The sequence below is a fragment of the Manis pentadactyla genome, chromosome 3 (assembly GCF_030020395.1).
Source record: "Manis pentadactyla isolate mManPen7 chromosome 3, mManPen7.hap1, whole genome shotgun sequence".
In the NCBI taxonomy this organism is placed as follows: domain Eukaryota; kingdom Metazoa; phylum Chordata; class Mammalia; order Pholidota; family Manidae; genus Manis; species Manis pentadactyla.
Window position 1 is genome coordinate 63,401,642 of NC_080021.1, and position 72,089 is coordinate 63,473,730.

Sequence of the window (72,089 nt, forward strand, 5' to 3'; positions counted from 1 at the left end):
AGCTGGATCCTGTCCCTAGACTGCTACCTTTACATGATGTTAATGGAATCTCTAAAAGAATAGAAAGCACAGAGCCTCTGGAATGACTTTTAGCCCATTTATAATTATCGCTGTGTGTGTCCTTGAAATTGGTCTAAAAAACTTGCTATCATTGGCAGGAAAGTTGAAAGGAGGTGTAGAACAAGTACTACCAGTAACTTTGGGAGGCCACTGCTATTTATCAAAAATAATCTAATTGACCTGGGTGAGTTCACTCTAGAAGGTTGCAAAACAAGCCAAATTCATGCTCATCTGACATAAAGCCTGTGCTCATTTGTGCCTTACACTGCCTCTCAGAATAATTGTTCTTAGCTGTCATTACTATGGCTATTAAATTTTACTAGTTGTGATTAGTGAATGACTCTGGATCACACGATTTTCATTTTATACAAGCTCAATATATGAAAACCTGGGCATTTCCAAAAAATAAATAATGTAGTATGATTTTAAGATTTTTAATTTTGCAAAAGGTCTAATGAGATTTGATTCCTTTCCAAAGAAATCTCTTTGGGCTCATTTAGCATATGATTTAACTTCTGAAAAATTAATATACAGAGAACATGAGTGAAGACAAGGAAGTGAAAAGGATAGGGTGTTCAGGGAAGAATGAGTAATCCAGTTTGGCTAGAATGTAACGTATATGCTGGGAAGTGCTAAAGATAAGCCTGGAAAGGTAATTTTATTATAATCATTTATACATAAAACCCAGATGTGACTGTACCTCATTAGGCCACATCTGCTTAGTCTCAGAAGTACCTAATCCAAAACACAGACACAAATCCAATTAAGAATGTCTTGATGATTACTGGAGAATTTTTTAAATACTTTATTGTTATAACTCAGATATTATAAAGCACATATCTTAATTGTACAGCTCAAAATATTTTAAAATATGTTTACTCCCTTATAGCCATTACCCAGATCAAAATACAGAATATTTCTAGCACTCCAAAAGGCTTCCTGATTCATTCCAGTTAATACTGGCCCCGCTAAAAGAGAAATCCACTATTTTGCCTTGTATCACAACAGATTTAATTTCCTGTTTATCCTTGAGCTTCAAATGAATGGAATCAGCAGCATGCATGGGGTTATGTCTTACTTATTTCACTCATATGTCTGTGAGATTTATCTATGTTCTTGCAAGTAGCAATAGTTTGTTTTTTATTGCTGTGTAGTACTCCTTGTATATATATATTTATTTATTTATTTATTCTTCCAGTCATCTGTTGATGAATATTTGGATTTTTTCATTTTGAGACAATTATAAAGCTGCAATGAACATTCTTGTCCATGGCTTTTGGTGAACTACACATTTATTCCTATTGGATGTATATCCAGGACTAGACCTGCTGCGTTATGAGTTATACATGGTTAGCTTTAAATGTGTTCTACCAGTTTAAACACCTACCAGCTAATACATGAGGGTTCCAATTTTTCCATGTCTTCTGTCAACACTTGTTATTGTCTTTTCATTTTCATCATTCTGATGGAGGTAAAGCAGAATCTAACTGGTTTTAATTTGCTTTTTTCTGATGACGTAGAGCACTTTTCATGTGCTTGTTTGCCATTAAGTTACCCAGTTTCTGAAGTGGCTGCTTATGGAATGTAGATTTTACCCAAGGTTTCCTAAAGAAATAAAGGTGTGGGCTACATTACTTACTATAAAGGAAACCCTCCCCCTAAAAGTCCCCCTTAAGTATCTTTGTTCTTCACACAGCAGTTGCCCCATTTTTTCCTTCTCCCCTCTCTTCTCATAAAGATTAAGCAAAATATAAAATCATCTCAACTTCTCCTCCCCCATATTCTCACTAAAAAGTCCCTTCATTTCTGTTCTACAAGACAAAAGTTAGTCAAGTTTACTTAGCAAAACAAAAACTTGATCCACACCTATTGAGGCATACGCTTACTGCCTAGAGAACTTCAATACATCTCATCCATACCAGGTCCTAAATTAACTAGTTCATAAACCCCTTCCTTCAAAGTCAAATTATCTTGTTTCTAAGTTAATTTACTTGTTTAATTTCTATCTATTCTCAGTGGAAGTAAGCTCTTTGGTTCACCATTGAATCTCATGTGCCTAGAAAGAGTGCCTGGCTCATAGGAGGTGCTCAAGAAAAACTAAATGAATGAATGAAGAAAAGACTAAAATGTACTGATTACATGAAAAAAATGCTCAACATCACTAATCAGGAAAATGTAAATCATAACCACAATGAAATATCACCTCCCACCAGCCGGAATGGCTAGCTTCAATGACACAAGAAATATCAAGTGCCAGTGAGGATGAGGAGAAAAGGGAACTCTCATGTACTATTAGAGGGAATGTAAATTGATGCAGCCACTATGGAAAACAGTATGGGTTCCTCAAAAAATTAAAAATAGAAGTACTATGTAATCCAGTAATTCCACCTCTGGGTATTCATCTGAAGAAAATGAGAACACTAACCGCAGTTATCAAAAAGATAACTGTACCCTCATGCTCACTGTGGCATTATTTACAGTAGTTAATATATGGAAACAACCTAGGCATCCACAAACTGATGAATGGATAAAGAAGATGAGGTATATAAAATGTAATATTATTCAGCCATAAAAATGAATGAAGTCTTGGCATTTGCAACAACTTGGACGGACCTCAAGGACATTATGCTATGTGAAATAAGTCAGACAGAGAAAGACAAATACTGTATGATCTCACTTATATGTGGAATCTAAAAAAGAAAAAAACAAGCTTGTAGATACAGAGAACACACTGGTGGTTGTCAGAGGTGGAGATACAGAGTGGGTGAAATGGGTGAAGGAGGTCAAAAGGTACAAACTTCCAGTTATAAAATAAATAAGTTCTGCGGATGGAATGTAAGCATAGCAACTATAGTTAATAATACTCTATTATATATTTGAAAGTTGCCAACAGAGAAAATCTTAAAAAGTTCTCATGATAAGAAAAAAATTTGTAACTCTGTAGCTGACAGATGTTGAATGAACTTGTGGTGATCATTTCACAATATATAAAAGTATTGAATCATTATGTTGTACACATGAAACTAATGTTATATGTCATGTATACCTCAATTTTTTTAAAAAGAGTAATTCTAAAACATCAAACTTTTAAAAAAAAGAGAAAAGAAGTACTGAGGATATTGTAATTGCCTGCCAACATCCAATCTGCTCTATTGAAAACCACCCCAGTTTAAGACTGAGCATCCACATCTACCCTTGTACTAGCAGAGAACCTAATTCCACCCTCGACTCTCAGGCTGAGGCAGCTAGCCCAGACTACCTGATCTAAACCACATGATCCATCTTCTGGCTATAGTTACTGTAACCTGATATCTGTCAATGAGATTGACAACAACACTAACTGAGGGATTCTAAAAAGGAGGTTTTCTTGCTCTTTTGAGAGACTTTCTAGAAATCCTCTTCTCCTTTCCCCAACGCACCACCACCCCAACCTTGGATGTGGACAAGAAGTCAGGCAGCCCAGGGGTTGTCAGCAGCAATCTTGTAATGCCAGCCTTAGGATGAAGATGGCACGATAGAAGACAGAAAAAGAGAAATTGGGGTCCTTTGGGACATTATTGAGCCATGGAATCAGATCAACCCTGAAACCTGCCCTGCGATTTGCATAAATCAATAAATTTCCTTTATCATTCAGGTCAATCTGAGTTAGGCTTTGTGTTACTTAGAACTGAACAAATCCTAGTACAGGAAAGCAAAGGCATTTATTCTAGGTGAGAGGAACAGTGCGAGCAAAGGTAGAGAGGAATAAAACAGCTTGACCCTTACAGAAGCTGTAGGCAGTTGATCTGAACATAGAACAGGAGAAGGGCACCCAAGGAAAGAGGCTGAAGATTAGACAGAGGTCAGAATATAAAGCTAAATATGTGCCGGACCAAAACACATTACTTTATCCTATATATAGGTCATAGGGTAAAATGGAATTTGAGGGGGCAGGGCAATGACTTGCTTCAATTTTTATTTTAGACAAGTAACTGGGGGATTAGAAATGGGTAAGACCACAGACTGAGAAATTTGTTAGGCCAGGAAAGAAACTGAAAATTTGAACAAAGGCAGAGTAGTATGTACATTAGGGAACGAATATAAGGGATTTCAGAAGATTGGATCCACATGGCTGGGTCATCTATTGGATGTGAGGAGTAAAGGAGGGGGAAGAGCGGTAGCTGATGCCCCCTTCCAAGCTTGAGTTCCTGGCACTCACTGAAATGGAGAATACGAACCAATGAGTGCCATTTTTAATATGTTGAGTTTCAGGGGCTGTGAGATGTGCAAGTGTTGTTTGACAGGTACAATATTGTCCTGCATGGTGCCTTTAGGTTTTTAAAAATCAATCACCAACATTTTGTTGATTACATTTTTCACACAAAAATACAAATTTACCCTTTACTTGAAAAATCAGAAGATCTGACCACAGTAGGCCAGTATTCCCTTATGGCAAATGTAAAATGCTCATGTGCCCTTTTCTTCACCATAATCACACCCCTCCCTGTGACCTTATAACCCGCCTGCTCTAGCTGTTCCCCTTGGTGATCTAAATTTGCAAGCCCTCATATTGATGCAGTTGATGTCATGGGAGTAAGTATCACCCCCTGAATCAAGTTCCCATCACTCCCACATACCACACTTTCTAGGTGCATTTCTAGTAGCATCTGGAATCCCTACCATGGCCACACTGTCTGGTCACCATGCTCCACCACCTTCCCTTCTATAGTCACCTTTCTGCTACAGCCCTGTCCCAAACAGAGGGCCTGGTTTCCAGGTCCCACTGCCTATAAGCTGTGAGCTCCCATCCAGCACTTTTCTCTTCCTCTGTCTTACTTGTTCTTCCTCCTTCCAATACTAGAGAAGAAGGTCTCTATCAGAGGAGGAAAGGAAGAGTATGAAATGGAGCTGCCTCATCAGGACAAACTGAGCTAAACTGGGAGAAGGCAAAGGTTACTGCCTTGCAGGTACATCTGCTTATCCAGGGCTGCCACCAGTATGTAAACTGATAATGTAATGGAGGCAGTTTGTGACTAATTTTTGCTTTTCTTAACCCCTGTTATCTGCCACTCCCACCAAACCCAATCCTGGTGCAACCCCCCACTCCACCCCCACACACAAACATGCTCAAATATTATATAAAAATATTAATTTTTTATATAATACACTCTTACTGGCCAAAATACTCATCCACCAGAACCTCCTCCCCTTCTCCAAAATAATATCTTCTTTCTCCAACCATATTACCAAGTATTTTTCATTTTCTATTCTTTTTCCTTTCTTGTTTCCTTTTTTCACATTCAGCCTTTCTAAACATTTATATGAGTAAACTTTACACAGACAGTAGTTGCACTTGAAAACTCAGTAATTTGAATTGAAAAGTGAGTAAAATTAAACTGTGCCAAGGATTTTGGCTTTATGAAAGAGAAGCTTCCTCAACTAAATGCGTAAGGAAACGTGTGTTGGGGGACCTATAGTCCAGTGCCTTTCTGAGCAGCCACTAAACTTAGTAAGAGGCTACTCTCAGTCATGCTCAACTTACACCAGGAGCAAGATCACTGAGTTCCCAACTGCTGGAATTATGCTGATCATACGTTATCTGCACATGAAAGTCTGGTGTGTACTTTTTGTCTGACAGCATGCTGTTTTCATTAGCAGTAATGTCCATATCAGGCCTGCTGAGCAACACTAAGGAAATAGAAGCTCTTCACTTCCTTTGCCTTGAATTATTACTTCCTCTCTTAGCTTTCAGAATTGTAAGTGAATCTTATACAGGAAAATGTGTCTTCTGCACATTGGCCACATTCATACTTATATTTAGAACAGCCCCCTCTTCTTTTCTCTATTACCAATTGTATCTAATAGGTCTAATGTATTTTTGAAAAGGCATTGCTAACAGAATTATTGGGTAGTTATAGTGATGGCACTGGTGCTATGATTTAGCTTCACTGACGATATTAAAGGAAAACATAGTCGTAAAATCTAAATTCCACCACCCTCATATATTTACATTTTTTCATATAGCTTTATTCAGTGTGTTCATATTAAATATATTATTGTATATTTTTCATATTCTTATCACTTAATATGTGATAAGCAAAATGTCTGTGCCTGGTGGTGGGTGGTGTTCTTGGGTGAATGTGGGTGAGCTGGCCATCATTCACATTGCCTTAATTAGACTTATTCATTTAATACAACATTAATCATTACTGACTGCTGAAACTCATGAATATTTCCTTAAATAGCAATTTTAAAAACCATTTCAGATGTATGTGTGTGTCCTCCACACTACCAAGCAATTAATTCTTCAAGGACACTGGGCATCCCACAAATTTAACTCAGTTCTAACACTATATCCCTAGAGATAGCATCAGATTCCACAGGTTAATAGCTCAGTCCACAGGATTACCTCAACTTCAGATGCAAATCCCAAGTCCATATTGTCACCTGTGCTTCTGATGCACGGCTATAAATCGAAAGTCTCATGAACCCTTCCCCAAGTTCAATTAACTTTTTACAACAGCTCACAGAGCTCAGGAAACAGTTTACCTACTAGATTACTGATTTATTCCAAAGGATACTAAAAAATATAAATAAATAGTTAAATGAAGAGATACATAGAAAGAGGTCCCAAACAGAGCAGCTTCTGTCCCTGTCAAGTTTGGGGTCCAGCATGTAGATGTGTTCTGGTTTCCCAGCCTAGAAGCTCTCTAAACCCTGTCCTTTCAGGTTTTTCACAGGCATAATTCATTACTCAATCAAATCATTAGCCATTGGATATTGATTTGACCTCTAGACTCTCCTCTCCCCAGAAGTCAGGGGGTGAGACTGAAAGTTCCAACCCTCTAATCACAGGATTGGTTCCCCTGGCAACCAGTCCCAGGCTACAGTTGCTTTCCAAAGTTCTCTTATTAACATAAAATCAGGTGTGGTTGAAAGGTGCTTGTTAAAAATATCAATAAACTTTTATTGCTCTTATCACTTAGGAAACTCTAAGGATTTTGGAGCTCTACACCAGAAACAGGGATGAAGACCCAATATATATACTTTATTATAAATCACAGTATCACATCATCCTTCAGATTCTAAATATAGCCTTCAGATTACAACCTTCAACTCATTGCTTTCCAACTATAGTGGAAAGCTCAAATGTAGGTAAACTGCAGTATTTCCAAAATCTCTCACCTGGCCTTAGTGCATCTCCATATCAGTAGGTAATTACAAGGGTGAGCAAGGGCATATCTGGACCGGAGAAGTTGGGTGGGGTCCCTTTTTGCAGCCCATTTGTGAGAGACACTGGCAAGAAGAAGTGGATGACTGCTTGTAAGCAATAAACAGGTTTCTCCCACTTTAGTTCTCCCTTTGACTGATTTCAGTTTCAAAGGTATTTTGCGCTAGGACATCCCCCCCAGAGTTACATCTGGCATAGTGGGCAGGGTCTCTGAACCTGAAATCTATCTTCATGGGTGCGACCCTTGGGCAGGCTGCCCCTAGAGATGGTGGGGAGAGACCTGGAACCTCTCCTGTGGGTAGTGGGGAGGCCCCAGTGGCTGCAGCAGTAGAGCCCTCTATCTGTAGACTTCAGAATTGGAAGTCCCTAGTGAGAAATTGGTCTAGGGTAAAACACATCCTAAAAAGATGGGGCCTTCTCCATAATTGGGGGAGGGTGGAGACACCGGAAGCTGTGGAATTAGCCCTCCTTGAGAAAGAAGACTGCTTAGAGGCCCTGAGTGGCCATGTAGCAGCTGGGATTGTGGGATGTCTGTTACTCAAGATTGTGAAAAGGGTTATTGAGGAGAGAGAGAGACTCTGGCAGGAGACACACTTCAGCATTGCTTGGGATGCCCTTAAGAAAGAGAGACAGGTTATTGAGACAACAGGTCACACTCAGCAGCAGCAAGGGAGGAGGCAGCAAGAGAAACTACATTGCAGGAGGCCATGGGGGAGGCAGTGGAAAGAGTGGTGCCTTGGAGATGTCAGGAGAGGATGAGGGGGTGGGGCCAAGGGCCAATCTGATGCCGAGGCCACTGTCCAAGGCACCATATTAAAGGCTTGCCAGATTGTAATTAAGAAAATAAAAATGCAACAACCATGGGCTCCTCAGGGGGAGAAGCTACCCTCTCCCCGGGTTGTGGAGCACTCCATGCTCTACACCTATACCCAGGATGAGCTGGTGGACGTGAGTGTCTGGTATCGGCAGAAACCATCAGAACCTCTGCCTACATGGGTTTTGCATCTCTGGGATATGGGGTGGAAAACATTGTTATGTTGGGTTCTGAAATGGGTGGACTGGCTTTCCTGACAACTCACCTTTCCCTCTGGCAGCAGTTGCAAAGTGCCCGTCACACCTCAGAGAATCAGATGATTCTGAATTGGCTGACAACAACCATCAGAGCTGTTTGGCCTAATCAGGGTGATTTACTATACTTACCCACTAGATGGAAAACATACGCAGAACTCCAACAGGTCCGGGCATGAAAAATATAATCTGTAATATGGACCCCCAGGGCCCTGATGAGGAGCTGTTCACCAGGAATGAGAAATCTGGTGCTCCATACAGCTCCCCTTTCTCTTTTTGGGTTCCTAGTGACTATTCTTCCCCCCACACACACACATGGGGAAACCCATAATGGAAGCTACTCATACTTTAACAGATCTGGGAGAAGTTGAAACAATAAGAGCATGGAGGGAAGTACGGGCTACGACTGAAAGGAGAGGGGCAAAGGGTTACGTGAAGGTCTCAAGGACTCAGATGTGGGTTAATTTGATAAAGGCTAGGGTAATGAAGGAAAAACTTGATGGGCAGCCCAATAGTATCTTGTTAGAACTGTGGCACCAATTAAAGCCAGAGCAGCAGTTCCAGCACTGAGGTCCAGAACATGGAAAGCAGACACAAAACCCCATGTCCAGCCTGTGTCCCTGCAAGACTTCTTGGGGGACAATACTTAGGCTACACCTGTGCTCTTACCCCACAGGAAGACGATTAGGCATCACGATTTGACTGGCAGGGGGTCAAGCCCCCCACCTTGAGAGAACCTTGAGAGCCCCCCACCTGTGAGAACAGAAGGCCAGGTGTAGAATTAGCAATTCATTGGTCCCCTATGAATGTACAATGTGTCCTAGCGTTGGTGGACACAGAAGCTGAATATTCTCTGATTCATGGTAACCTTGAGCATTTTCATAGGACCCCTGCTGTGATAGATGGCTATGGGGTAAGGCAATTAGAGTGAAGGAAGCCCAAATGCCATTGGTGTTTACCCCCAAAGGAGTACACTGTGCACATTTCTCCCATCCCTGAATATATTTTGGGGGTAGATATCCTGCAGGGCCTGTGGTATAGACCACTGCATGTGAATTCAGACTGAGGGTACATGTGATAAAGGCCATTCTGAGGGGACATACTAAGCACCACCTGTACCTCAGTCTGTACCTTGGCAAGTGACAAATACTAAGCAGTAGAAATTGCCTAGGGGGCACAAGGAAATTGGAGAAACTCTACAAGAGTTGGAGAAAGTGGGCACCATAAAGCCCACTCATAGTCCTTTTAATTTCCTGTTGTGGCTAGTGAAAAAGCCGGATGGCTCCTGGTGTGTAACCATGGATTACAAGGAATTGAATAAAGTCACACTCCTTTGCATGCTGCTGTCCCCTCTATAGCAGCCCTTATGGACACCCTCAGTCATGAACTAGGGACATATCATTATGTTGTGGACCTTGCTAATGCTTTCTTCTCTATTGACATAGCACAGGAAAGTCAGAAACAGTTTGCCTTCACATGGGAAGGCCAGCAGTGGACATTCACTGTCCTTCCACAGAGATACCTCCACAGTCCTACTACCATTTTCCACAAACCTATAGCCCAGGACTTGGCCACATGGAAGAAACTGCAAGTGGTGTAGCTGTATCATTACACTGATGACATTCTCACATCTGATTGTCTTGCAGATTTAGAAGGGGCAGTTCCTAGACTGCTGCAACATCTATAGGAGAAAGGATGGGTGGTGAACAGCACCAAGGTTCATGGACCTAGTTTGTCTGTAAAATTCTTAGAGGTTGTCTGGTCGGGTAAAACTAAAGTTATTCCTGAAGCAGTTATAGACAAGGTCAGGTTTTCCCTACCCCTAACACTGTGGCAGTGTTACAAGAGTTTTGGGGTCTTTTGGGCTACTGGAGAGTGTTTATCCCACACTTGGCACAAATTCTGAAGCCCTTAAACAGGTTGGTAGGAAAAGGCACCAGATGGAACGGGGATGAAACATGTGCAGCTGCTTTAACTGCCACTAAGCAAGCAGTCAAGGTTGTGCAGGCCTTGAGTCTAATGGATCATCAAGGCCTTGTGAGCTAGATGTTCATGTAACCGAAAATAGTTACAGATGGGGCCTTTGGCAGTGGCTTGAATGGACGTGCCAACCTTTGGATTCTGGTCACAACTGTGGAAAGGAGCAGAGGTCCAGTATACCTTGATAGAGAAGCAACTGGCTGCTGTGTACCACGCCTTGCTGTCTACGGAGCCCATCTCTGGGATAGCTCCAACCAAGGTAATAACCACCTATTCCATTGCAGGATGGGTGCGAGACTGGACTCAAAAGCCACGGAGTGGTGTGGCACAGACACCTCCACTGGCCAAATGGGGCACATATTTACAGCTGCGTAGTGCCCTCTCCAAAAGCTCCTTAAGTGGAGAACTCCAACGCTTATTGGGGCCAGTGGCATATACCAGTGGAAAGCAGGAAGAACTTGCTTCTGAGCCATTGGTAGCTGAGAGTCCTTATCAGGAGGAAAGAACCCCTTTACCTGAAGATGCTTTGTATACAGATGGCTCCAGCCCTAAGTGGAGGACTGTGGCTTTCCATCCTAAGACTGAGATAATATGGATGGAGGATGGAGAGGGGAAGAGCAGCCAATGGGCTGTTGTGGGTAGTATGGCTCGTGATCACCCAGGAGCCCTCCCCTATAGTTGTCTGCACTGACAGCTGGACAGTCTATCAGGGCTTGACCCTGTGGCTACCGACATGGTACCATGCCAACTGGATGGTCGGTCACTAGCCCCTTTTGGGGCAACAGTTGTGGCAAGACCTATGGGCCTCTGGTCAGACTACAGCAGTTACTGTATATCATGTAACTGGCCATTTGCCTTTGGCATCCCCAGGGAATGATGAAGCAGACACATTGACCCAGGTGTAGTGGCTAGAAGGAAAGTCTACCTCTGATGTAGCCCAGTGGTTACATCAGCATCAGCATTTGTTGCACGTAGATCAAAAGACAATGTGGGCTGTAGCCTGTCAATGGGGCTTGCCACTGACCTTTGAAGAAGTCAGAAGAGCCAGGAAGGAGTGCCTTGTGTGCTCTCAGAGGGACTTACACCGAGTCCTAAAGCAACATGAGACAATCATAAAGGGGCCGATACCCTTTGTTGGGTGGCAGATATACTATATTGGGCCTCTGCCCATAGCAGAAGGATATCAGTATGCTGTGACTGTGTGGACACAGCTACTGGCCTGTTGGTTGCTTTTCCTGCATTCATGCAGATCAGCAAACCACCAAGAGGGCCTAGAGCATCTCTTTGCAGCCTATGGCCGGCCCCATAGGCTGATTGAGAGCAATCAAGGCACCCACTTTATTGAATATGTGTTATAAGAACAGGTGCAGCAATTAGGAATAAAGTGGAAGTTTCATATACCATATAACCCTACCAGGGCAGGCATGATAGAGAGGTACAATAGTTTGTTGAAATCTGGCCTGAAGCTGGACACCAATAGTCTACAGGGGTGGTCAGTTCACTATGGACAGTGCTATGGCATTTGAATGAAAAGCCCCAAAAAGAAACCTTAAGCCCTCTGGACATGCTAATACACCTTTCTGCATCTCCTATATGATTATATGTGTAAATCAAAGAGGAGTTATTGGAGCCAGGATATGGCCAGCAGAGCAACATCTTGCTACCAGCTCCAACTGCATTAAATCCTGGAGACTGTTCAGTGGACATGGCCCTGGACATTTTGACACATGGAACAGCGATGGCTGGCCTTTCTGGCACCTTGAGGAAAAGGCCTGGAAGCTGGCCTCCTGTGTGTTCCTGGAATAACAGCAGAGTGGCCCCCAAAGATCATGGTAGTGTACCCAAAATGCCTAGGAGATAAGAGCATCTTACAGGGAAGTTTTGTTTTATCTTTATGGCCAGTGCATGTACCTCCTGTAGTCCTATATATTGGCCCATCTGTAACTCCCACAGGGAAGGGGGTGGAAGTCTGGTATCCTAGACCAGGATGAGATCCCAATCCTGTCACTGTCCTATCACAGGACCACCCTCTTGCATGGATCCTACCTGATGGACAAGATTTGCCTATGCTGATGTCATTAAAACCTGTATCTTATCACACTTAAGGTTATTTTCTTCTACAGTCCTTGTGGCCTGGACCCTCCCCCTGGCTGCAGCTGCTGTGTGATGATTGCTCTGAACTCCCTACCTGTTCAGCTACCGACTGCCTGTGGAATGGGTGAGCTATGGACTTAATCTGCACAGGACTTTGAATTTAGCTGAATCCTCCAGCTTGAGGATTATCATGATTTTATTGCTGTTGCTATTGTATGTTATTAGTCTGGTTACAGTGCTCCGGTTTTCTCACACAGGGGCCATTACAGAAGATGGGGAGCAAGTAGATTGTGACGCAAGATTTTTGGAGGGGTCGGCTGTGGGTAGAATTGCAATACTTCCAGGATCTCTTGCCTGCCCTTGGTGTATCCCTTGTTTCCAAGGGATGGAGGGAAGCACTCCATCTCCATGTCAATAGGTAATTACAAGTGGGAGGGAGGTCATATCTGGACTGGAGAGGTTGGGTGGGATTTGCAGCTGGGTTGTGAGAGACACTGGCAAGCAGAAGTGGACAATTGCTTGTAAGCAATAAATGGATTTCTCCCACTTTATTTCTCCCTTTGACTGATATTGATTTCAAAGGTATTTTGCCTGTGGATTTTGCCCCTTGTGTTACATTGAGAAATAGCACTTATGTAGAACTGAATGGATGTCCTAATTCAAGCATTGCTCTATATTCTATTTCTCATTAAGCAAGTCCCTGAGTGTGCCGCCTAACTTGGACCTTATTGTTTGACATTTACTGTGTTGAACTATTGGTATACTCAATGTTGACAGAACTGGTCATATCAAATCTCAAAACAAGAAATATAAACAAGAATATGTGAAAATGTGTGCAGTCTCTAAGGTCATTAAAGATATTTAAAATATAATGACTATTTTTGCCTAACAGATTAGCAAAGATTTTTCTTGATGGATAATTAAGAGGGAGAATAAGGCCAGTAAAGCCCACTAAAAGGGACTCAAAGAGTTAACCAGATAAAACTTGAGAGCCAAAAAAGACTCTCTGAGTTAATGAGTTCATCAGTTGTAGCTCCAAAGGCCAGAAGTAATTTAGGACCTCTGGATAATACCCAAATAAAGAAAAGTATCCAAGCACAACCCCTGTCTTCATTGTATCAATTAGATCATGCCATTGTAAAATTTACCTAAGTCTGCTAAGAGGCCCAGTTTATTCTTTAATTTAACCTGTATGCTGTTTTTTCCTCTTCCCCCAGCTACTAATCAAGTAACTTTGTAACCAGGGAAGGAGACAGACCTTATAAGTGTAAATAAACCTATGTGGACAAAGAATGCTGAAGTCCTAAACCAACATAGTCACCTAAACGACACTATTCTTAAAACAAAACTTCAAAGGAATTATGAATCACCTGTATACATCATACCTTAGGCTGACCCTTACCCAAAGAAGCCCCAAAAATACCCAGACTCTGCACCCTTAAGCATGCCTCCTCTTTGAGGCTGCCCACACTCACCTTTATTCAAGTGTGTACTTTTTAAATAAAGCCTTCTCATTGTTCTACACACTGCATTTTGTCTCTGTGCTCTTCCAGTGGTAAATGTCTTTGTTACTTTGCTATTTTATTCTATTTTCTAGACTTAAACACAAGTCCTTACTCTGTCTCTGTCCTACTTCAGATAAGTAGGGAAGGATTTCTGAGAGCTCTGATTTGAGCTTACAAGTTTCTGTCACCTGGTTGACCTTGACAGGACTGCCACTGCATGATCATGCTCCTTAGCAGCCTGCCTGAAAATCTCTTTTCTTTGCCTTTGGGAAGATCTGAGAACATAATCTCACTCCATCAAGTGTTCTGCAGCTCCCACAAGTCCTGGGGTGGTAGGAACTTAGTTCCCAAGCTGTGCAGATTCAAGTGGACACTGAACACCAGGTGACACTGGCTTTAGGAGTTGGCAGGGGGTTATGCCTTTCTTTATACTGAACAACAGTTCAGTAAATGAACTTCCCTTTACTCCATTTTTCCTTTGTTTTATTGAAATAAGCCGGCCTTTATCTATCTTGACTCTGTCCCACTCCTCTCCTGGAGTGCACTCAAATAAAACTTTTACTCTTCTTCACTACTGTGTCTCTTCCCTTAAATTCATTGTTGTGGCGGGGACAAGAACAGAGGAAAATAAGCTCAACCTTCCCCCAACACTTTGATCTAGGTGGAGTGTCAAACATGAGGCAGCTATTAGTAAGAGGTAATTAGAGAGTCAATCTTTTTATTCATGCATTCCACAAATATTTATTAAGGTCATACTATGATTCACAAGGCACAGGGATGGATGATGAAGACATAATAGTGAGTGAAAATAGATAAGATGCCTGCTCTTGTAGAGACTACATTCTAGGTGGGGTAGATAAATACCAACCAATAATCACACTGATTTATATATCATTGTAATCTGAGTTGGATGATCTGCCACAGAGACCACTAGGTGTCCCCATGTCCATTCACTCCATCTATAATAAAGATCTCTAGCTTCATAGCGACGCATATGGCAAACAAAGGCTATGTTTCCCAGCCTCCTTTACAGGTGGGTGTGGCCATGTGAACAAGGTCTGCTCAGCGAGAGGTGAATTCCATTTATAGAGTTTGGAAACAAGAAAACCAGCCTACAACAAATCTAATGTAGGCCATTGATTGTAAAATAAGTCAATGTGCCATTGATTGTAAAACACACCATTATTTTATATTTCTATGTTTATATTTCTCCTAAGAAAGAAAATTCTGCAAACTAAATCATGACAAGCCATCATCATAAGCATGTCTCAACTTTAAATATGCTGGACTATGAAAAAGAGAACTTCTTAGATTTGATAAAATGAGGTATACTGTTTAGAGATTCATACATAGGTGGTAAAATTTAAAAGAAAAACAAAAACACTATCGCAGTAATGAAGATAGTAGTTACCTCTTGGAGACAGAGCTTCTAGACAGCAGCAATGTTTCACTTCTTAACTTAGAGAATAGTTTATGATTATTCCTTAAACTGTGTGTACAGGTTTTATACACTTTTATGCATGCTGCTTATCTTGCAAGAAGGAAAGAATATTGACCTAGAGAACAATGGCAAGAGAGATGGAGGAGAATCATACTGAGAAATACGGGAGCCTGAGTGGCTGAGATGTGCTAAGTGTGGAGGGTGAGAGGACAACAGACCTGAGGCTGCAGAGTGAGGGACAGGTGAGAGGAAACAAGCCAGGAAGCAGGAAGATTAGCCAAGAGGTATGTAGGCCTGACCCAGATAGTAGCATGAGTACAGAAGAAAAGGAGCAAATGGGAAAGATGCTTGAGATTTGAAAGAATATGCACTTGGATTTGTCTAGGTACACTAGTTGGTTGAATTATGGTTGTATTAACTTGATCTTGATCATCATTACTACCCTCATAGCCATCATTCGTGGACAGATTACTACATTTCAGGCACTGGTGCTTTGCATGCACTGTGTTGTTAATCTTCATAGCCATCTGCACTGGTAAATATTGTTTATCAACCATATTTAGAGATGAAAGCAGAGGCTTACATCCCACACATAGTGGCTGATCCAGGATGCAAAGCCAGATCCGGTCAGCACTCCCCCAATTTATTTGCCAGTTCCCCATCATTGGACTCAGAGAGGAAAACAGCTTTTCTCTTGAGTCTTGTGCATGAAGATTGCATTGCCAGGCACTATGTTATATGTTATACTTGACTTTCAGAGTGAGGCAAGCAACCTGATCCCCATTCAGCAGATCTACCCTGAGACTCCCTACCTATTTTTAGTAGAAAAATGCACCTGAATCATCAATCTCCATGCTTGCTCATGAATCATGGGGCCAGAAGCACAGTGCACAGGTTAGGCTTTGCCATACCTCTCTGGCTGTGTAAAGAAGTCACATTGATGTTTGAACTCTCTGATTCTGTGCTGTCGTCCCAGGGGGCTCATTAAAGGAGGGAATGGTGGCAGGAACTTCCATGAAATTAGATCCAAATCTTTTCATGTAGAAAACCCATATAGGATGAGTGATTCAGGAAACATGCTCACCTTCCCAAAAAAACCATGAGAGATAGGTTCCAATAAACAAACAAAACCCAGGAATGTAGGGAAGAAGAAGAGGGATTGCTGAAAGAAAAGATGAAGGATATGAAGACAAATTCATAATTTGCCTTTCACAATTTAGCAAAGCCTGCTTTAAAAATAACCTAACTTTGTTGTAAAGCTTTCTTTATTATTGACTGTATACTACCAAAAAACACATTGCAGGACAGCTTTCTGTTGATGGTTAGAAATAAAGTATTTATTCCCATAACCAGGAGCTCATTTTTCTTCAAATTACACTGCCTTACTATTTTGGAAAATATGTCCCTAATAAATTATACACATATTATATAATAAATTTTGTAATAATAAATTACAAAAGTTTCTGTGGATGTGTTATCAAGGTTTGTCATCCATAATCAGTAACTACTAAATGACCAGTCAAACACTGACTGGGAAGGTGAGGCCAGTGTCATTGTGGATGCCAACTTCCAGGTTCTTGGTCTTGTAGATGTTCTGGACATCTTCCACTCTCAGCTCTGCTCTGTGCCTGGGAGGCTGACCCATAGGGACTAGGACAGCTAACTGGCTGCCTTCAGGTTTCACTGGGTTCAACCAGTAGGCAGCCCAGCAGGAGGTCTGAAGGAGGTAGCAGAACTCTAGCCCTCCCTGTGGGGTTTCTTCCAGTTGGTCTCGATGCACAAAGGAGGCAGGGGGCTCAGCTTCTGTCAGACAGACCCCGTCTCCCAGTGCCTTTACATGGTCACCCACCATGACCTAGAGAATACTGTAGCCCAGTGGTATTAAGCCTAGGGTATGGCACAGTTCTTCATGGTTTCCCTCTACCTGGTCCTCTGCAAACAGTAGGCTTTCTTAAACTCCCCTTAAAGTATCCTAATATAACGTGTCATCTGTTTTCTGCTGGGACCCTGACTAATGCAGTAATACCTTACAGCTAAAGGCTTTTAGAGTTTCTCATTAATTTATTCACACTTGAATAACACTTTCTGAAGTTTTTTAAACTACAGATCTAGAAAAGCAAGTGTCCATATTTGATCCCTAGTCACTCTGCCGTAAGTAGAACTGAACAATCTCTTTGTTCTTGTAGTATACCATGTACTATAGGCTTTGTGTTTTTATTTCCATCTGTTGTTTCCTGAGAGGTTTTCTAGTTATGTAACATAAAAGCATGAAACCACTGGTTCTCATTTGATCTTTGTTTGATTCACTTTTTATCCTCTCTAAATTTTGGGCACACAAGTCTGTGAACGCTCCAAAGACAGGGAAGTGTTTTTCTACTTGCATCCTCTGCACCTAGCACAGCATCTGGAATGGGCTGGAACTCAGGACAGACATTCCAAATGAATGGAGAATCATGTCTATTCTTGGTCCCAGTTATTAGGGAACAAAGATCATCAGACAGTACACTTCTGAGAGAGCAAACATGAGAAAAAAAACTACTTGGTAATGAAGTTGGAGAGGTGTGTCGGGGAGAGGGCAAAGCAAAACGAGAACTTGGTTAGGGGCAATCAGAAGCTGAGGTAGCACAGACTTACATTCTTATACTTCTCATCTTCAAAAATTCAAAGATGACCACATTTTTTTCCTCTGAGCAAGTTATCCCATTTAAACATTCATGAATCAATCACATTAACTGACTTTTAACAAAAGGAAGAAAAAATGGTTTCTGCCTCATACATCTCAGTGATCTTGTGCTCAGTGGGTTGTCAAGTTGAAAGATTGCTTTTTACATTCCTAAGAATCTACTCTTCTCTGTGAACAAAAATTTATTTCAAAATAGAAAGGGAGGTTTGGGTTCATGTCCAATTTTCGACTCATATTGTACGACCTCTCTGACTAAGTTGTAAGAGCAGGTAATGCCTGAGACAAAATGAGAAAGTAATAGAATTATTTGAGAGAGTAAATAATGTTTTAGGGTTTTGTTTCATCAAGCCATGGCCATGAGAGATGATCTAGTCCAAACCCTTCAGTTGGCAGGTGGGGAGAGTAAAGCCTGAGGTCAGATGGGTGGTAGATCCAGTTTAGGGGCCAAAGTTCCCTGGCTTTTAGCAGCAAACCAACCATGAGGTGAGGGCTCTGGGCACCTGGACGAGTCCGGTGACAGAGGACTCAGCCCATGCTCTAAAGCCCACCCAGTGGCTGGCAGACCCTGGATAACGACAGGTGGAGCTGCACGGTGGAGAAGCAGCAGAGATTGGTGACAGCTGAAGGTGAGTGACTAGAGAAGAGGCCTGGAGGGCGAGACCCTGCTTTTAATTCTAAAGCATTGGAAATTTCCATCTTTGCATAGCACAGTGTGAAAAGAAAACATGGGAAAGGGAGGCCAGGGGAAGTAAACAGCATTCATGGCAAGCCTACCGCACTCTAAGTTCCTTCATCTTAACCTTTGCACCAATTTTGTGAGGTAGATAGTATCACCCCTAATTTACTTTCAATACTGTTAAAAAATTTTTACCATGTGCAAGAATTACATCAAAATTTTTAAATTAACTGTAAAACATTCAACTTTTTAAAATTAAGGAACTTCTCGGGAGTTATAAACCTAATGACAGAACAATTCAAACTAACACCTGTTGGTGCCAAAGCCTATGCCTCCAGACAAGGACCTGTAATGAGTTTTGTCCCCTAAAATCCTGACAAGTTGAGTCTTCAGAACATCTTTATTCCTATATATTATATTCTGAAGATTCGGTTTTTATTAAACTATGCCTGGCACTTGGTCATTGCTTTAAACTCTAGGATACTAAAACTTTAGGTTTTAATTTTACACTCTTATTCCCCCTCCTCTAATGAAGAATATTAATTAAGAATTCATACATTTTAATCATCCCAATTAAATTTTACTAGAGACAGTTTAGGGTATAGAATGTATAAACATGTTTATAAATATTCTAGAGTTAGCTGGGCTGTGAGGAAGCAGACATATTTATTTGTTCTTAGAAATCAATGTGAATTAGTTCATTTTTCTGGAAAGCAATCTGGTATTATTATTTTTTTTTTTAACTATAAACCTTTGTATATCTTTTTTCCACTTCAAAGAGAACACACCAAGGAAATAAGCCACACCAAAAACAAAAAAAATTAAGACATCAAAATCTTCACAGTATTGTTGATAATTGTGAACTTTATAAGTAATCTGTGTGCCCAACAATAAGAAGCAGATAAACAAAATGAAGCACATCAGGCCAATTTAAAATGACAAAAATGTGTGTGTCAACGAGTGTCAACTAATGAGCAAACTCTAGTCAACCTCAACTGGAAAAAGGTCACTGGCAATGGCACTAGCCCCACTGCTGCCTCTTCCTCTTCCTTGCCACCCGCTCTGAGTATTTCATTTCTTTGCTTTTGAGTCTAAGTTTACATCTTACCTTTCAAGAACACTGAACGAGAACCTCCTGAACTCTGACAGCCAGAACCCAATGTCCACACAATTCGGATACACAGATGTGGTCATTAGCTTCATCAACAATCACTTCATTCAGCACCTCTTCCTGGTCCACCACCTCCCCCACATCTCTCCCTCACCCCTGTATTCCCCTGTAATCTTATTTGGAGTTAGTAATCCTGATCAGCATCTATAAATATTTACTGGCACCTATGGCATGCCAGGCATTAGGCACTGGTGAATGAGACTGATGTGGTTTCTGTATTAACCCTCCTATAGGCCATTTCTTCTTTAAAAAGAAACAATCAAAAGTTCTCCAGATTCTACAGGCTAAATTTTCAACCCTAACTGTTAAGGACTGCAAAAGGGTAGAACCTAAACCTTTTTTACAACCAATTTTTTAAATTAAGAAATTAATTCCTAATTCATTTGATTCATAATTAATTCATTCCTAATGTAACTGTTATCCCTAATACTCTTGTTGGAATGTTTTCATGCCTTAGTGTAAAGGAGCAGGATTTGGGGTTAGTCCACACCTCAAATTCTGTTAGTTTGACTATAATATATGTGTGTGCAAAAATTTTTTTTCTTCTAAACTATTCAAAAGTAGATTGCATACACCATGACCCTTATTATAGTCAGGAAATTTAATAAGGAATTTGAATTAAGCTATAGTATACATTTCAGTGTCATTAATTGTCCTAATAATTTCCTTTATAAGCAGTTATTGTCTGGGTCAGGATCCAATCCAGGATCATTTATTTCATTTGCTGCCATATCAAAACCACAATAAGATATAACCTCACACCTGTTAGAATGACTAGTATCAAAAAGATGTGAAATAACAAGTGTTGGAGAGAATGTGGGGAAAAGGAAACCCTCATGCACTATTGGTGGGATTTCAGTTTGGTGCAACCACTATGGAAAACCAGTATGGAAAACCACTATGGAAAACCAGTATGGAGTTCCCTCAAAAAATTAAAAATAGAAATACTATATGATCCAGCAATTCTACTTCTAGACATTTATCCAGAGAAAACAAGAATACTAACTGGAAAAGATATTTTCACCCCTATGTTCATTACAACATTATTCACAATAGCCAAGATATGTAAACAACCTAAGTTTCTATTGATGGATGAATTGATTAAGAAATTGTGGCACAGATGTGCAATAGAATATTACTCAACCATAAAAAAATGAAATCTTGCCACTTGTGACAACATTTATGGACCTTGAGGCTATTATGCTAAATGAAATAAGTCAGAAAGAGAAAGACAAATATTATATAATCTCTCTTATATGTGGAATTAAAAACAAAAACCAAAAAATCAGTGCTTTCTCTTTTGCATGCTGCTTCCCTGTCTGGACAGAGCTGCCACTCATGAGGAACCAGAACACGTCCACATGCCATCAAGCCAGATCCCAAGCTCCATGAGGACAGAAGTTCTTTGATTTGGAAACTTACCCTATATATTTCTTCATGGGGCTGTTGATTTGGGTCTCCAAACAGCCTATTACTGTGCTGTAATCTGACTCCAGTTTGAATACAATTTAGATATAACTTTTCTGTATAGAAACAGTTATCTGGGACTGCTTTATTCCACCTGAGTCAAGTGAAAAACATGAGAAATCCATGAACTGGTGGTGATAAAATTAAATACAAAATGAATAATAAAATTTCCTGGCAGGCAAAACCTGTTAAGCCACATAGAAAACTAAATTCAACTTATTTCAAAAACATACGTAGAAGTTAATTTAGCTTATTTCTTGTAAACACCTCTGATTATCATAAAAGAAACTTGTCATCTCCCTAAAAAGGGTAAAAGATAATCAATCACTTTCAACTAATCGTCTGCCATGTGGAAATCCCCATTGTAATGACCAGTCATTTCAAAGGAGAAACAGCTTCCTCATTTTCACTTTGTACGCCATCCTGTAACATCATGTTGAGCTTCTTATTAGTTTTAATTTGAAAGCTCTCCATTTTAGAGTTTCCTTATATGCATAATAAACTCTTACTAAGTATGAAATAAACAAAAAAAAAAACACCTACCAAGCTCATAGATACAGTGAATAGATTGGTGGTTGCCAGAGGCAAGGGGTGGGGATGGAAGAAATGGGTAGAGAGGGTAAAAAAAAGAAAAGAGCACCAATTCCTATTAGTAAGGAATTGCATTATATGCCCTAAATTTCTGCTGGAGTGTCATTGCTCCTTGGTCCCTTCAAAGAAAGGAGTTAGAAATCATAAATTTAGCTAACACAAACTCCAATAAAGTTTCATAGGGTCCTTCTTTGTCTATCCACTCTCCATATTTGTATCTTCTTTCTTACATAATGGGGACCGTATCTCCCAACAAATCAATACATTTATTCCTTTGCTCAGTCCTACAATACACAAAAATTAGCTTTAGAATTGCTATTTCCACATTACTGTGAGGGGATAAAAAAGCTGCTAAGAAGAATTTAGGATTTGTTTGCACTTTTTCCTTTAGACAGGATATAGAGTCAAATTCCTATTTAGGTAAAAGTTACTTGGATTAATTTTTTTCTTTTCCTCTTTCAATGTGGTCATGACATTCATTAAAACTATAGTTGGGTTTATATGTCTCTAATTATATTCTGTTTTAGCAGTTTTTTTCATCCTTGTTGATTTATTTTTATCTTAACATATCTAGAATATTACCTGATAACTCTGAAGGCAAAATTACATGAAAAGGTACAGACAGCAAAGTGTTACTCTGCCCCTCTATTTCACATGTCTCCCCTACACATACTCTTTGTAGGTAACCAATTTTTTAGATTTGGTTTGTGAGAATAAGCAAATACACATACTTTTTTAAAGTTTCTCCTTCTCTCCTGCACAAAGGTAGCATACTATATATATATACTTTTGCAACCTGCTTTTTTCAATTAATATATCCTGGAAATCACTATCAGGTCATAGCAATCATCCTACCTAGAATTCCATTATGTGTTTGTACAAAATTTGTTCAACCACTCCCCTGGTTGGCCATTGAAGTAATTTCCAGTATTTTGCAATTACAAATAATTCTGCAATGAATCACCTTGTGTGTTTATTTTTGCATTGTTAGAGGCATAAATTCATAGTGAACTTCTGGAAGTAGAATACTGAGTTAGTATCATCAAATTCCCCTTTGTAGGAATGGTATCATTTGCCTTCCCGGCAGCAATGTTTCTTCATACCCTCTCCAACAGAATACAACAATCTCAAAGAGGAGGAATGGTATTTCAGTGTAGTTTTGATTTGAATTTTTCTTATGAATATAATTGAACATCTTTTGATATGTTTAGAGGCTATCTTATATAAGTAATTCATGAATCGATTCTCCTCATAAAAACTTGAAGCACTACAGATAAGTCCCTTTTAACCATCACCTACTATCTGGTCCCCTTTTTTTGTACCTACAGGTAACTACTGTGATCAATTTGGTGTACATCCTCTCAGTTCTTATCTAAAGTCTTTATATATGAATATATGTCCCTGTAGAAAGTACACCATATACTTTGGTAGGTTTTGATTTTGTTCTTTTTTTTTTCAATGTAGCATACATGCCCATCTGCACCTTAACTTTTTTTAGAAAGAAGTAAAACACTTTAATGTTCAGTGTTTTCAATGTTTTACAGTGCACTAAATAAATATTGGTTTTACTACTTTTCCATTTCTCTATACATTTATAACCAACAGATTTTTTAATGTTTTGATTTTTAAAAACTTTATTGTGGTAAAAATCACATAACAAAAAATGTATCATCTTAACCATTTCTTAGTGTATAGTTAAGTATATTCACATTGTTGTGAAACAGATCTGCAGAACTTTTTCATCTGAAACTATATGCACCTTGTTGATTTTTCATCTGAATTTCATCTGAAACTATATTCATCCTTGTTGATTTATTTTTATCTTAACATATCTAGAATATTACCATAACTCTAAGGCAAAATTGGATGAAAAGGTACAGACAGAAAAGTGTTACTCCTGCCCCTCTATTTACATAATTATTAAACAACTTCCCTTTTCCCCCTCTGCCACAATCCTGGTTACCACCATTCTACTCTGTTTCTTGACCAATTCAAGTACCTCATATAAGTAGAATCATACAGTATTTGTCTTTTGGTGACTGGCTTGTTTCACATAGCATGTCCTCAAGTTTCATGTGTGTTGTAGCATTTGGCAGAATTTCCTTCTTACTTAAGGCGGAATAATATGCCATTGCATGTGTCTACATTTTGTTTATCCATTCATCTGCTGATGGACGTCTGGGTTGCTTCTATGCCTTGGCTATTGTGAATCATGCTGTCATGAACATGATGTGCAAATATCTCTTCCAGACCCTGCTTTCGATTTGTTTGGGCATATACCCAGAAGTATGACAGCTGGATTATATATGGTAGTTCTATTTCTAATTTTTTGAGGAAACTCCTTACTGTTTCCCATAACAGTTGCACCATTTTACAATCCCACCAATAGTGCACAAGTGTTCCATTGTCCCCACATTCACAAATAAACAAATAACACTTGTTATTTTCTGGGTTTTGGATAGTAGCCATCCTAATTGGTGTGAGGTGATATTTCATGATGGTTTTGACTCGCATTTCTCTGATGACTAGTGATGTTGAGGATCTCTTCATCTGCTTGTTGAACATTTGTATATCATCTTTGGAGAAACAGCTATTCAAATCCTTTGCCCATTTTTTAATTGGATTATTGGATTTTTTGTTGTTGAATTATAGGAGTTCTTTATATATTGTGGATATTAACCCCTTATCTGATAAATGATTTGCAAATAGTTTCTCCCATTCTTTATGCTGCTTTTTGCTGTTGATTTTGTCCTTTGATGCAAAAAGTTTTTAAGTTTGATGTAGTACCATTTGTCTAATTCTGTTTTTGTTGCCTATGCTTTTGGCATCATTCAAAAATACCATTTCCAAGTCCAATGTCATGAAGCTTTTCCATGTGTTTTCTTCTAAGAGCTTTATAGTTTTAGGTCTTACATTTAGGTCTCTAATATGTTTTGAGTTAACTTTTGTATATGGTGTAAGTGTCCAATTTCATTCTTCTGCCTGTGGAAATCCAGTTTTCCCAGCACCATTTGTTGAAGACACTGTCCTTTCTCCATTGAGTGCTCTTAGTTAGCACCCTTGTAGAAGATCAACTGACCATGTCCTCCAACTTGGTTCTTTTTCAAAATTGTTTTAGTGATTTGAGGTCCCTTTTGAGATGCCATATGAATTTTAGGATGAATTTAGCAGCTTAATTTTTTAACTAAGCAATATTCCTTTATTTATCCACATTAGTACATGTATATCTATACTACCTTCTTGTAACAGTATTACAATTTCCTTTGACTATTACCCAAAATGATTGTTACTTAAGTTGTTTCCAATTTTCACTGCTTTTCATTGAGCTTGATTAAATGTTCCTTTAATTTTAAATTAGTCAATGGGCTTAAGTGATTATAACAAAATGGTCTTTTTAAATGTCATTTTAGCTAAATAAAAAATTAATACATAATTATTGTAGAAAAGTCAATGCAGAAAAATATAAAAACAAAAAACCCAAAATCCCACAAAAATGATAGGCAATGAAGTCCAGATTTGGAAGATTATAGTACAGAGATTAAATATTAGATTCCCCCATATTTTAGTGGAGGGAACCAGAAAATAAACAAATAAATAAATAGATAAACTAGAGAAAGTGAAACAAAGTAATAAGACTTCTATTCCAGATAGATTGGCCAGGGAACTTTCTGAAGAGGTTATTTTTTAATAGAATATTGAATGAAAAATGGAATAAATTATGTGGATATCTGGAAGATGTACATTCCATGCTCAGGGAAGGATGACTACAAAGGTTTGAGATAGGAATATGTAAAGATATTGGAAGAAGAGGAAGGAGATTGAGTAACTGGAACCAGATGAAAGATACTGAAAGAAGTAAGTCATGAGGTTGGAAAGGTGGACTTTTGGGACTAGGCTATGTCAGGTCTTATGGGCTAAATTGAGGGATTTCATTCTAAGAGTGGTTACATAGGCCACTGGAGGGTTTGGGGAATGAGAGGCAAAGGCAAAAGAATAGACGTCAGCTAAGAGGGCAATTGCAGTGGTCCAGGAGACAGGTTATGGTAGCTGTGGTGAGATAAATAGGGCAGTCTCAAGAAGACGCAGGGCTCACACTCAGGGGCTAGGGTTCAGTATCAGGATTGCCCAGCAAGGCAGTGCTATTCCCTGCCTCACCTTCAACAACTGTCTCACCTTCTACCTTCAAGAAATCTAAGCCTGGAGCAGACTGTTAGGATCCAACCTCAGCTCTGCCCCTTACTAAGTGTATGATCCTGAATAAGTTAATTTTCTGTGCTTCATCTTCTCTACTTCCTCATCTGTAAAATGGAGATGATCTATCTCTTAGATTCTTGTGAGGATTCTTGTGCTTTATTACATGCAAAATATCTAGAAAAATGCCTACGACCTGACATAAAAGGCATCAATAACTTTAGCTAATAATATCATTACTAGACATTTTCAAAATCTTGAATATGCTGTATCTCTCTCACCTGTAAACTTGGGCACCTGTTCTTTCCTATGTCTGAAAGTACTTTGCTTAATTAATTCCAAACTCATCTCAGCCTCAATGTCACTGCATCCAGAACTGTCCTGATCCCCTGGACTACTCTCAAGTCTCCTCTTGTCTCTTCCCTCACCACGCTATACTCCCCTCCAACAGTGACCCCATATTTTTCAATAATCAGTTGTTGAATATTTTAACAAGAACAAAATGTTCATCTATCCACTCAACAAATATGAATTCAAAGAAAACTCAAGCCTAGGTACTATGCTAGGTGCTGGGTCAAGAACAGTGAGCAAAATTGGGCTGAACACACTGCCTGGGCTCTTGGAGTTTCGTCTAGTGATGGATGATCAAAATAATGACAAAAATGAGTGTTAAGTATGGAAGGGAGAGACTCAGGTCTATAAAAGCATATCGCAAAGAAAGCTGGCCCTGACTGGATGAGTGAGATAAGGTAGGTGAAGAAGAGCGTCTGGGGGGGCTGAGGAAGCCACAGGAGGCTGGTGGCCTAGCTCCATATTACATACTCTCTCTGTGATTTTACTCAGGACTGCCTCTGCCCAGCATCAAAAGTGAGACATGCACTCCATATTACTGCTGATAATTCCCTGAGAAAGTAGCACCTGAGCCAAGAAAAATCCATATCTGTCACAGAGGTGAAGGGGTGAGAGTAGGATAGAGTGGAGGAGTGGAGCTGAGGCCCAGGGAAATGAGTGGGTAGGGAGGTTCTGGAATGGCAGGCAGTACAGGACATTTGGAACATGAGAGCAAGAGGAGGGTAGTGGGAGAATGGCTGGAAAGAGTAAGGGTAGGTAGAGCCTGGCAGGCCTTCCAAAAAATTCCAAACTTATCAAAAGTAATCAAAAGCCCCAGGAAGGGCCTTGTTTGTTTTTGTTCCATTTTGTTCTATTTGCATTGTGGTGATGTGACAGGGCCTGTGTTTTGAAAGTATTATTGAAACAACTGCATTGGTGGAGCGCTCTACCTAGTGCACCTGCCCAGGTGCCAGAAGATCCAGGCAGCAGAGTGGTCCAGGGGAGCAGCACCAGTAACTTGCCCTGAGTAGAGGCAGGAAATGGAGAGAAGTTGACCAGTTCAAGAGATTTCATTACCTGTATGTTGTGGGCTGAACTGTATCCCCTACGAAATTTATATGCTGAAGCCCTACTCCCAAAACCTGAGGATGTGACTGGATTTGAAGACACAGTTTTTAAAGATGTAACTAAGGTAAAATGAGGTCATTCTGATCCTATTATGACTGGAATCTTTATTAGAAGAAATGATTAGGACACAGGCACAGAGGGACACCATGTTAAGACACAGGGAGATGGCCATCTACAAGCCAAAGAGGGAGGCATCAGAAAGAGCCAAACCCACCATTTTCATCTCAGATTTCTAGCCCTCAGAACTCTGAGAAAACAAATTTCTATTGTTTAAGCCACCCAGTCTGCGGTATTTGTTATGCTAGCCCTAGCAAATTAATACTCTGTGCAAAAAAAAAATTTAGGTGAAGAACAGAATCTTTGAAAAATAAAAATATACTCAATTTATTCTAATTAAAATCAGGGCTGTGTAAGATGGTAAAATTCAAACAAAAGAGCATTTCTTCAGTATTCCCAGCGATGGCTTCTGTGACACATCTGTACTGCCCCTAAAATGAGGAATAAAGAACACAAGTGACATAAAATGTTAGATGCTTCTATTTTGAAAGACTTTTATAAGAATTTTGTCTTACTTAGGAGGAAGCCGCTTAAATCGAATTGGTTATCACTTTGTCAGTTTTCTAATGAGGTGAAATTTTTGAATGCCTTTGAATTTAGCAAGGATAAATCCATTTATTTCCCAATTACAAAAGGATGCTTTTTAACAATTGTTTGCAACTAGTCTATGAGATTTTCAAGCATTACATATAATTTGTAACAAAATAGGTAAAGAATATACATTGTTAAAGTTTATTTTAAAATAGTCACCAAAAGTGAAATGTGCGAAATTTCATTGCTAGTTATCTAATACAAACATCTAAAGTGACATTATTATTCAAGGAGGCAGTTATGAGTTATACAGAGTGATGATACAGTGCTTTCACCCAAGGATCACTCAACATATTAACAAAGAGCATTTGCATTACTTTTAGCCATGTATGTTAAAGGGAAAAAATGAAGTGAAAAAAACCTCCTTTTGTGTAACTTCAATTTTTCCATATTCTACAGAAAGATGAAATAGGAAAATACCCAAAGCCAAGTAAAAGTGAAAAAAAACAAACTTGAACATCTTACTCTTGAATCACTACTTTAACAGTTGTGAAGTGCATGTTTCAAATTCTTAACACATCTGTTGCTGCAAAAGGTTAAGAAAGTACAAAATGATTTTTGAACAATACCTTAGAAAATCGTATTCCCTTGTAGGAGAATGCTACTGTTGTATTCACAGTCTCTATAAACAAAATACAAAATACAAAATACAAAAAGTTATTGGTCATCATTAGGTGATTTCTGTTTGTTTTAATATGGAGTGAACCTTTTATAGTTTTACTACTGGCAGGAGCAGTCCCAAGCAAAAGTTTACACAGAAATAACAAATCTTACACCCTGGCTACAATTCTCCTGTGTCTTCCTGTTACCCCAAGCCTCTCTCAGTACCAGCCTATATCTCCTCCCTTAGAAGATATAAACTTTTAAGGCCTATTGGTCTCAATAGTGAATGATGAAAAAGCTAGTGCTAATATACTTCATCCCAAGTTATATATGCACATATTTAATGCTGCTGCTCCTTTAGCAGGGTATAATAGAGAATATTCTTTCTAAAGGTGGAGGAAAGATTTGGGAGGCAGCCAGGATACCAAAGTTCTTTCCAGTTTCTCCATACTGGAGAAAATATAAGTATTTAGTCAATGTTGAAATGCACAGTCATGGGCCTGGCCCAACAGAAGCTGAGAAACACAGTATCAGAAGTACAGGAAAAACCAGACTCCACTGACCAAATCAGAAAGAACAGCAAAGGAGTGAGCTTATAGGGTAAGGATAGAATTTTAAAATAGAAATATTTTAAATCTCCAACAAAAGCAATAGTGACCAAAAATATTTTTTAAAGTAATATAGTCAAATGGAAAACAATAATGGTTATTGTTCTCAGAATTGGCTAAAGATAATCCTTAATAGCAAATGAACAGATTATATCTGCATGTATATTTCTATTCTTGCAAAAAAATTTATTAATTTTTTTCTGATGTGTCCTTATTAGGGATGTTAATACACTAAAATGTTGGTTCTTTAGCTTAGTAAAGTGATAATGTCCACATGATCTTTTGATCTTTTATTCAAGGCCAATCCAGTTCCAATTTAATAGTTCAACAAATATTTATTGAAAGCCTACTATGTATCAGGAACTGAGGAGACAAAGGTTGTACAACACTGTTCTTTCCCTCAAAGAGTTAAAGTTTACTGGGGATATAGACATTCAAAGTAATCATTCCAAATACAATATGCAAAGAAAAGATGCAGTAAGGACAAATGTACTATAGATTTTCAGTAATAGTGATGGCTGTGGAGCCAGAAGTATTTGAACTTGAATCCCAGCATCTCTACTTACTCATGTGTGACCTTGGGTAAGTCACTTAACTTCTCTGTGTCTCAATAGCCATTTCTTACGATAGCCATTTCTTGACTATTGTAAATAGTGCTGCGATAAACATAGGAGTACATATGTCTTTTTCAAACTGGGCTGCTGCATTCTTTCTTTTTTTGGTATCATTAATCTACAGTTACATGAGGAACATTATGTTTACTAGACTCCCCTCATCACCAAGCACCCCCCACAAACCCCATCACAGTCACTGTCTATCAGCATACTAAGATGCTGTAAAATCACTACTTGTCTTCTCTGTGTTGTACAGCCCTCCCCGTGCCCTCCCCCCATATTATACATGCTAATCATAATGCCCCCTTTCTCCCCCCTCACCCCCATCCCTCCCTTCCCTCCCATCCTCCCCAGTCCCTTTCCCTTTGGTAACTGTAAGTCAATTCTTGAGTTCTGTGAGTCTGCTGCTGTTTTGCTCCTTCAGTTTTTTCTTTGTTCATATACTCCACATATGAGTGAAATCATTTGATACTTGTCTTTCTCCACCTGGCTTATTTCACTGAGCATAATACCCTCTAGCTCCATCCATGTTGTTGAAAATGGTAGGATTTGTTTTCTTCTTATGGCTGAATAATATTCCATTGTGTATATGTACCACATCTTCTTTATCCATTCATCTACTGATGGACACTTAGGTTGCTTTCATTTCTTGGCTATTGTGAAAAGTGCTGCAATAAACTTAGGGGTGCATCTGTCTTTTTCAAACTGGGCTGCTGCATTCTTAGTGTAAATTCCTAGGAGTGTAATTCCTGGGTCAAATGGTATTTTGAGTTTTTTGAGAAACCTCCATACTGCTTTCCACAATGGTTGAACTAGTTTACATTCCCACCAGCAGTGTAGGAGGGCTCCCCTTTCTCCACATCGTCGCCAACATTTGTTGTCGTTTGTCTTTTGGATGTTGGCCATCCTAACTAGTGTGAGGTGATTGTTCCATTCATTTATATGTCTATTTTTTTGCCAGCACCACACCATTTTGATGACTATAGCTTTATAATATAGTTTGAAATCAGAGAATGTGGTACCTCTAGCTTTGTTCTCTTTCCCAAGATTGCTTTGGCTCTTTGTAGTCTTTTGTGATTCCAGATGAATTTTAGGATTGTTTGTTCTAATTCTGTAAAAAATGTTATTGGTATTTTGACAGGGACTGCACTGGATCTGTAGATTGCTTTGGGTAGTATGGCTGTTTTAACATTGTTAATTTTTCCAATGCCTGAGCATGGAATATCTTTCCATATTTTTTTCTATAATTTCTTTCACCAATGTCTTATAGTTTTCCGAGTACAGGTCTTTCATTTCTTAAGTTAGAAAAATTAAGGTTACATTTATTTCTAAGTATTTTATTTTTTATTTTATTCTTTTGACGGAGTTGCAAGTGGGATTGCTTTTTAATTTTTATTTCTGCTAATTCATTATTAATGTATAGAAATGAAACAGATTTCTGTATATTAATTTTGTATCCTGACACTTTGCTGAATCCAGTTATTTGTTCAAAGAGTTCTTGGTGGATTCCTTAGGGCTTTCTATATATAGTATCACATTATCTACAAATAGTCAGTTTTATTTCTTCCTTACCAATTTTCAGGGACTTTTTATTTCTTTTTCATGTTTGATTACTATGGCTAGGACTTCCAATACTATGTTGAAGAAAAGTATCAAGAGTGGTAATCCATATCTTGTTCCTCATCTTAAAGGAAAAGCTTTCAACCTTTTATGATTAATTTTGATGTTAGCTGAGGGTTTATCATATATGACCATAATTATGTTAAGATATGTTCTCTCTAAACCCACTTGTTGAGAGTTTTTATCATTAACATATGTTGAATTTTTATCATTAAAAGATGTCAAATGCTTTTTCTAGATCTATTGAGATGATCATATAGTTTTTATCCTTCATTTTACTACTGTGGTGTATCATGTTGATTGATCTGTGGATATTGAACCATCCTTGGAATAACTCCCACTTGATTGTAGTGAATGATACTTTTAATGTATTTTTAAATTCAGTTTGATAGTATTTTGTTGAGGATTTTTGCATTTATATAATCAAGGTTATTGGTCTATAATTTAATTTTTTTGCAGTGTCTTTGGTTTTGGTATCATGGTGATGCTAGCCTCATAAAATGAATTTGTAAGAATTCCTTCCTGTTATATTTTTTGGAATAGTTTGAGAAGGACAGGTATTTACTCCTTTAAATGTTTAGTAGCATTCACCTGTGAAGCAATGTGGCCCTGAATTTTTATTTGGGAGTTTTTTGATATCTGATTCAACTTCATTACTAGTAATTAATCTCTTAAGATTTTCTGTTCCTTATTGATTCAGTCTTAGAAGATTGTATGTTTCTAGGAATTTATCCATTTCTTCTAGGTTATATAATTTATTGGCATATATGTTTTCTAGTAGTTTGTTATAATCCTTTTTATTTCTGTGGTGCCAGTTATAACTTCTCTTTTGTTTCTGATTTTATATATTTGAGTCCTCACTCTTTTTTTCTTGAGTCTGGCTAAAGGTTTTCAATTTTGTTTATCTTTTCAAAGGCTTATCTCTTAGTTTCATTGATTTCTTTTTCTTTTTCTTTTTTTGGTCTATACTTTATTTATTTCCATTTTGATCTTTATTATTTGCCTCTAGATCTAGAAAAAGCATTTGACATCTTTTAATGATAAAAATTCAACATATGTTAATGATAAAAACTCTCAACAAGTGGGTTTAGAGAGAACATATCTTAACATAATTATGGTCATATATGAAAAACCCACGGCTAACATCAAAATTAATCATAAAAGGTTGAAAGCTTTTCCTTTAAACAAAGCTTTGGCTTTGTTTCTTCTTCTTTTTCTAGTTCCTTTTGGTGTAAGGTTAAATTGTTTATTTAAGGTTTTCCTGCTTTTCTTAGGTACACTTGTATCACTATGAACTTCCCTCATAGAAATGCTTTTGTTGTGCCCCCAAAGATTTTAAACCATTGTGTTTACATTTTCTTTTGTCTCCTTGTAATTCTGGACTTCCCCTTTAATTTATTATTGGTTGGTTGCTACTAAATGACCTATTGGTCATTTAGTAGCATGTTTTTTAGCTTCCACTTGTTTGTGTTTTTTTCTTGTAGTTGATTTCTAGTTTTATACCATTGTTGTCAGAAAAGATGTTTGGTATGATTTCAATCTTATTAAATTTATTGAGGCTTGTTTTTTGTCTTAGGTTTGATCTATCCAGGAGAATATTCCATGTGCATCTGAAGAGAATGCTTACTCTTCTGATTTTGAATGGAATATTCTGTAGATATCTCTTAAATCCATCTGATCTAATGTGTCATTCAAAACCAGTTTCCTTACTGATTGTCTGTCTGGAAGACTCTATCCACTGATGTAAGAGGAATGTTAAAATTCCCAACTATTACTGTATTTTTGTCATTTTCTCCCTGTATGTCTGTTAATACATGTTTTGTATATTTAGATGCTCCAGTTTTGGAGACAGAGATACTTAGAAATGTATCTTCTTGATGGGTTGATCCTTTATCATTATGCAATGCCCTTTTTTATTTCTTTTTAGACTTACTTTTAAAGTCTGTTTTGTTTGATGTAAGTACTGCTTCCCCCAGCGTTTTTTTTCCCTTTCCATTTGCATGGAATATCTTTTTCCATCCCTTCACTTTCGGTCTGTATGTATGTAGGTCTAAAGATTGTCTCTTGTAGGCAGCATATAAATGGATCATTTTTGTTATCTATTCAGTAACCTTATGTCTTTTGAATGGAGGCTTTAGTCCCTTTCATTTAAAGTAATCATTGACAGGCATACAATTATTGACATTTTGTTGTTTTCTGGTTGTTTTGTAGTTTTTCTCTATTCCTTTCTTCTTCCTTTGTGATTTGATAACTTTCTTTAGTGTTATGTTAGAATATCTTTCTCTATTTTTCATGTATCTCCTGTAGGATTTTGGTTAGTGGTCACCATGAGGTTCATATATAATATCCTATGCACATAGTAGTCTATACTGTTGATGGTCACTTAAGTTCAAATACATTCTAAAAGCACGACCTTTTTACTCCTTCCCTCCATGTTTATGTATATGATATCATATTTTATACCTTTTATTTTGTGCATCCCCTATCTTTTGTAGATTTAATTGATTTTACTACTTTTGTCTTTTGCACTTCACACTAGCCTTTAAATGATTCATCTACTAGCTTTACTGCATATTTGCTTTTAGCAATGAAATATTTTCTTTTCATAATTTTCTTAGTTCTAGTTATGGCCTTTTCTTTTCCACTTAGAGATCCTTTTAACATTTCTTGCAAGACTGGCTTGGTGGTGGTGAAGTCCTTTGATTTTTGTTTGTCTGAGAAATTATTTACCTCTCTTTTAATTCTGAATGATAACTTTGCTGTGTAGAGCATTCTTGGTTGTAGGATATTTTCTCCTTTCAGCACTTTGAATATATCAAGCCACTCCCTAAAGGCCTACAAAGTTTCTGCTGAAGAATTAGCTGATTACTTTATGGAGTTTTCCTTGTATGCAACTATTTGCTTTTCTCTTGCTGCTTTTAAGATTCTCTCTTCATCTTTAATTTTTGACATAATTATTATGGTCTTGGTGTGGACCACCTTGGGTTCATCTTGTTTGAGGCTTTCTGTGTTTCCTGGACCTAGATATCTGTTTTATTCCCTACAGTAGGGAAGTTTTCAGCTATTATTTCTTTTAAAAAGTTTTCTGCCCCTTTCCCTCTCTTTCCTTCTAGGACCCCTATAATGTAAATGTTAGTATGCTTTGTGTTGTCCCAAAGATCCCTTAGCCTATCCTCAATTTTATTTATTTTTGTTGTTGTTGCTCAACTTGGGTGCTTTCCACTACCTGTCTTCCAGATCACTGACCCATTTTCCTGCACTCACTAAATTGCTGTTGATTCCCTCTAGTGCATTTTTCACTTCAGCTACTGTATTCTTCAACTTTGATTGGCTCTTTCTTATATTTTCTATCTCTTTTTTGATGTTCTCACTGAGTTCACGCACTCTTCTCTCAAATCTGGTAAGCATCTTTATGGCCTTGAACTCTTTATCTTACAGATTGTTTATTTCCATTTCAGTTAGTTCTTTATGGAGGTTTTGTCTTGTTCTTTCATTTGGGACATATTAAAATATTCCTCTGTCTCCTCATTTTCTTTGACTTTCTGTGTTTCTTTTATGAATTAGGCTGAACATCTACCTCTTCCAGTTTGAAAGAGTGACCCTGTGTAGGTACATTCCCTGTGTAGGCTATGTGTGCCTCATGGTTTTGGCTGGCCAGCTGCAGCTGGAATGGGAGCAGGCCAGGATCCTGGGGCACTCAACACCAATGTCACCCTGAAAGGACAGCTGGAGCTGAATCAGGGGTGGGCCAGGGGTTCTGAGGCACTCTGCACTGGGGTCACCTTAGTGGGATGATGAGCTGGAGTGGGCAGTTTTGGGGTTGGGCAGCATGTCCCACAGGGCTCTGTACCAGGGTCACCCTGGCAGGATGACTGGAGCTGGAGTTGCCACAGTTGGGGAGGGGTAAGGCAGGGGGCATCCAGGGTACACTGCACAGGGGCTGTGCGAGTAGGATGGCTGAAGCTGGAGTGGGACTCAGTCAGGGGTGTCCCTGAGTACCTCACCCCTGGGCCACTTTGTCAAGATGACTGGAGCTGTAGTAGGTACAGACTGGGGGTGTTCTGGTGTGTACCATGCTGTGGCTGCCTTGCTGGTATGGTTGGAACTGGTATGGGATAGGGGCCTGGGCCAACATGGTGGCTCCAGCAAGCCAGCTAGAGCACCAGGACCCTGTTCCCATATATACTATCAAGGTGGAAGGGAAGCATAAACAATGGCACTCAGCAGTGCCTCCAAATCTAGAGATTTTAGCAGTTATCCCACCATTTCGCAGATGCTCTAGTGTGAGTAATGGATTTCTTTCACTTCTACTTTAGTTGCTCTTCAAAGTGCTGGTGTTTGCTCTACCCCATGTGGTTGACTCTGTGCACAGGCCCCTCACTGATATCCCTTCCTACTGCGGATTAGCATTGGTGGAGGGGTGCCTGTCATTACTGTGTCTCTGCCTCTCCTACCCTTCTCTATGTGGTCCCTCTATCTTTTTGTTGCGCAGAAGCTGTTCGATTGGCCCTTGGTCCTTCTTCAGGAGGAATTGCTGTATATGTAGGTATTCAGTGTGTCTGTGGAAAGAGGTAAGTTCAGGGTCTTCCTACTCCACCATATCGGACCACCTCCACATCAATACTTCTTAAATCAGAATGTCCTGAGCTCACGCTCACATAGTCAGATGCTAAACAGACATGTTTAATCAAATGTTCCAAAATTACCTTGAGCGCAACATGCCCAAATCAGAACTTACTATCTTTCTCTTTAAAATCTGCCCTTTCTTTTGCATACAAACTTTCAGATAATGTCACTTCTATCCATCCAGTCACTGGCCCTTGAGCATTCTTGATTTTACCTAACCTCTGCCACATCCAAATCGATCAACATGTCTTGCCAGTTCTGTCTCCCAATACACTCTCTTTCATCTCATCCCCTCTATTCCCAGTGCCTCCATCTTTGTTCAATCATGGTCTCTTACACAGCCTCTCGGCTGCTCTTTCTTCCATCCAAGTTTCCTGCTTTAGCCAACCCCCATCTCTTTCCATATGGACACTAGCTATTTGCAAAAATGGAAATCTCAGTGGGCCATCCTGGTCTATAAATGATAGGATGCAGGCCAACATTTTGTGCATGACTAACTTGCTGACTCCTGCCCCCTTTTCTAGGCTCATCTCCAGCAATTTTCCACATGCACATTCTGCTCTAACTACAAAAAAAAAAATCTATTCTTCAAATAACCATATTATTTCATGGCTAGATGTTTTTGCATATGCAGTCTCTTCTCCCAGAAATGTCCTTTCTTCTCACTTTCTGATGTTTTCAGATTCAAGACTAATAAACTACTCTCTGAAACCTCATCTGAGTTCTCCTGTCACAGTAAATGTACAACTATATAGTTAAAACTAAGAGCTTTCTATTAGTGTTTAGGACATTTCATTATAATTTTTATTCCTGTGACTGTCTTTCCCAGAACAGACTGATCTTTGAGGTGAGACACCCTAATCATTCAACTTTGGATCACCAGAGCCTAAATAATAACATGCTCATATTAGGTAAAGCAGACATTTGTGGAAGGAAAGGAGGCAAGGAGAGAAGAAGCAAGCAGGCTAGATTGAATCTGACACATCTTAGATCTCAAGAATGTGAAACTTGAAAAATTCATATAAAATGTCAACATAATTCCACAGAGGTTATGTGAAATAACTGTAAAAGAGTTGTTTTAAAAAACAGTAATCTGCCAAGAGGATTTTTTTTTTCCCAAAGAGAAAGCACAGAGCAGTAGATTTTAAGATTCAGAAGGCTACTTTTAGTAATTTCAAAATGACCAAGGGTACTTTACTGAACCACTGTAGGCATCAGTTTCCTCACCTGTAAAAATAACAGGACTGTAAAGTCAGGAACAAAAGAAGTATTCCTATTACTCACATGAATGTTTATTACTCAATAACCATAATTCCTAAATTCTTACTTCAAGCACTGTACTAAGTTGTTTCATACATGATATCTAATTTAATCCTTAAAATCATGTAAAATAGATTTCACTTTTTCTATTTTATAGATGACAAAAATGAGGTTAATAGAGACTAAATAATATACCCAAAGTCAGATTACTGGTAGGTGGAAAAACGGATAGACTCAGGTCTTCGTGACTCTAAGCCCAGACTCATAATCAGTGCCAGCTCCATGATTTATATATGGCTTGTGCAGTAGCAGACAAGTTAGAGATGTGGAGAGATGGTTGACTAAGAAACACACCATGAACATTTTTTTGCATAGAATTCACACTGATTACTTAGAAAATGCTTTCTTAATGACTGCTAGAAAATGTATAATCAAATTGATGCCCATGTTAAAGAAAGCATAAGTCTTTGTTATGAATTTTCAAACTACCCTCATTCCATTAATTCCCTATCCTTATTTTTCATTTTGTCCCATCTGTATCTAATTTATGCTATATTGTTAAATTTAATGTATTCACGTAAACTACCTGAAATCTCTTTTTAAGCAAGAAAGCACACAGGTTAATGATAAAGGATTATATGGGCAAACATTCAACTGCAACAGTAGTAAAAAAAATTAATAAAACAATTAGGTGTAAGTTTTCTACTTAAAGTTTTTTTAAACTTCTTTTTTTAAATGATAATGCCCAATGTTAATGAGACAGAGATTAAACTACCACACATACACATTACTGATGGTACAATGTATAAATTGGTACAGTCCTTTAGAAAAGCAATTTGACCTTATGCAAACAAAACTACAAAACTATTTAAGCTCAGAAATTTCCTGGGAGTTATCTGTAACTACTTCCTCAAAACATGGGAGCATTCAAATCTAAAATATGAGAAAAATTATACACAGAAATATATTTATTATATTATTATTTATAATAGTAGAACTATCAAAAGGAAACTAAATGTCCAACAGGAAAATGGTTAAGTAAAACAGGGCATACCCACTAAGGGAGATGTTTCACTATGTAATACTTCTATTCTGATTTTTGGTCCATATGGATTATTTAGTCAAAGTTCTAAATAAATATTTTAAAAGAAAATAATGATAGCATACTTACAACTTCATAAGCGATATGCATTAAAAAGTGAGAAGGAAATACTCCAAAATGTTTTTAGAAATACGTTTCTCTGAACTATATATTGTTTTGTAAATTCCAATTTTTGGTAACATGACAGTATGATATTTATAAACTTTTAGACTATTTAAGATTCTAGTTTAAAAATTATTAAGGAAAACTTCATGGGCTTGCATTAAGTGACCTTTAAGGTCCTAAACTCTGAAATTTTATAATTCTGTGAATAATTCCAGGAGAGAAAAAATGGGGGGGAAGACATTGAAGAAATCAATGCAGCTGTATAGAAAAATCTACTGAATTTCAATGAAAAATAATAAATGTCATGTTTAAAAAAAATCCATAACCAAGGTAAAAGTTTCCTTAATCTGAACAAGATAAATTTCAATAATCCTTCAAACACACTGAAATTAAGTGTTAATAATAATTCAGCGATATAACTGCAAAATATTTTTTAAGCTGCTGGAAATAATGAGTTATTATCAGAAAAGGAACTCAACCTTTCTCAGTGTATTTAATTTTCATAACATTCTCATAAAGTATTATATTCTATTCTGAGAGTAACATGGATTGCATGCTTACCTCCCTTCAGAGCTCTGCAAAAAGAATAATCATCATTAGCTCCTCGGCAAATAACTTCTTTGCGCACTGGAAAATCCACGGAGTTAGCAGATAAATATATATTGAAATATAATTTTTTTATGTCTCTTCCTTAAAAAGAAAAGAATTCCATTAGCCCCACAAACAATAGATTCTTTTATAAATAAAATTAACATTTATTGTATACTTAAAAAATGCCCTGTACTTTCCTACATTATTTCATTTAATCATCACAGCTACTTATAATATGGATATTGTTATCTTAGTTTTAGATGAGAAAACTGAGAAGAACAAATCATAGGGTCTGTTTCAAACAGCAGTCCCATAGCCCACTCCACAGACTTTAACCTGAACCTCTCCAAAAGCAGAAATGCAGGAATGTTTGCAAAAGTTGAAGAGCTGTTTTCACATGGAATTCCTTGAAACACGGGCACATGATAATAATAACTGCAGTGGTTTCAATGACAATGCAGTACAAGGGGCCTTCTTCCATTTCTGCATGAAACACAGAATGATTCCAGTCTTCAGTGACTCCAAAAAAGGAAATGCTGCTTTGACATCTCAGTGGTTTATATCTTGAGAACTTTCTTGCCCTTGGTCATTACTGTGGTCATATTAGGCATGTGAATAATGGTCAAAGTGAGGTACCATTTGTATGGTTCAGCAGGATGGGGTTATCAATGTGGGTGTTAGAGTGAGAGACAAGAAACATAAACATAGTGGCTGTCACAGGGCAACAAAGATTATTCTTTAGCTCACCGAAGACCATTCCAGGTACTTCCAGATTAATTTTGAAGGAGGCTTATGGTCCAGCTTTATTTATTTGCCAATAGGTTAATAGCATACAAATAATTTACTAGCACGGCTATAAAGTCTTAAAACAAATCATTTTTATTCCCAACCTATTTCTGGTACAAGTATATACTTACAGCTCTTATTGACTTTAAATAGAGATAGAGCTATAATATTAAGATTGATTTCTATGAATGTAGCCCCGCACTTTATACAGATATTCTAATACTCTAGAGAAACTCGTATAATTGTGAAGCACTATAAAAAATATGAGTGAGTAATTCTTTTGTTACTGAATTACTATATAGTTGACCCTTGAAAAACACAGGGTGTGAGCAGCACAGGTCTACTTACATGTAGATTTTTTTCAATAAATATATTGGAAAATTTTTTGGAGATTTGTGACAATTTGAAAAAAGATTTATTTTCTCTAGCTTACTTTATTGTAAGAATATGGTATATAATACATATACAGAATATGTGTTAGTTTGCTGTTTATGTTATCAGTAAGGCTTCTAGTTAATAGTAGGCTATCAATAGTTTTTGGGAAGTCAAAATTATATGTGGATTTTCAACTGTGTACGGTTGGTGACCCTAGCCCCACATCAGTCAAGGGTCAACTGTTATGTTATATAAATATCATATTTAGTGAATGGTTAAGGTATTTGTGGTGACAGTAGTACCCAAACCTCCCTTCCAAAGAACCTGCCTGGAGGAGGATGATTGGCAGACAGCCTTCAGCTGTTGCAACTTCAGATCCATCCCAGCACTCATTCAGGAGCCAAAATCTCACAGACTACTCCTATTATGACTAAACTGCAAGAACACTGGAGCAAGCCTACTCCCTCCTGTCATTTAAACACTTATGACAGGCCATCTTTGCTCTCAAGCTCTCCATTAACCTAGCTGAAAGTATCTTGGGAGGCATTCACCAAATTGCCTTGGAATTCTCCTTCCTTCCTTCCCTCTCTCATTTTAAAGGGATTAAGCCTTCACCTCAGTGTGAATTCTCTACTTCTCTATTCTGAGTTTCTTTTCCCTTTATTGCTTACAGCATTTCCCTCAATAAATCTCTTGTATGTCTACTTCCTTCTTGGTATCTGTCTTTCAGAGAACCCTAAGTGATAACTGTATTGCATTATTCCTTGGGCTCCAAAGGATATAATCTGCTTTCTGTGTGTAAGGGCAAGGGGTTCACTTGAAAATGAGGTAATTCATTATGTAAATAATCACTCCTGCCAAACATCTAGGGCAAAAGCACACCACATAGACTGGAAAAAAAAATTTGATGAAAGGGTAATAAATTGTAGAGTCTTAACCTGACAAAAATTTAGATTATTTCTTTTACTCTTGGCAATTCACAGTACCTACCACAATGCTTGAAATATACTATGCATTTACTTAGTATTTTTTAATGAATAAAAAGTGAATACGGAAAAAAGTGTCAAAATATACATTGAACAATTAGATTCAGGAAAATGAAAACAGAAGTCTACTTATTGTCCATCATTTCTGGGTTCTCAGATACCTTTTATCTTAAAACTGGAGAACTAAAATCAAAGGTGGAAATGTTTCTTTAAGCTTACTTATGTGAAAGTACTTTGTAAAGTACAAGCTTCAAATATAATGTAAATGATAGAGATAATGAAAACAATAAAGACAATGATGACAATTAGAATGGAAGTTTCCTGGAATCCTAGGGCTTACAGGAAACAAAACTGACTGGTAGGAGAGGATGAGAGTTTTGTGTGTTTTCACAGACATTCAGATCCAGCCCAGTGCTATCACTGTTGCCCAATTTAGTTTTAATAAGTTGATGACAAGTAAAATCATAGAAAGGAAAAATGAGATACAACACAAACAAAAACATTGCCTTCTTTCATGTTATCATCATCATATTTTTTTCTAGAAAGCTCATCTTTAGAAAAAAGAGTCCTGGCTTGCTTTTACACAGATCTTTGACTAGCGGAAACTCAACTTTACTTATCAGCTGGATAGATAATGGGTGACAAAGGATATGCCTATTAGATTGTTAGAAGTCTCAAGTTATTTCCATTTTTACCCCCATACCATTATGTAACCTCTTCCCCGTGAGTGTGAGCTAGCCTAGTGACTTCCTTCTAACAAATAGAATAAGGAAGGTGATAGAGTGACACTTCCATGATTAGGCTATATAAGATTGTTAGCTGACTATCTTCCTTGCTTGCTTTTTAAAGCAAGAAGCCACATTGAAAAGGCCCATATGGCATGAAACAGAGAGCTGGCCAACAGCCACATAGGAAATGAATACTGTCAACAATCACATGAGCTTAGAAGTGGATCATTCCCTAGTTTCCTACTTGAGCTTTAAAATAGACCCCAGTCCTGGACAAACACCTTGATTACAACCTTGTGGAAATTCTGGAAGCAGACACAGCTAAGCCATGCCCAGACTACTGATACATAAAGAGTATAAGATGATAAATGTGCAGTGTTTTAAGCCACTAAGATTGTGGTATTTGTTTCATAGCAATAGAAAATACGTGACACATTTAGACCACAATCATTTATCATTCATGTTTCTTGAACCCATTCAATTGATCTACAAAAATAAAACTTTGGACTTACTTGGAATGTAGAAAAGATGCAAATATCCTTTACTTTTCTTCAGTGTTAAACAGGGTTCAACATTTATTGAAATAGGGAATTCCATTTTATCTAAATGGAATAGAGATGTCAATAAATTATTATAAATCATTTCCAATAAGTATTCTGAATATCAGCCCCCAAAAGATTCCTTTACATTAAAATTGTATAATAAGAAAAATTGAGAGTGTTTAAAACATCTCCCTCCCCACCACCCACCTAGGAACTACCCAGACCATGCCCCTCTGCCATTAGCTGTGCCTCCAACCAGCCAGCCAAACTGCCAGACACACACAGTCACAGTCTACCCAGGGGTCATCACTGTACAAGGCCACAACCTCAAACTGGGAAAGGTAGCCCTTTTGCCTAACTCATAGAAAAAAACACAGAAAGTCAAACAAAATAAGGAAACAAAGGAATATGCTTGAAACAAAGGAACACAGTAAATCTTCAGAAAGAAGATTTAAACAAGACAGAGTTAAGCAATCTACCTTATAAAGTTCAAAGTAACAGTTATAAAGATCCTCAACACACTTGAGAGAATGGAGAAATTCAGGGAGACCTTCAATGAAGAGACAGAAAATATAAAAAGAACCAATCAGAGATGAATAATACAGTAAATGAAATGAAAAACATACTATAGGGAATCAAGAACAGATTAGAGGATGCAGAAGAGGATGCAGGATTCCAATGATTTGGAAGACAGAGTAATGGAAAATACTTAAGCTGAACATCAGAAAGAAAAAGAATAAAAAGAAATGAGGATAGGTTAAGGGACCTCTAGGACAACATTCTGTGTCTTAACATTTGCATTATATGAGTCCCAGAAGGAGACAAGAGAAAAGTGAGTGGAAAATTTCTTTGAAGAAATTATAGCTGAAACCTTCCCTAACCTGGGGAAGGAAACAGACATCCTGGTCCAGGAAGCACAGAGAGCCCCAAACAAGATGAACCCAAGGAGGTCCACACCAAGATCATAATAATTAAAATACCAAAAATCAAAGATAAGAAGACAATCTTAAAAGCAGCAAGAGAAAATCAAATTGTTACATAAAGGGAGACTCTATAAGGCTATAAACTGATTTTTCAGCAGAAACTTTGCAAGCCAGAAAAGAGTGGCAGAGATTCAAACTGCTGAAGGGGAAAAAAAAAACCTACAACCAAGAATACCCTACTCAACAAGAGTATCACTCAAGATTAAAGGAGAGATAAAGAGCTTCTCAAATTCAAATAAGTTAAAGAGCTCACCACCACTAAACCAGCTTTGCAAGAAATATTAATGGGACTTCTTTAAGAGGAAAATAAAAGGCCACAACTAGAGGTAAGAAATTATGAAAAGGAAAACTTTCACTGGTAAAAGCAAACATAGTGAAGATAGTAGATTAATCACTTAAAAGCTAGTTTGAAGTTCAAAAGACAAAAGTATAAAATCAATTACTTCTGAAAATTAGTTGTTAATCATTAAATAAAAAGGTATAAAAGAAGACACCATATACATAAAACATAGAAGGGGGGGGAGTAAAAACGTAGTGCTTTTAGAAGATGTTTGAACTTAGGTGACCATCAACTTAACAAAGCCCAAAAATTTATAATAGATACACAAAAAATAAAGATAGAGGAATCCGAATCCAACAATAACAGTAAAGACAGCCATCACATACAAGGGAAGAGAGCAAGAGAAGAAAACAGGACCAGAAAATAATGACAAAAAAACCACAGAAAACATTTAACAAAATGGCAATAAGTGCATACTTATGAAAAATTACATTAAATGAAAATGGACTAAATTAACCAATAAAAAGACAGAGGGTAACTAAATGAATTAAAAAAAAACACACCTATCTATATGCTGCCTACTAGAGACTCAGTTCAGACCTAAAGACACAAACAGACTGAAACTGAAGGATGGGAAAACATACCATGCAAATAGAAGTGAAAAACAAGCTCAAATAGCTGTACTTATATCACACAAAATAGACATTAGAACAAAAACTGTAACAAGAGACAAAAAAGGACCTTACATATGAGTTAGGACTCAATGCAGCAAGAAGATTTAACAATCATAAATATCTACACACCAAGTAAAGGAGTACCTAACTATATAAAGCAAATATTGATGGGCATAAAGGAAAAAATTGACAGCATTGAAATACTTACTATGGGACATTAACTCCTCACTTATATCAATGGATAGATCATCAAGAAAGAAAATCAGCAAGGAAACAGTGGCTCTGAAGGAGACACATTAGACCAAATGGATTTAACAGATATATATAGAACATTACATCCAAAAAGAGCAAGATACACAACCTTTTCAAGTACACATAGAATGTTCTCCACATGTTAGACCACAAAAAAGCCTTATTAAATTTAAGAAGATTGAAATCATACCAAGCATGTTTTCCTACCACAACAGAATGAAACTGGAAATCAATTAGAAGATAAAAACTGGAAAAGCACAAACACATGGAAGCTAAACAGCATGCTACTAAACAACCAATGGGTCAACCAAGCAATCAAAGGGGAAGTAAAAAAAAACACTTGGAGAATAATGAAAATAGAAACACAACAGTTCAAATATTTGAGACATAGCAAAAGCAGTTTATAAAAGGGAAGTCTATAGTGATAAAGGCCTCAAGAAATTAGAAAAGTCTCAAGTAAACAATCTAATACTACACCTAGACAAACTAAAATAGAAGAGCAAACAAAGCCTAAGGTTATTAAAATGAAGAAAATAAATAAGATCAGAGTGGAAATAAATGAAATACAAACCAAAAAAATAAAAAAACTAAAAAGAAATAAAAAACTTAATGAAACTAAGAACTGACTCTTTGAAAAAACTTTAAAAAATTGATAAACCTTTAGGAGATGGAGAAATAAGTGAAGGGGATAAAGAGGCATGAAAATCCAGTTATAAAATAAATTAGTGACAGGATAAAACTGCAGCATAAGAAATAGAGTCAATAATATTGTAATATCTTGTATGTTGACAAATGGCAACCACACTCATCATATATATACATGTATATACACAGTAATGTATATAATTGTCAAATCACTATGATGTATACCTGAAACCAACATAATATTGTGTATCAACTATATTTCAATTTTAAAAAATATCCCTCCCCAGATGAAGACACCAGCAAGAATTCAGAGTAGGAAGTCCAAGACCTTCCTTCCCCCAACAAACATACCAACTCACCAACAATTTACAGGCAAATTCCTTTGTGAAAAATCAGAAACGAATTGAAATTTCCTGTAACCCAGGAAAATGCAAAACCAGACTCAAGTTGGTAGGGAGATTCAGGACACCTTCTGAAGACCAGAGACCCTGCACCTGGCACAGCACAATCAGAAAAAGACCCCCTAGACCCCATCTTTGATTCATGCATCCTGAGCCTCAAATTTTCCAATTGAGACTCCCAAAAGACTGAAGAAATAGAAAGGCTAAACAGACCTATAACTAATACGGAGATTGAATAAGTAATCAAAAATCTCAACAAAGAAAAGTTCAGGACCAAATGGCTTCATGGGTGAATTTTACCAAACATTTCAATAAGAATTAACACACTAATGCTTCTCAAACTCTACTGAAAACTGAAGGGGAAGGAGTATTCCCAAACTTCTTTTATGAGCCTAGCATTACCCTGATACCAAAGCTAGACAAAGAGACCACAGGAAAAGAAAACTACAGGCCAATATCCCTGGTAAATATAGATGCAAAAATCCTCAACAAAATACTAGCAAACTGAATTCAATAACACATTAAAAAGGATCATAAACCATGACCAGTGGGATTTATCCCTTGGATGCAAGCAAGCTTCAACACATAAAAATCAATTAACATAATATATCACATTAACAGAAGGAAAGATAAAAATCATATGATCAACTCAATAGATACAGAAAAATCGTTTGACAAAATTCAACACCCCTCCATGATTAAAAACTCTCAATAAACTAGTATTAGAAGAAATGGCCTCCACATAATAAAGGCTGTATATGAAAAGTTTTAGCTTACATTATACTAAATGGTGAAAAAGTGAAAGATTTTCCTCTAAGATCAGCAACAGGCAAGGAACACTTACTCTCAACACAGTACTGGAAGTAGTGAAGTGAAGACAGATTAATCAGACCAGAAAAATAAATAAAAGGCATCCAAGTCAGAAAGGAAGAAGTAAAATTTTCCATTTGCAGATGACATGATATTATATATATGGAAACTAAATACTCTCCCAAAATCTGTTCAGTCTAATCAACACATCCAGGAAAATTGCAGGATACAAAATCAACATGCAAGAATCGGTCATATTTCTATATACTAACAATGAACTATCTGAAAGGAAATTAGGAAAACAATCTGATTTACAATGGCATCAGAAAAAAACAATCTAGGATTAAATTTAATTAAGGAGGTGAAAGACTTGTATACTGAAAACTACAAAACATTGATGAATGAAATTAAACAAGATACAAACAAATGGAAAGACATCCTGTGATCATTGATTGGAAGACTTTACTTAAATGTCCATAATACCCAAAGCAATCTATAGTTTTGATGTAGTCCCTATCAAAATCTCAATGGCATTTTTTTAGAAATAAAAAAGTCTCTAAAATTCATATGGCACACAAAAGACCACAAATAACCAAATTAATCTCGAGAAAGAGGAACAAATCTGGAGGCATCATACTTCCTGATTTCAAACTATAATACAAAGCTACAGAAATAAAAGAGTGTGAAACTGGCATAAAGACAGACATATAAACCAACAGAACTGAACAGAGAGCCCAAAAATAAATCCATGCATAAATTGTCAGTTGATCTTTGACAGGACGCCAGAAATGCACCATTGGGAAAGGATATTATCCTCAACAAATGGTGCTGGGAAAACTGAATATTCACATGCAAGAGACTGAAATTTGGCTCCTATAACACAAAAAATTATTCCAAAATGGATTAAAGACTTAAACATAAGATTCAAAACTGTTAAAATACTAAAAGAAAATGTAGGGTAAAAACTTCCAGACATTGGTCTTGACAATGATTTCATGAATATGTCACCAAAACACAGGCAGCAAAAACATGAAGAAGTGGGACACATCAAACTAAAAAGCTTCTGCACAACAAAGAAAACAATCAACAAAGTAAAAAGGTAACCTATGGAATGGGAGAAAAATAACTGCAAATCATATATCTGATGAACAGTTGATCTCCAAAATGAAAAAAGGAATTCCAAAAAGGCTTCCTACAGCATGGGAGAATATATTCATAAATGATTCATCTCATAAGGGGTTAACATCCAAAATTTATAAAGAACTCATATGCCCCAATACCCAAAAAACAAATAAACCAATTAAAAAATGGGCAGAGGACATAAACAAACATTTCTCCGAAGAAGAAATATAGATGGTCAGCAGGCACATGAAAAGATGTTCTGCACTGCTAATCATCAGGGAAATGCAAATCAAAACCACAATGAGATATCACTTCACACCAGTTAGAATGTCCACTATCCAAAAGACAGTAACAAGTGTTGACGAGGATGTGGAGAAATGGGAACCCTCCTACACAATTGGTGGAAATGTGAATTGGTGCACCCACTAGGGAAAGCAGTAAGGAGGTTACTCAAAAAATTAAAATAAAACTACCATATGATCCAACAATTCTACTTCTAGGTATTTATCCAAAAGAACTGAAGTCAGGATGTTGAAAAGATCTTAACATTCCCATGGTCATTGCAGCACTATTCACAATAGCCAAGATGTGGAAAAACCTATTGTCCATCAGTTGAGGAACAGATAAAGAGTATGGGGTATATACATTCAGCCTAAAATTAAAAAAAGGAAGGAAATTTTGCAATGTGTTACAACATGGATGAATCTTGAGGACATTATGCTAAAGGAAATAAAACAAGTTATATAAGGGAAAATACTGTATGATTCCACTTACATGAGGTAGTCAAATTCACAGAATCAAAGAGTGGAATGGTGGCTGCCAGGGGCTGGGGTGAAGGTGAAATAGGGACTTTCTAATCAAGTAAATGGGCAGAAAGTTTCAATCAAGCAAGATGAATAAGCTCTGGAGCTCTGCTGTATGATATTGTGCCTATAGTCAACAACAATATATTGTAAGCTTAAAAATTAAAGAGAGGAGACCTAGTGTAAAGTGCTCTTACCACAGTAAAATGGGAAATACCGTACAAATGCAAAAAAGAAGTCTCTCCATAATGTAAACAGATTTACATTATGTTTTGATGCCTTTACATTATTAAGGTGCAGCTTGAAGGTGTTAAAGTATTTAAACTGCGAAAGAAAAAGAAATCCCCAAAATATATTTTCATAAAATTATTTGTTCCATATTGGGACATTTTTCCCTGTTCTTTTCTACATTGCTCTCCTTTTATCCACTCTCCTCACTTTTCTGTATGACCCAATGGTTCAAAATAGAAAATGTACATCAAGTACTTACAGATCTAGAAAATGCTAAATGAGTGAACAAATGAATGGTCAAGTTAATGAACAATCTTCCTAAAGTCATTTCACGAAGGGTGCAGAAGAGTTCATAAAAGTACCAAGAAAGAGGAATAGAGACTATACCAGCTTTGTTCTGATTTGCGCCCGTATGAACCCTTAAGATTAATGTTAACGTCTCTCATTCAATGAATTGGGTTTATCTACAATAAAATTCTCACAGAATGAGTTAAATTAACAGTCATTTCACCTAATCATGGATTTTGCCAATATTTGACCAAAAGATGTTCATCCTTGCATAATTTATGACCAAAGAAAAAAATGTCCAATTTGCAACAACATGGGTAAACCTTGAAGACATTATTCCAAGTGAAGGAAATCAGAGGAAAACAAATACTGTATGTTCTCACTTATATGTGGAATTTAAAAAAAAATTTAAAAAACTGAACTCACAAATATAGAGAACAGATTCATGATTGCCAGAGGTGGAGGGCTGGGGGTAGACAAAATGTGTGAAGCTGGTCCAAAGGTACAAACATCCAGTTATAAAATAAGTAAGTCCTGGGAATGTAACGTACAACATTGTAATGATAGTTAATAATACTGTATTTTATATTTGAAAGTTGCTAAGAGTGTTGATCTTAAAAGTTCTTTAAAATGATGGATGTTAACTAGACTTAATGTGGTAATAATTTGGCAAATTTATGTCAAATTATTATATTGTATACCTAAAACTAATGTAATGTTATGTCAGTTATATCTTAATTTTTAAAATGTCCAGAGGTGACTGAATAAATACTGTACACCTATTCATTGAATTAATATGCACTCATAAAAATGAATTTTTAGGCTAATGACAAAGATATTTATGGTACATTACTAAGTTTTTTAAAAGCTGGTTACCTAACGGTATATACAGTGTGATTCTATTTTTATGGTTTTTAATATATATCTATATATCTAAAAGAATATTTACCAAAATATCAGAATGTTGACAGTGATTAACTCTTAACTGGGACAGGCTGGTAGTACCTTATTTTCTTCCTTTTCACCTGTATTTTCAACATTTTGCATAATTATTATACATTATTACCTTTCTTAGGAAGAAAAAGATTGCTTTGGTATTAAAGTATGGACACTTTCATATGCATTAGCAAGCATAGTGTAGTGTGTATCTTTTTTTCCCGGTCATTTGCTTGTAGAACATCCTCAGAGCAAGCCGACCAAGACTGCAGCAGAAGCTGAGACAAGTTAAAACAGTGACTCACAAAGGGCCATGTCACTAAGGCAATTCTCCATTTCCAGTTAAGGTTCCTGCATGTCTAACGTTGGTCTGATGATGATGAAAACATCAACCAATTCAATCTAATCAGACAGATGGCTGGAGTGTCCCTGCGGGTGCTCAGTGTTCAGTCAGGCACCAGAGTGGTGTAGGGTGGTGCCTTGACTAGACTCTGCAAGACAGACAGAACTTTTGATGGACCTTAAAGTGTTTTCATGAAACAGAAAGATAAACAAGGATATTTCAAGTTAGAGAATAGTAGAAATAAAACTAAAGGCCAATATGGAAGCTGGTCTCCTTGAAGTCAAGGATACCCCTGGTTTGGGTCTTAAGGCATTAGCTGGATGATGAGATGGGGCATGTCAGATGCCAAGACCCAACTGCTTGGCTGGGAGGATCATGCTGCAACCACACATCTGATCAGTCAGCAAGTCCTGTCAGCTCCATTTTCATCACACTTCTAGAATCTGACCCCTTCCCATCACTTCCACTACTACTACTACTACTCTGATTGAGTGACCACTCTCTCCTCACCTGGATTACTGCAACAGGCTCTCAACACATCTATCACTTCCACTATTGCCTTATAGATCATTATCAACATAGGAGCCAGACGAAGCTCTGCTCACAGTAAAAGATAAGTCGTCCCCTGACCCGCGAGGCCCTCTCCTCCTCCCCATTTCTTTCTAGAACTTAATGTTCTACTATTCACCCCCTCACTCACTCCACCACAGCCACACTGGCCTCCTTGCTGTCCTTTCAACATACCAGACGTCCCCACTCAGGGCCTTTGTACTTGCTCTTTCTTCTACCTCCTTCTCCTAGGTATCAGCCTGGCTCACTCCCTCAGCTATCCCAGGTCCCTGCTAAATGTCACCTTCTCAGTGAGGCCTTTCCTGGCCACCCTATTTTACAGTGAAACCCTTTCCCCATTTCTGTACTCTCTATCCCCTCCCCTGCTTTATTCCTCTCTCATAGCAATAACCATCATCTGACATGCTCGATATTTTACTGATAGAACTCCATGAGGACAGGGGCTTTGGTCTTTGCTCTTCCCTGATATCTAATACCTTCAATGCCTAAAACAGGAACATACTAGATGATCAGTGAATATTGGTTCAATTAAATAATCCATTAATTCCTTTGGTTTCTGGACTATGTATATAGCAAAAAACAAAAAAGTTAGAACTGAGCTGACAACTCTAGGTTACTCGGGGGGGCATGTGTCCATGTTCCTATAGACTGACTCACATACCCACATTTTCTTTCTAAACATGGGGAATAAAACAGCCAATTCTTACCATTTCTGTATGTTTTGGGCTGAACTGTGCCCCCACCACCAACAACAAAAAATTCGTATGTGGAAGACCTTAACCCTCTAGTATCTCTGAATAGGACTGTATTTTCAAATAGGGCCTTCAAAGAGGTAATTATGTCCAAATGAGGCCATTAAGATGGGCTCTAAAGCAATATGATTGGTGTCTTTATAAGAAGAGATTTAATCAGAGTCACCAGGGCTGAACACACACATTGAAAAGGCCATAGGAAGACACAGCAAGAAGGTGTCCTTTTGCAAGCCAAGGAGGCCTCAGAAGGAAAACAAATCTGTCAACCCTTGATCTTGGACTTGCAGCCTTTGGAACCATGAGAAATAAATTTCCATTGTTTAAGCCATGCAGCCCCAGCAAATTAATACACTTTACATGCCCTGTAGCTCAGCCAAATGGTAATCATCATCACAGAAAGGACTGGATCAAGGACTGTTGCTGTCACCAATGTCCTCACAATAATACCTAGAGAAATCAGTTCCTCCCACACATGATGCATTTGAGCTCAGCTAGGATGGATTCTCTAAGGCGGGGAAGGGAGTGACATGACAGCGAGGATGGCCGCCAGCGGAGTCTTGCTGTAGCCATGTACTCTGCTTGCTCCCATTAGTCCCTACATCTATGGAGCAGCTGGGAAAGGATCACAGGCTATCTCAGGATTAGAGAGAAAGAGGTAAGATCCTCTCTCAAAAATCAAATCAAAAGACAAATTGAGTTAGTGTTACTAAAAGATTAAAAACTAACCAAGGATATGAAGTGTTATATAAATAAGATAGAGTAGGTGGCAAAATCAATGTGTGGTATAGAAGGGCCAAAGTTGAGGAAAGAAGTGGGAGCCAAGCCGACTGAAGAGCCTTCCTTGAAGAGGGGCATGTAAACTGATCTTGCAGGATGGAGAAATTCCAGAGATAAGTTGAGAGAGAATTCAGTAGAACCCACAGTTCAGTACAATCCACAAATAGGAAGAAAGCCATGTGTGTGAGATTGGTCACACACCTAACTCTTGTTTCTCAAACCTGGCAATTGCCGTAATGCCGCAGGAGGAACTTCATATTAGCATTGGCCAGATTGTATTTCTCAGGACAGTCAACACACGTTCAAAAGATAAAATTGAAAATCAGGGGATTAAATAGGTTTTTTATTGCAGAATTTCTTAGAACTCAAAACACATTTGTAAATGTTCCCCAAATGATTCGACCATAAATCCTGTTTCCCAAGAGAATCTCAAAGAACTAGTATTTTGAACTAAATCTTCCTGATATCTCTAGTGGGTAGCCAACCCATGATGAGCAGCACAGTGGAAAGTACCAAGTCAAAACAGGGTCAAGCCCTGAAGTTTTCATACCAGCAAACATTTGTACAGAAAGTCTGGAGGGGGATGGGGAGAAGGGTGAGGCGACAACCCTGGAGAGAGACAAAAGGAAGTGATAAAACCAGTTAAAAGCATTAGAGTATGGCTGATTTTTTTAAAAGTAACCAACCCTATTGTTTCTCTTTACTTCACAACAATCCTTGTAAAGTAGGCTCCCAAATTACTTCATTTTACAGATAAAATTAAGTGGGGCTAAGTATTTCACTCACGATCACACAGCTAGCAACTGACAGAACCAGGGTTACATCCAGTTAGGGAGGTGATTGCAAGAACCCTCAAAACTTACAGCCGGAAACACTTAGCGAGTTCCTGTTACATGCCCAACAATGTGCTAGAGAAACAAACAAAAGAAACCACAACCTGGAACAGTAATTCCAGGGAGCAGCTAGGACTGTCCTACTTTCTCAAGAGCCAGTCAGCTTTACTTGCGGCTGAGCCAGAAGTCCAAAAGCAGACAGTTCTGCCGACACTGAGAAATAAAACTGATCTCAAGGGAGATAGTGGACCACAGCGAACAGCAGAAGCCCTTGGAAGTTAAGTGCAACAGTTGAGAGACTCATGAGGTCTGTGAAGGATCAAGAAAATCCACACAGGGCAGTAACCAGCCACCTCTTTGCTGCCAGCAGCAGCTGCAGCTGGAACACGCTACCATTTCCTATGTCCCCACGACAGCAGAGCAAGGTTCTTGTGAAAACTTGGCCAAAACAGTTGACACTACAACTGTTTGTCGCGGTTTCACTTACCACAGTACGTATACCACACACTCAGATCAGAGGAGTTGCAGATCCAGCGCTGCTTCATAGGTTCAGTAAATACAGAAGCAAACAGGGTGGAAAAAAGCATAAAGGGGAACATGATTTGATATCTCCAAAACTTTAAAAATGCAGGGAGAATCAGTGGCTAATCATCAGACTCTTCCTTTCCAGTAAGTAGAGAAGATTTAATTAACTTAGTCATCTGTCACATGATTTCTGAGTTCTTATCCAACTGTTTCCTCTTTTGTGTGTATGTCTGTGTGTTTAAAATTTGAGCACTTCCTGTAAGGGGAGAGAGGAAAACTACTTAAGAATGCACTCTTTTCAAACACTTGGTACAAATAAGAGCACAAAGCTTTAAAAACAAAACAAGGTACTTCCCAACGGTAACAAAATGAGACTGCAGGTCTCCCTCCTTCAGAATCCTAACAGACTGGCACCCCTTTTCCTTCAGCACTGCAATTCTCTCCCATGAGTTATTTAAACAAGTTCTCATGACCCAGAGAATTGCACCTATAGATCTGAACCAAACAGTCTTCTGCAAACTATTTCTGCCCCACAAATAGTTCAGCCATAGGGCACAGCTGGGCTGGATGAGACCACAGCTATGGGATACTGCATTGTGGGTAGGGGCCCCACCAGCTTACAAATGCACTCTTAAGCAAACTGCAGCTCCAGGGAATATTTTGAGTCCTAATAATGAGATGGTCATTACTTTGCGTGTGGGATGTATTTTATTTCAAATCTCACTCCATTCTAGAAAAACAACTAATCCTTGATACTACTTGGAACCCTTTATAGGATATAGTTTGGGGACTAGAGTCAAAAATGGCATACAATCAGGACCTGAGAATCTACAAGTTTAGAGGAAAGTTTACCAATATGTTGGTTAAAGATTTCACTGAAGAACTGTCCTACTTTTTCATTTTAAAAAGGCAAAAAACCCACAGGGAATGGGGATATGGGGAGTTGTTCAAGGGGTATTGAGTTTCAGGTTTGCAAGATGAAAAGTTCTAGAGAGCTGTTGCACAATGTAAATATAGTTAACACTACTGAACTGTGCACTTAAAATTGGCTAAGGTGCTAAATTCTTTGTTACATGTTCTTTTATTTAAAAAATATATTTAAATGGTGTGGAGGGAACCCAGGAATATGCCTAATGGTCCCCAAATGCCATTTCCCATGAAAAGGAACAAAGATTCTTTGGGGAAATTGATGATTCCAGGTCTGGGGCAGAAAACGTACGAAGTAAGCCTAGAACATCTTATCATATTTGATAATTTGACAGTTCCACTGACCAGAGATGGGTTTCCTATTGCTGCTGTCACAAATAACCACAAACTTGGTGGTTTAAAACAATGTAGATTCTCTTACAGATCTTGAGGTCAAAAGTCCAGTATCAGTTTCACTGAGCTAAAGTCAAGGAGTCAGCAGAGCTGCTTCTCCTGATGACTCCCAGGGTAGAATTTGTTTCCTTGCATTTTTAATCTCTGGAGGTATAATCCTTGTGTTCCTCTATCTTCAAAGGTCAGCATTCCCATCTCTGCTTCCGTTATCACATCACCTCACTGATCTCCTGCTTCCCTGTTACAAGGATCCTGTGATTACACTATTACCATTTGGATAATCCAGGATAATCTCTCCAACTCAAGATCCATCTATAGAATCTGTGTCACATAATGTAACATTACAGCTTCCAGATATGAAAGTCCTGCAGGACCATTATTTAGCCGACCTGTAGGCTATATGAGCATTAAGATAGTAACTGCAATGAATTGAAATACATCAATGAATTGAAATATATTTAAATCTATGAGCTCACAATTGTTTTAAGGTCTAATTAATCATCAGTCTCTAGTTTGAAAACTGGTAAATAAAGGGAAGAATCAAGCATTTGTACTTACTTTTCTATAGAAAATGAACTATTGGTAACCAAGTAGTAGACAGGGGCTTTCTCATATCTTTTCTCTAGTTTTTAAAAATATTTCAGCTAATATATGAAAAAGGAATAATAGAATACAACAATTTTGCAACATGTTATGAATGAGTGAACTTAGGCATTGAGCATCAATGGTTGCTAACATCATGTACTTCTTGATGGATGAACACTGTGGTGGCCAGCCTGCAAGATGGCTCCCAATGATCCTTACTTCCTAGTAAGCAAATCTTTGTGTGGTAACTTCCAACAATGAATAAAGTTGTGTAACTAATTAAACATTGCACAATGACAATGTGTGACTTCCAAGGTAGATCATAAAAGACACTGTGGCTTCCACCTTGCTTTCCTGGATCAACTGCTCTGGAAGAAGTAGACCTAGAAAGAGATCCATGTGGTAGGCAACTATGGCCTCCTGACAAAAAGCAAGCACCAGCGTACGAGTCGTGTGTGAACCACGTTGGAAACAGTTCCTCCTGCCCCAGTCCAGCTTTCAAATGACAGCAGCACCAGCTGGATCTTGACTGGAACCTCATGAGAGACCATGAGCCAGAACCACTCAACTAAGCAATTCCTAAATACCTGACTAACAGGAACTGTGTGCAATATAAATGTTGTTTTAAACCTCTGAATTTTAGGTGGCAATTTGTTATGCAACCATAGTTCACTAATAAAACATCATCTATGAATCAGTCTTGTCCAAAATAAACTTTTACCTGATAAAGCCTCAAGTCCAACTACCAATTTATAGGAAATAACAGAAGACAAACATGCTAAACTACACCTCAGGAATATAATAAGAAAATCTAAACTATGAAAAGATGTAAAGGACAAACAATTCAGTCTCTTCAACAGGTAATTTGCAAAGGGTTGTAGGGGCAGGTAGGGAAACAAGGGGGGAAATGAAAGAAATGGAGGGATTGATAGATTGAAGTCTTACAAGACATTTCAAAAATTGGTGTGAATAAGCTATGAATGAAATGTGGGGAAAAAATTGGAGCAGATTGGATATTCAATATCTCTGGGAGCCAGAGAGCAGTTTAGATATTATAATGGTATTGTAGTTCTATTTTTAAGTCCTTATTTTGTAATTATAAAATTAAATATTTAAGAAGGAAATGTTCTCTGGGATTTGCTTCCAAATAAGATTGGTAATCTTTGAATCTGCATGGTTAAGTCATGTTGGTTCACTGCACTCTTTCACTTGTGGATGTTTAAAATTCTCAATGAAATGTGTCCTGAAAAAAATCAGAATACAATTTTAACAATACTTGGTCAAGTTAGCATAGAGATTGTTATTTTGTGAAAAGTACTGTCCAAGCTAAAGCTATCACTCATACCTAATGGCCATTTTGCTAACTTTTGTTTCTAAAGCTAAAGTCTTTCAGAATAATGAAATCTACGTTGAAGGAAGGGATTACATTTTATTGTCAAATGGTACATTACCTGATGTAACCCCTATGTCAGCCAGGATCACCCTGCCTTTTGAGACTCAACTAAAACTGACTCATTGTCCTCTCTCTAGATAGAGACTCATCACCTTCCCAATCTTTCCAAGATTATGCTGGCTGGGGTGAGGGCAGTGAAGTGCCATAGAGAGATGTGGGTATATTTCTCCTTACCAAGGCTGAGTTGATTCTGATTTACTTCAGGGATGAATCATCATAGTATCCTATGCATACTTATCCTTTTCTACCTCTTTATCTCACTCCAGACCATGTCCTTAAGAAGTCATCTTTCTCCCTCTGCCTTTTAAGCATGGTTTCTTTCTCCTAACCAAGTTATCTTCTGCAGAACTAATGATACTAATAAAAACAGGTTTTTCATCCCATTACACAGGTGATAAAATGGTTACATGGATACAGGACATCTAAAGAGAAGAAATGTGATGTACTCAAAACAAGTTATGAGGAAAATAACCCACAGAAGGAAATTTCAAAATGTTAAAAATGCTGTTTTCTTCAATAATAATAAAGAGAGAAATGTGGTATCCACATATAAATCAAGTTTAAAAATCAAGTGAATATTCATATTTGAACTGTTTATAGTTCAGAATGCATGAACAAAACCGAAAGCTTCTGTGATGACTGCCCTTGTAATGTTCACCATGTAACTTATTCACTATGTAAGAATTTGTACTCCATGTAAGAACTTGTTCGTTATGCTTCAGAAGATTGGAGACTGACGAAAATTAGGCTTGGGGTGGATTAATGATTGTGCATTGAGTATTGACCCCCCCTATACAGAATCTTATTGTTGTTAACAACCATTTGATCAATAAATATGAGAGATGCCCTCACAAAAAAAAAAATATATATATATATATATATATATATATAAACACACTTCCAATTGTAAAATAAATAAGTAACCGGGATGTAATGTATAGCATAAGGAATATAGTCAAAATATTGTAACAACTTGGTATGGTGATAGCTGGTACCTAGAATTATCATGTATATAAATGTTGAATCACTGTGTTGTACACCTGAAACTAATGTAATACTGTGTGTCAACTACCCTTCAATTAAAAAAAAAAAAATGCTGTTTTCTTCAAGTAGCAGAACTAGGAGTGATTATTTTCTGGCTTCTATTTTCTATTATTTGATAATGAGCATTTAATCATGGAATACTTTTTATAGAAATATGTCTCAGAGTAATTAAGACAGCAACAGTTATATATCTAGGTGACACAGGACAGTTAGCAGGCAGAGGCCCAGTCTGAGTACAAAGATGGAGCCAACTTACTCATTTTTTGAGAACCTACAGTCTGCCCTCTGCTGGGATAACAAGTTGACTGATTTAGCAGAGGGCAGACTCTAGGTCTGTCATTACTTTTCTACCTTAAGCTTTCCCATAAGCTTCTCACAGCTTTGGACATGACATTTCCCTAAAAACTAGTGATTTCTCTGCTGCTTCCCCAACAGTCTTTCTCATACACAGGCAAGCCACATAGATCAGATCAGATCTGCCATCATGGCAGGCTACAGGAGACATTACATAGCTCCACAGATACTGGGTGATTTGTTCTTAACTGTGACTCTGGCAACCCTCCCGGTACCTGGCACACTCCAGGCACTTAAGTATCTAATCATCTAAATAGCATGATTTGAGGCTTTATCGTACTTTCTCGAAATCTTCCACAAGAACCAACTTTCATTTTACAATTAAAGGTAAAATCTGACATCTGATCCCCAGCTGACAGGCAACATTATATAAAATAATCCATGCATATGCCAGCATATACATGTATTTTCATACCTTTAACACAAATGGTAAATATTACATGCTTTTCCAAACATAGCTTATTAAAAATGAACATAATTCTCTGAAAATTAAAAGTTGTTTGATACAACTTCAAATTCTTTTTAACAATTAGTCACTAACAAAAACCAAACATAAAGGCAATTTTATAATTATACATAAGAACATAAATCACATTTAAGCACAAACATAAAAACAATGAACTCATTTCTCATCTTTAAGCTGTTTCTTTTCACTGGCTTCCTCCATATCGAAAGTGAATGGTTTGTCATAACCCATTAGATGGTTATAGTCTTCAGGGTTTGGAAAGAGCACTGGATTAACTAACAGCGACTTGGTTTTAGCATAAAATGTGGTAAACACATGTGTGCTGTTTGGAATCTTCACATCATTCTGGTGAAACACTGTACTTGTTTCTGAAAGCACAACGTTATAAGTAATGGCTTTATAAGTGTCTGTTGTGGCTTCATGGTATAACCGAATGACATAGCCTTTTGTAACAAAGTGAAGCAGTGCTGGAGTGATCACTGTAAAGCTTCCTATGATGCCATAAAATAAGATTTGCAAAGGCAGACTTCCAAATACAATATTATTTTGTGCAAAAATGTATGGTAGAACTGCAAGGCTGATCACACTTGTAGAATAAGAGAAACATTTCACACCTAAATAGAAAAAAAATGGGAGAGGATTAATACCTTCAAATTTTATAAAAGAATCAACCTATCCAATTAATTCTTCTAGCTTTCCTTTTACTATATTATCATCAAAACATATATAATACTTACTACATTCTAGGCTCTGTTTTAAGCACTTACTATGTTTTACCCATGAAATGTACAAAACAGCCCTATGCAATAGACATATAATTATCGTCATCACTCCCATGTAAGAGATGAGAAAAATGAGGCACTTGCTCAATGTCACGTGTCTACCAAGTATCAGTACTGGTGGGATTCTCACCCAGGCAATCTGACTATCTGAAGAATCCAGACTGTTGGCCATTACACTACACTGCCTCCTCAGGAGGGAAATCTGCCTCAGGGTTTACTGGCCACTACCTCAGTTCCCCAGAGATCCTTATGAATACTATAAAAGCTCATTCAGTCAGCAGATTATCAAACAAAACTCTATTAACAAGCACTGCCACATATCTAACATAAAAATATTCAAATATGGGGCTAACTTTGCCCAGGATTAAACAGCAAATTACCAAAAAGATACCAGTGGTTAAGAAACATTATGGGAAAGGTACTCAACTTTTCTAACAAGGAAAGACATTCAAATTAAAACAGTGAGATATTTTTACCTAACACATTAAAAAAATTCAAAAAATGACTTCTGAACTGTATACTTCTGTGTTAATGTATATTTTACCACAATAAATAAATGACTGCAGCTGTAAATTTCTCTCAGTTTGAATGTGTAATTTTGATATGATCGCAATACAAATACCACTTATTTGGAAAACAGACGAGTTGAGATACTATACTAGTTGATTATAAGTTAATTTAGAAAAACAAAAAATAAGTATGCGTGGGGGGAGTTAGATAATAAAACATAAGACTCCATAACTAAAATAGTGTGGTATTGGTGCACAAATAAATCAATGGAACAAAATGGAAAATCTAGAAATAACCTTAACTGCAGATGGAAATTTAGTATGGAATAAAAATAGAATCTAAAATAAGTGGGCAATGGGGAAATGACAGCCTCTTCAACAGCTGGTGTTGGCAAAAGTGGACAGCTACATGTAAGAGAATGAAACTGGATCACTGTCTAACCCCATGCACAAAAGTAAATTCGAAATGGATCAAAGACCTGAATGTAAGTCATGAAACCATTAAACTCTTAGAAAAAAACATAGGCAAAAATCTCTTGGATATAAACATGAGCAACTTCTTCATGAACATATCTCCCCAGGCAAGGCAAACAAAAGCAAAAATGAACAAGTGGGACTATATCAAGCTGAAAAGCTTCTGTACAGCAAAGGACACCACCAATAGAACAAAAAGGCCTCCTACAGTACGGGAGAATATATTCATAAATGACAGATCCGATAAAGGGATAACATCCAAAATATATAAAGAGGTCACACACCTCAATAAACAAAAAAGCAAATAATCCAATTAAAAAATGGGCAGAGGATCTGAACAGACAGTTCTCCAAAGAAGAAATTCAGATGGCCAACAGGCACACGACAAGATGCTCCACATGGCTAGTCATCAGAGAAATGCAAATTAAAACCACACTGAGATATCACCTCACACCAGTAAGGATTACCACCATCCAAAAGACAAACAACAACAAATGTTGGCGAGGTTGTAGAGAAAGGGGAACCCTCCTACACTGCTGGTGGGAATGTAAACTAGTTCAAACACTGTGGAAAGCAGTATGTGGAAAGAGGTTTCTCAAAAAGCTCAAAATAGAAATACCATTTGACCTAGGAATTCCACTCCTAGGAATTTACCCTGAGAATGCAAGCAGCCCAGTTTGAAAAAGACAGATGCACCCCTATGTTTATCGCAGCACTGTTTACAACAGCCAAGAAATGGAAGCAACCTAAGTGTCCATCAGTAGGTGAATGGATAAAGAAGATGTGGTACATATACAAAATGGAATATTATTCAGCCATAAGAAGAAAACAAATCCTACCATTTGCAACAACATGGATGGAGCTAGAGGGTATTATGCTCAGTGAAATAAGCCAAGTGGAGAAAGACAAGTATCGAATGATTTCACTCATATGTGGTGTATAAGAACAAAGAAAAAACTGAAGGAGCAAAACAGCAGCAGACTCACAGAACTCAAGAATGGACTTATAGTTACCAAAGGGAAAGGAACTGGGGAGGATGGGAGGGAAGGGAGGGATGGGGGTGCGGGGCAGAAAGGCGGCATTATGATTAGCATGTATAATGTGGGGGGGGCACAGGGAGGGCTGTACAACACAGAGAAGACAAGTAGTGATTCTACAGCATCTTACTACACTGATGGACAGTGACTGTAATGGGGTATGTGAGTGGGACTTGGTGATGGGGGGAGTCTAGTAAACATAATGTTCCTCATGTAATCGTAGATTAATTATACCAAAATAAAAAAATAAAATAAGTGGGCAAAAGTGGTACTGGGACAACTGGATTATCATACAGAAAAAGATCAAATTCAATCCACCCCTCATACCATATACCAGGAAAATACCAAATAATCCAGGGATTTAAATGTAAAAATAAAACCACAGAGGTAAAAGAAGAAAACACCCATGAAGTCCTTTATAATCCGAGAATGGGAAAACATTTCTAATTATGACTCAAAACACAGAAGCAATCAGGGGAAAAGACTAATAAATCTGATTACATTAAAAATGTACATGGATAGGAACACCATAAACAAAGTAGAGATAGATGAGAAAAAAATTTGCAACGTATATCACAAAGGGTTATATCCCCAATATAAAAGGTTCTAGTATACAAGAAAAAAAAAGTCCCAACAACCCTACGCATATACATCGAAGAAATATAAAGTTTATTGAAACAAAAATGCTCATAACCCTTAAACAGATGAAATGATGCAACTAAAACCATAGTGAGATGCTGTTTTTCTCCTGAACTTGGACAACAATACTCTGTTGGTGAGACTATAGCAAAGAAGACACTCTCAAACAATGCTGTTGGTTGATAGCTTAATTACCTTGTAGCAGCAATTTAAAAATAATTCTTTCCTTCCTCCCACACGTAGTTGATACACCATTGGTACACATGACACACAATGAGGACCAAGATGCCTCCTATATAAAAGCCTCTTCAGCTTTCAACTACGTCTTTTTTCTCCATTACTTCTGTCACACTGTAGTGGACTCAAGAGTGCCCCCCAAAATCTTGTCTGTGCAGAACCTCAGAATGTGACCTTATTTGGAAATAGGGTCTTTGCAGAAAATTAAAAATTGAGATGAGATCATACTGGATTAGAATAAGCCATAAATCCAGTGAGTATCCTTATAAGGATAGAACGTGACAGAGACACAGAGAAGACTATGTGAAATAGGAGGCAGAGATTACAATTACACAGCTACAAGCCAAGAACACAGAGGATTGCTGGGAGCCACCAGAAGCTAGAAGACGCAAGGAAGAATTCTTCCCTACAACCTTCAGAGAGAATACAGCCCTGCCAAACTTTGATTTAGACTTCTAGCCTTCAGAACTGTGAGACGACATTTCTGTTGTTTTAAGCCACCAAGTCTGTAGACATTTTCTGCAATAACCCTAGGAAACTAATACACAGATATACTTTGTTTTGCTTGAACTAAAGCAATTGCTATTTTCTACAGATATTCTGGGTTTCCCAGACCTTATGCTTTGTTCATACTGCTTCTATGCCTGGGCTGCCCTTTTCCACACGTCTTCAATGTTTAAATTCTACTCATCACAAGATTAAGACTACTATACCATCAGTAATTACTCATTTCTGAATTCATAAAAACTGTCAACTAGAAGGCCCTTCAAATGTCTTTAAACTAGACCCATTTGGTAGTTTAAAGAACCTCCCAGAATAGTATCTCTTAGTATCATCACTCAGTTTTATATAGAAGAACTGTTTCTTCCTTAGCTTCTACAGAAAAAATAATAATCCCTGATAAGTATATAGAATGACTATTATCATACTGAAAGAACTCAAACATTAAATTCCTCTACAAATTGTAATTCTAGAACTTTGAATACCATGGACAGCTATGCTCTTCTGCAATTACATCCTACCCACATCCAAATTATTCTTTCTATTCTCTTCCTTCTGGATGGATCAAGTGGGAACATTAAATAAACTGAAAAACCCTCCCTGCATTTGAAGGAACAGTATTTGTGTTCAGAGGAAGGGTATCATGGGGATCACTGTTAACACATCTCAATAGCAACAATCCAGCATCCCAGGCCAGACTTGCATATAACTTCTGAAGAAATTTCTAACCATCCAAAACTGATTTTTCCAATAACTTCAGAACTCCACTCAATAGTGACTACAATCAGTCCTTATTCCCAAAAAATTTTACATAGGTAAAACTCTACTTAAAATGTAGCCTATTTTAATGCACATATTTGGAAACATACTGATTTCCAGAGAAAATTTTAGATAATCAGTTGCCACCAGCATGATCAAAACTACAAATTCAAGTGTGAGTGCTGAAAATCTTGTGGCCAACTAATATAAAGCAATCCTGCAGATATTTCAGGTTATACTTTAAGATTAGTAAAATGAAATACTGTCTCAGGAACTTGAAGAAATCACATACCTAAGTTCTTCTGACCATCTCTACAAAATTATTCCATACTAAATACTAAATTATGATCTAAGGAAGGAGCTTTAAACTTTTAGCTATTATAATACATTGTCTTTTCCTTCTCCATAACTCTCTACTACCTGTAAAAAAACAAACATGTTTGTTGAAAATTCTATGACCTGCAAAGATGTAAAATTAACATATTTTTGAATTATCAAAGTATCATATGCTCATTTTAACTGCCAAATTAAAAAATACATGAAATGTTTACTCCAAAGTAACTACTCTTAAAAAGTATTCTTCCATATTTTTTCTTTGCATATTAGAACATTACACACATATACAGCTTTTATTCTATTTTGTTTGTAAAAATCCCAAGAGGTGACCAAAGAATAGAAGGTTAGTGTCTAGACATAATATCATAAAATTATAAGTCTTCAAAAATATTTTTTAAATCCTAAAAATGCAAAGATCTCAACCTATACATCTTATCATCAACAGGCCACAGGAAAAAATATATATAACCTAATTTTTCCTTATGTCTTACAACAATATACCTCTAAATACACCCCTAAAATAATAGGTAAGATATTCTTAGAACTTTTTTTTACAATTAAAAGGAAAGAAAAGGAAATATCCTCACTTCTTATTACCCACCAAATACTGTTCGGGCCAAATTCCCAGTATAAATCAGTCTTCCATTTTCTGATTTTTCAAGTTGTGTATGTGAACACTGAACATATCTTTCCCAACAAACAGGTATCTATTAAGAAAGAGACCATTATAATGTGAGTACATAAAAACTGCACTTAAGACCAACTTTTAAAATTATTTTATGCTTACCTTTTAAAATATAATGATGAGTAAAAGAGAACCTGTCACATGAGGTCACTTAAGGGGTTCTCCCAAATAATCTACTGGGCTAAAGAAGTCAAATTGGCTGACAGAATGGCTTTCCTTAATTCCAATCATAAGCAGACGTGTGCTGAGTTGGAGTTTAAGGCCTAAGTGTGCATGCATCCAAGCTGAAAGCTTTTTAGATAAAGTATGACTTAGAACAAATACGAAATTTAGAGGAATCGTTTCTTCTATTCCTCGTTAAATGAGAACATCACTTTTCGCTCAGTTGTCAAAGATATAAATGAATTAGCTTTTCCAAAAAAATAGAATTAATTTTAATACAGTAATGCAAAACACCGCAAACGCAGGTTGTTTAAAGTCCAAACCGTTTTTAATACTTAAAATATTGATAGTATAGCTAGTAGAAGGATAACTCTTTCCCTACAGGCCTTGTATCCATCTCCTTGCATCCTTTGTTCCTCTTAAAGAAAATGATTTGAAATCCTACATCATATTTCACGGGAACAAGAGTTCCTCGAACGTCTAAAAAATTTCACAACACATATTTCAAAAACGTAAAAGACACGTCTAATTCATTTATACCTGAATTTAATAAATTCCAATTCCCATGTCAGACTCTTCTTCCAAATTTCAATAACATTTGCTAATCCTGATATTTTACACGAAAGAAGTGTTATTAAGATTAAAAAGAGAGGATTAACATCTCTATCCCCTTTTTCCAGGGTGCAAAGGAATTCCTGAAAATAGAGCCACTTAAGTAAAAAAATAGAAGAAACTCTTAAGACAGGTTATCCGAGTTCTTTCAATTTGGTCTGCAAGGTGTGCCTCTAATTTCGTTGCAAATTAACCCTTCAGAGCTTCTGCTCAAGGGTAGAAAAGAAAATAAAGTCACCACAACCCCCCTGGATTTGCAACCACATGTAAAGTGCTTCCAACAGCCCGGAGAGTAAATAAACAATTTTCAACGAATTATGCTAGACTCGCGGTTGCTGTAAACCCCGGGACCACTGGCCACTTCCCAAGGCCGAGGGCGGCCACTGCAGCGAACCCCGCAGATGGCTCCTTCCGCACTACAGGTACCGGCAGGCCAGGGGGAGATGCTGTCAGGAGGGGCTCTCCAACCCCGACGACACGCCCCCGCCCAGCCCTAATCCCGACTCCGGTCTACAAGCCCTAGGATGACCGACCTGCCCTTGCAGGGGACACCGGAGAAGCGGTGCAGCACCCCGCAGCCCCACGCTGCTGCCACCAAACAGCCCTGAGAGGCAGCTGCGGGAGGCGGCCCGTGAGACAGCAGCCCTGTGGGCTCCGAGCGCGGTGCCTGCCCACGGAACAGTCCTCTTCCAGCCGAGTCGCAGCCCCGATGCCCAGAGGCCACCCAACGCCAAAAGCAACATCCCACACGTGAGCAGTGGCAGCCTACAGCGCTTCAGGAAGTGCCTGGAACCCTGACGCCCGGCTTCTCAGAGGACCGCAGCCCGGACGCACAGCACAGGCCCCGCCCCCTAGAGGACCGCCGGGCAGTTCGGACGCCCGCGCAAGCGCGGAATAAACGGCCCGCCCACAACCCTCCCCGCCGCGCGCTTTTTCTGAGGACTGCGCTCGCCACCAGCTCGCTTTGGAGATCCGCCGAGGCCGTCCCTGCGCTTGGGTTCCCATTCCTGTAGCCTGGTGTTCTTTATGACAGCGTAGGACAGAAGGGAGAGCCCTGCGCGAAGGACAAACCCAGGAAGCCAGAGTTAAATCTTTCATTATCTTGGAAGTCATTTTTAAGCCCCAAAACTTGTTTTCTGCGGAAAATGAATCTAGCCTATTGGCACGAAGGAATAATATTTTATACGACTTGAACAAAAGTGAATGGTAATTTAATCCAACAGTGGGTTGGTAGAAAATAAGTGGAACTCGTTCATATAATGTTCATACTTGTCAAATTAGTCTTTAGCAATCATTCACATCCGTGAATGACTGCCAGCACTAAATAAGAAGCAGAGGAGACATACTGGGTAAAATTGGGAATCCACAGTGCTTACATTGCGGAGGAAACACCCAAAATAAGCAAAAACACAATGCTGTAATATAAATGAAATATACCAATTTACAAAATGCTACAGAAGCACAAAAGATAGGATGATTAATCTGGCCCCAGAAGGCCTTACATTCAGCTTTTGAAGGATGAGCAATTGTAAAGACCCACTTTTGTTTACTATTTCAGAAATGCTTTTGACTCTACATGTTACTTGCATAGGAGGGGAACAAAGTCTAAAATAATGTATCTTCACAGTTCCAAATCTTGTCTGCTTTTTTTCTGAGTAACCAGAAGGATAAAATTGTACTATTTTATGAATACTTCTATTTCTTAGTTACCTTCCACTTATATTTTTAAAACTATTCTGTTTAATGTAATTCATACCAGTTATTATCCATTATTTTTACTGAAACATGTAACATACATATACAAATGCATAATGCATACACAATTATCCATTATTTTACTGATACATGTTAAATTTCCTGTTCATATAGTGTGGTTTTAATATTGTAACAAAGATAAATTGAGGCATATTTTTAAATTTTAGTTTACCTGAGCAAAAATTTCTTTGAACTGGGCAGTGCCAAAGTGGAAGTGATTAGGGGTACTCCACTGAGAGAGAGATAAGGTCAAGGTTTTATAGAGAAGATGCAGAAGAAAGCAAGAAAATTTTTTGACTCGCTGTAGCTTAAGGGGTTGCATTATTTGAGAAAATTAGTTGGCTGTTTGCGGATGGTTATTCTTCTTACCCTTTAGGCATTTACAAGAATTGACTCTGGCTTAGGTGTTGCTTTGTGTACAAGGCAATACAGCCATGCCAGTCTAACAGTCTCCTTGTTTGATTACTTCAACATGCTGAAAGAACCTGAATTTTTATTTTCTGTTAAGCTTAGCTTCTTCCTACAGATACTCTAAGCAAATGAAAATAACGAATGAATATGAAAGCAATATGAAAATACTTGGCCTACTTCTCAAGGTTTCTAAATAGCTAAAATGAGATCCTATTTTGAAAACTGTGCTATAGAATTACATAGAATTGTTATTTGTGGTTAAATAGATTTCTCAATTCTAGAAATTTAGAGACATTTGTTGAATGTAAACTACCTGAATGGGATTTTAGGATGATACAAAGGCTGTTTAAAAAAATAAGTATTGATTCCGCATTCATATCATCTTGGAGGTTCCCTTTAAAGATGGATCCGATGGGGAAAATTGAAAATGGATGTGACTGGTAAAATGATGGCCACCATTTTTACAAGTAATGTTTGTTTTTTAGCTTTCCCCATTCACCAGTCCCCTTTACCTCCTTCAAGGCAAGCTTAAGGGCAGAATGGCATAATAAAAAAAAGTTTTTGGTAAAGCTAGTACATTCATAAGAACCCTAAATACTTTTTATACGTTACTGGTTTAAAGCATATACTTGGAGAATCTTTCTGGAAAAAATCTGTTAACAGATTATCAAGATCTTTTAAAATGTTCATATTCTAAAAATTTCAGAAACAAAGATTACTGAAGAGATAATGAACACGGTATTACTTAAAATAACTTAAAAATGTAAATAAGTAAATGTCCAACATTAAGGAAATACTTAAGTGAATCATAAAACATTTAGACAATGTAATTTTTTAAAATTTTTTATTAAGGTATGATTGATATACACTCTTATGAAGGTTTCACATGAAAAAAACAATGTTACTACATTTACCCCTATTATCAAGTTCCCCACCCATACCCCAATGCAGTCATTATCCATCAGTGTAGTAAGATGCAACAGATCCACTATTTGCCTACTCTGTGCTACACTGTTCCCCCCCGTGATCCCCCACACCATGTGTACTAAACATAATACCCCTCAATGCACTTCTCCCTCCCTCCCCACCCGCCCTCCCACACCCCTCCCCTTCGGTAACCACTAGTGCATTCTTGGAGTCTCTGAGTCTGCTGCCATTTTGTTCCTTCAGTTTTGCTTCATTGTTATACTCCACAAATGAGCGAAATCATTTGGCATTTAGACAATGTAATTTTATGCAGCCAGTAAAATTGATGCTTATGGAGATTTTCATAACAGAGGTTTGGTTACGAGGTGTATTAAGTTAGAAAGCAAACATTATACAGAACCAAATATATACAGAATGATTATGTAAAACACATGGAAAAAACAAACTTTTCTGCAATTTCTGTATTTTTACAATAAGCATGTATTATAGTGATTACATGAACAGAATTCTAAAACAAAGTAAAATTTTGCATAAAAGTAAAAAATAGTTCTAGATTCTTGCCCTAAATCTGGCATTAGCTATCCCCGGTATCCTTACCTGGAAAATTCTATCATTCTCTAGGCAACTAAGAGTGATCTTTTAGAGGGTGATAATGCAGTGAGGAAAAGCGGAAAACAGAAGGGGAGAAAACACTTCTGAAGTAAAGGAGAAAAGGTATGATTGAAAATGGACCTAAAACCTCTTCTTCTCAGCCCATCTCCACCAAACTCTATTCTGAGCTATCATTACAACCAAAAAACTTTAAAAAAAAATTTGGCAAAGGCTTTAAAAGTTAACCCAGGACAGTCTGTCGGTAAAAAGCAATACCTTTTATCTGCCAAATGGACAAAAAAAATGTCTTTTCTGGCAAAAGTCATTAATTGGGTCAGCTAACTTGGGATCGCCTATATCTGTTTTCCCTCTGTGGACATTGTTAGACAAGAGTGCCTAGTTGGGCAATTTGCAACAGTGAGCGTCTTGGTCCTAACATTTCCTTTGTGCCAGTCGCATGAACAGAGGGTGAACTTTATTTAGCTATTTTAGCCATCCTGGAAGGGTGCCTGCATTTAACCACAGGAAAGCCTATTTTACACAAACGATAGGCGGGGAGAGACAGAGACGAAGAGCGAGAAAGGAAAGGTGCGGGGACAGAAGAGGCATGGAGTGACAAAGGTGGTCTCAGCACTCATTATCGTAAGTGGCAGACGCCTAAAATTCCTGTGAATGATTTCAGAATCTAGGAAAACTGAGCAATCCCGGCGCTGGGATGGGGATGGGAGGTGAGGGAGGCACGGGGGCGTGAGGGGTCGGGAGGCGTGGTTAGTTTTCGGTAAACTTTAAACGATACCGGGAAGAGAGGAAATGAGGTAAGCTCCGCGAACAGTTAAGACGCTCTTCAACATGCACTGCAACTTTTCACAGATGATAGATGCTGCTTCATAAGCAGCACGATCTTGTTAGCATAGAAACCGCACTCTACACTTCCAGCCTTTTCTCTGCAGATCATCTCCGATCTGCGGGCTTAATCCCTCCCCACGAACACCCCGCCCACAACCAAAGGTAGGCCAACCTCTAAAATTACCAGATCATAACACCCTGGAACAGAAACTACAAGTCCCAGGATGCAGTATGGCCCCAGAGATCTGACAGCCTCTTTTGAGGATGGGTTCCCTGAGGAAATTGGATCCGCATGGGTGTTGCATTCTGGGAATCAGAAGACCCACAATGGGATTGGTGAGATTTGCCAGGCGTCTTCCTACAATGGCCAGTGGTATTGTGGGAGAAGGGAGGAAGGAGCTTCCTGTAGACGGAAGTGGGCTGCCGAATCAGCGCGCCCTCACTTCACCAGGTACGAATCTCCCGCGCGTCGCAGAAAGCGTCCGTGACCCGCCGGAAGTGATTCTTCCAACTGCCCCGGAACCCACGGCGGCAGGCTTCTGGGGGTGGGGGGGCGTTAGGGGCTGTGGCGGTGCGCGGGGACCTGGCGCGGTGGCTACGGGACGGACGAGTGAGTCTTGGACTGGGATGGGAACGGAGCTCAGGGTCCTCGAGGAGGACAAGAAATGCTCGCACTGGGCGCACACTCACTCCCACTTCCCACCCTTTTCCATTTGGGCGGGGAAGGAACGGAAGCCCTTAACCTCTCCTGGCCTCCACTACTCCTGGCTTGGGGGAGGGGAGAAGAGGGCGGCGGGACCTTTTCCGGCGCTGCTCGGTGGGCTTAGGAAAGGATGGAAGGAGGGGCGGCGGCCTGGTATTGCTTTGGACCAAGCGCGGCGAGGTTGGAGTTAGGAGCGTGGCCGCCTGTCGCTTTTCTTTTTTGCTTTCCCACTGTGCACGCCCATTCGTTCTTTTCTTAGAGTCAGTCCGCAGTCACGGGAGAGGGTCCTCTCTCTTTCCAACTCCGGGACCCCGACAGGTTTACCTTGTGGGCAACTTGTTGGGCGATCTCTGTCTGACTTGGTAGTTTGGGGCTGTCGTGCATCCACCTCCCAGTTTTGTCTGAAAGGAGGTACCTAGTGTCAAGTACAGTGGCCATTAAGTTTATTTTATGGAACTAAAACCTCTTTAGTAACATACAGCTGTGGAGTTTGTGTCATTAGTGTGAGCATTTCTATTCTGCATCACCTTCAGTGTAGAAAACAACTGAAATGCCTTAGAGTTTTAAAACCTCGTATTCAAACTGCCACATTTGTCTTTTGATCCCCAATAGCTGTTTCCTTTTGTCTAGGGAACTAAAATACATCTCTGAACTCGTTTACATTATAATTATATAATTCATGATGTTGAAACATTACAGTTCACACGGATTCACTTACTCTGGAGATAAAATTGCTAGAAAACAGCAATGTCTCTGTAATCGTGAATATTGTTTATTGTCAGTGATACTGGGTTCCTATTTAATTTTTAAATTAGTATTCTTTTTTCTTAAGTATGAGATTTAATAACTACTATTCCGAAATATATGTATATTTACTTCAATTTACT

At 38.1% G+C, this 72,089-nt stretch overlaps 3 protein-coding genes across 4 annotated transcripts in view; 1 reads left to right on the top strand and 2 right to left on the bottom strand.

The window, feature by feature from the left end:
- Positions 1-27,934: 27,934 nt before the first annotated feature.
- LY96 (lymphocyte antigen 96) lies at positions 27,935-57,200 on the bottom strand. Its single transcript, XM_036887485.2, has 5 exons — positions 53,977-57,200; positions 42,760-42,849; positions 39,343-39,471; positions 28,813-28,865; positions 27,935-28,083 (listed from the first exon to the last, which is right to left on the bottom strand). Exons 1-5 carry the CDS (start codon positions 54,086-54,088, stop codon positions 27,985-27,987), a joined length of 483 nt encoding a protein of 160 aa, XP_036743380.1. The 5' UTR covers positions 54,089-57,200; the 3' UTR covers positions 27,935-27,984.
- Positions 57,201-59,158: 1,958 nt separating this feature from the next.
- Positions 59,159-66,819, bottom strand: TMEM70 (transmembrane protein 70). Its single transcript, XM_036887484.2, has 3 exons — positions 66,503-66,819; positions 65,112-65,217; positions 59,159-59,850 (listed from the first exon to the last, which is right to left on the bottom strand). Exons 1-3 carry the CDS (start codon positions 66,710-66,712, stop codon positions 59,393-59,395), a joined length of 774 nt encoding a protein of 257 aa, XP_036743379.1. The 5' UTR covers positions 66,713-66,819; the 3' UTR covers positions 59,159-59,392.
- A 4,112-nt stretch (positions 66,820-70,931) lies between these two features.
- ELOC (elongin C) overlaps positions 70,932-72,089 on the top strand; it is a 17,804-nt gene continuing 16,646 nt past the window's right edge. Inside the window, exon 1 of one of the 2 annotated variants that reach the window (XM_057497963.1) lies at positions 70,932-70,950. The gene's annotated coding sequence lies outside the window, so the exon portion shown is untranslated. Of the gene's footprint in view, positions 70,951-71,008; positions 71,110-72,089 lie in introns of those variants that run through there. The other variant, XM_036887526.2, reaches the window with a different exon arrangement.

What these genes read in the sequence shown, in the direction of transcription:
- LY96 (XM_036887485.2), bottom strand. Translation starts at nt 54,088, where the DNA reads ATGTTCCCCTTTATGCTTTTTTCCACCCTGTTTGCTTCTGTATTTACT. An exon ending in GCATCTTTTCTACATTCCAA is followed by an intron (nt 39,472 to 42,759) that starts GTAAGTCCAAAG and finishes TTTCTTTTTAAG; the next exon opens with GAAGAGACATAAAAAAATTA. An exon ending in AGGGAATACGATTTTCTAAG is followed by an intron (nt 28,084 to 28,812) that starts GTATTGTTCAAA and finishes TCCTCATTTTAG; the next exon opens with GGGCAGTACAGATGTGTCAC.
- TMEM70 (XM_036887484.2), bottom strand. Translation starts at nt 66,712, where the DNA reads ATGTTGCTTTTGGCGTTGGGTGGCCTCTGGGCATCGGGGCTGCGACTC. An exon ending in GGTGTCCCCTGCAAGGGCAG is followed by an intron (nt 65,218 to 66,502) that starts GTCGGTCATCCT and finishes CTTTCTTAATAG; the next exon opens with ATACCTGTTTGTTGGGAAAG. An exon ending in TTTGGCCCGAACAGTATTTG is followed by an intron (nt 59,851 to 65,111) that starts GTGGGTAATAAG and finishes TTTTCTATTTAG; the next exon opens with GTGTGAAATGTTTCTCTTAT.